This window comes from Eurytemora carolleeae, unplaced genomic scaffold, assembly GCF_000591075.1.
Source record: "Eurytemora carolleeae unplaced genomic scaffold, Eaff_2.0 scaffold103, whole genome shotgun sequence".
Taxonomy (NCBI): domain Eukaryota; kingdom Metazoa; phylum Arthropoda; class Copepoda; order Calanoida; family Temoridae; genus Eurytemora; species Eurytemora carolleeae.
In genome coordinates, this window is record NW_019396276.1 from 1 (window position 1) to 51,609 (window position 51,609).

The following is a 51,609-nucleotide window of genomic DNA, read 5'->3' on the forward strand; positions in this document are numbered from 1 at the left end:
TAAAGTATCCTGTATCATGTATTCTGTAATCTATCCCTGTATCCTGTAATCTGTAAAATATCCTATATCATGTATGCTGTAATGTATCCTTGTACTTTGTAAAGTATCCTGTATCATGTATGCTGTAATGTATCCCTGTTTCCTGTAATCTGTAAAGTATCCTATATCATGTATGCTGTAATGTATCCCTGTATCCTGTAATCTGTAAAGTATCCTATATCATGTATGCTGTTATCTATCCCTGTATATTGTAATCTGTAAAGTATCCTATATCATGTATGCTGTAATGTATCCCTTTTTCTTGTAATCTGTAAAGTATCCTGTATCATGTATTCTGTAATGTATCCCTTTATCTTGTAATCTGTAATGTATCCTATATCATTTATGCTGTAATCTATCCCTACATCTTGTAATCTGTATAGTATCGTATATCATGTATGCTGTAATGTATCCCTTTATCTTGTAATCTGTAAAGTATCCTATATCATGTATGTTGTAATGTATCCCTTTATCTAGTAATCTGTAAAGTACCCTGTATCATGTATGCTGTAATGAATCCCTGTATCCTGTAATCTGTAAAGTATCCTATATCATGTATAATGTATCCCTGTATCCTGTAATCTGTAAATTATCCTGTATCATGTATGCTATTCTATCCCTGCATCTTGTAATCTGTAAAGTATCCTGGATCATGTATGCTGTAATGTATCTCTGCATCTTGTAATCTGTGAAGTATCCTTTATCATGTATCCTGTAATATATCCCTGGATCCTGTATCCTGTAAAGTATCCTATATCATGTATGCTGTAATCTATCCCTGCATCTTGTAATCTGTAAAGTATCCTTTATCATGTTTGCCGTAATCTATCCCTGCATCTTGTAATATGTAAAGTATCCTATATCATGTATGTTGTAATGTATCCCTGTATCTTGTAATCTGTAAAGTATCCTGTATCATTTATCCTGTAATGTATCCCTGTATCTTGTAATCTGTAAAGTATCCTATATCATGTATGCTGTAATGTATCCCTGCATCTTTCAATCTATAAAGTATCCTATATCATGTATGCTGTAATGTATCCCTTTATCTTGTAATCTGTAAAGTATCCAATATTATGTATGCTGTAATGTATCCCTGTATCCTGTAATCTGTAAAGTATCCTATATCATGTATGCTGTAATGTATCCCTGTACTCTGTAAAGTATCCTGTATCATGTATGCTGTATTGTATCCCTGTATCCTATAATCTGTAAAGTATCCTATATCATGTATGCTGTGATCTATCCCTGTATCTTGTAATCTTTAAAGTATCCTGTATCATGTATGCTGTAATCTATCCCTGTATCCTGTAATCTGTAAAGTATCCTATATCATGTATGCTGTAATGTATCCCTGTACTCAGTAAAGTATCTTGCATCATGTTTGTAGTTATGTATCCCTGTTTCCTGTAATCTGTAAAGTATCCTATATTATGTATGCTGTAATCTATCCCTGTATCTTGTAATCTTTAAAGTATCCTGTATCATGTATGCTGTAATCTATCCCTGTATCTTGTAATCTGTAAAGTATCCTATATCATGTATGCTGTAATGTATCCCTGTATCCTGTAGTCTGTAAAGTATCCTATATCATATATACTGTAATGTATCTGTGTACCCGGAATTAACCTATTGAGAGCCAGGAATCTGCTTTAAATAAATGCCAAAGAGATAAATGTCGAACATCTATCAAAATTTATATATCCCCAAAACCTCTCCCCTACCCTCCCTATCCTTCTTATACTGCATCAGAAGCATTAATTCTAGCAACATAGATTACTTTAGCTTTCGTAAAAAAATCACATCATTTTTTTTCTCTTCCGAATCCATTTCAATTTTTTTTAATTCTGCAAAATATTGTATAACGCAGATTTCTTGAAAATAGAATAAACCTCTTGATGCAATTGAGCATTTAAAGTTATCGGTCTAATTTTTTTTCTATGAGCTGACCTTGAAAAATTGGGCTATGAACATTGAACATGCCTTTTCATTGCTGCGGTAGGTCAAGTTAAGATGTGTATTATATAGTTTATTTGTTATATCTCTTCTCTCGACACAATTTCATTAATATGATTTATTAACTTTCTAATAACAATTTATTATTACAATTCAAACATTTATTAGCTTCTCCCCTTTTTACCAGCCCCCCTTCCTCCTTAGGAGTGCTGGGTGAATATTGATTATTGGATCTTTTCTTTGTCTCGATTTAACAATACATATTTATACAAGAAAGGGTTTTCTTAGTTTCAACTTAATTTGTAATTAAAAGTTTTTATCGACTCAGAGATTGGACATTGTTGGAATGAAAGAAAAGTTTCTATTTTTCGATTCAAATCCTCAAACTCTATAATTTTATAATCTCTATATCGTTGAAATTTTTTCAAACTATTTGATCAAGAACATAATTCATAGTCTATGTTATTAAAGATCTACGACGTAGTGTTACAAAAATATTGGGATTAAAAATCAGAGTTTGAGGATAGACCTCAACTTGTTTAGAGTATGAGGATAGTAATGAGCCATAATAATAATTAAAAAGAGAGAAGGGTTTTAATACTTAATTTTGGTAAACATTTATCGAATTACAACCCTTGTAAGCCTAGAGAGGGGGGGGGGGGCGAGTGGCTTTTATACTTGTTTTTGGTAAACATTTATCGAATTACAACCCTTGTAAGTCTAGAGAGAGAGGGGGGGGCGAGTGGCGTTTATACTTGTTTTTGGTAAACATTTATCGAATTACAACCCTTGTAAGTCTAGAGAGAGAGGGGGGGGCGAGTGGCGTTTATACTTGTTTTTGGTAAACATTTATCAAATTACAACCCTAGAGAGGGGAGGGGGGGTGAGGGGCTTTTATACTTGGTTTTGGTAAACACTTATCAAATCACAACCCTTGTAAACCTAGAGAGGGGAGGGGGGGTGAGGGGCTTTTATACTTGTTTTTGGTAAACATTCACCGAATCACAACCCTTGTAAGTCTAGAGAGAGTCGGGGGGGCGAGGTGCTTTTATACTTGGTTTTGGTAAACATTCACCGAATCACAACCCTTGTATGTCTAGAGCACAATTACATAACAAATAAAAAGTTTTGAAAAATGACGATATTTAGAAGAATAAAAATAACAAACTTGCAGATAGAAACATGATGTAAATAAAATTTTTTTGATAATTTGTAAGAAAAGATGAGAATGTTTAGATATTAATATTTTTTGTATCACATATCACACTGTAATATACTTCCTTGTACAGAATACAGTAAATTCAACAAACAGTACAACAAAATAATTTAATATGTACACTTTACACTGTAACTGCACAGAGCCTGAAATTTAAAAGAGTATCGTTGAACGAAACTTCCGAGTTTTCTTTTTGGGGTCTTATTATTTGTGTAGATTTTGATTGAAGAGATTTGATAAAAATGGTAAGATATAAAGGATTAAATAAAATAATATTTCAAAACTTAATATCGATATCTACAAAACTGGGTAAACCCATTTGTGAAACCCGGGTTCCAAAACTGGTTTTCATAACGATACCCTGTCTTAAGTACATTTTACAGTGTAAAATTGCACTGTACACTGTACCGTTATAACGTAAAAACAAATAGCAAGCAAATAGAATTTTTTTTTTACAGATTTTATCGAAAATTTCAATATTTTTTATCGGATTCACAATTTTACAAGTTTACAACCCATTATTCTGATAAATAAATTGAGAATACTATTGATGCGTAAGTAAACCTAAATTCTTTGTGCAAAACCTTGCAAACCTTTCAAACCTGTAAATATTTAAGTAATGATAATTAAAATGGGAAAAGGAAAAAAATCCATATCTGGTTACGCGGGTCCTACCGAACCGTCTTTGCATATTTGGAATGTTTATGTGAATTTTATTGACTTGTATTTCCGTCGAATTTTTCCAAAAACTTGCCTTTTTTTAAAGTAAACTTACACACTTTTGCATCTCTAGATATCTCTGGTATAATTGCATCACATTCTGCACACAAGTTTAGATTCAGAATATTTCTGTACTGGTTCACACATTATGCACTGTACTGTACTGTACAATCAGTAGTGTAGAGCATATTCTGTGCTGTACTGTACAATCAATAGTACTGCAATCACGACTGCACTGTACATTCTGTACTGCCCTACACAATTAGTATTGTACTGCATGTTATGTACTCTTTGTACTGTACTGTACATTCTGAACTTCACAAACAGGCTTACGTCACAAAACAGCACTTTAACTAGTACATTCCTTTCCTGCAACCTGAAACAAAATAATTATAATAATAATAATGATAATGATGAGAATGATGATCTGAGAAAATTAATAATAATAATAATAATAATAAAAGTAAAAATGATAATAAAATAATAATAATAATAATAATAATTATGATAATAATAATAATAATTATAATAATATTACATGCTGATAATAATTGTTATAGTTGAAGTAATAATAATTTGATGTAAATTACTTTATATATTTATTTACGCCTTTTGTAAATATATTAACACATTCGATATTTTTTAACACATTACGTTTATGAAATAAAAAGTAATAGATCCTTTCTTTTTGCAATACAATATTTTTTTAGAGAGGTCCTCTTCAGGACTTCAAAACGTCTGCTTAACGCGTAAATTCATTGTTAACATTTGTCTGAAATTTTTTTTAATAACCTTAAAGACTATTTCTTTTAGAATTGTGGAGAGTACATGTATACAGAAGTTTCTGTTTCTGATTTTTCATCTATTTAGAAATGTTTAAAATTAGTCTCAATAAAAAGTTTTAAAAAAACGTTTTTTGTTTGTGAAAGAGATGACATGAAATCAATAAAAAACGGTTCTTTTTAAATCAGAACGACTTTTATTTTGTACTAAATTAGAAAAACAGTTTTTTTTTAACTTTTACATAAAAGGAAAGAAAAGGATTCTTACAAATAAAATTGATATGTTTTATCAATATGATTGAAAGACTGCCTTAATAATATCTAAGCTTTAGATATAAATTGATTCAATTATTTTTAATTATGTAATTTTCCACAATATGCTTGACACTCGACATCTTGCTCAGTACTCATTTATATAATCTGCCATACATTGCTCATTACAATACAGGGAATACAAGAATACAAGAATACAAGAATACAAGAATACAAGAATACAAGAATACAAGAACACAAGAATACTTTTTTGAACTACAACAAGTTTGTTTTAGCTTCAGTTTAAAAGAAGTAATTGGCAAAATCTTTTTGCGCCAGAGCGTTCAAACGTTGGATCACTGAGGAGACGTATAGTTTTATTAGGTTTAAGAACAGAATGTTGATTTTTAATTAACATGAAGGAGAACGGTTTATAGATTACACACTTACATATAGTACATAAATTATTTTGTTTATGTTTAATTTGAAGATTAGGAACAAATTTAGAAAAATGTGTTTCACCACAATTTTTGCAAGAACTTTTCAGTATATGAATAAGTTAAAAGAGACTGTACACTTAATTGAAATATCCTCCATTTAAAGGGACTGCACACTTAATTCAAATATCCTCCATTTAAAGAGACTGTACACTTAATTGAAATATCCTCCATTTAAAGAGACTGCACACTTAATTCAAATATCTTCCATTTAAAGGGACTGTACACTTAATACAAATATTCCTCCAATTAAATGGACACTTAATATTTTTTTTGGTCACTCTATACTATATGCAGCTGACAATGAAAAAAAACAATATCCTCAATGCTACTCAGGTAAAGGTATAAAGGATACTGTTGGGAATCAAACATGGTACTTAGAAATGGAGAGGGACTTTAAATTGCGCAGTCTTCTTTAAAAATAATGAAGAGAAAACATTATTGAATAATTTGCTTTTGGTTATTCAAAAAGGAATTATTTCTTTGCCACAAAATCCATTTTTTATAATTCCTATATCTTTGCAACCGGATGGTGTAAACCTTTGATATTTTAAACATATGCGACATTGGGTTGAAATTGCAAAGATATAGGTATCGGAAAATCAGTATTTAAACTTTATTTTTTGTCTTATTTTTTTCCATGCTTTAAATTTCTAAAAAATTTACCTTTTTGTTTGAATCACCCAATGAGTAGATATTTACTGAGTGTGCACTTTGCACATGGAACATGAGATCCCAGGCTCCAGAGAACACTTCTTTACAGTGAGTACATTTCAAGTACACTCTTTTCCCTTGACTCTTTCCATCCTCACATCCTAGTACACAATATATATATATAGATATATATAAATATATAAGATAGAGTACATTTCTTCACAGTTAGTCCATTTCAAGTACACTCTTTTCCCTTGACTCTTCTCGTCTTCACATCCTAGTACACAATATATATAGTTAGAATACACTTCTTTACAGTGAGTACATTTCATGTACACTTTTTTCCCTTGACATTTCCATCCTCACATCCTAGTACACAATATATATAGTTAGGGTACACTTCTTGGAAGTGAGTACATTTCAAGTACACTTTTTTCCCTTGACTCTTCTCGTCCTCACATCCTAGTTCACAATATATATAGTTAGAATACACTTCTTTACAGTGAGTATATTTCAAGTACACTATTTTCCAAGGCTGAGTTGACTGACCTGAATTATTTGAGATACTACTATGGTTGTGTTGTTCAGCACTGTTCTGTGATCCTAGTTCACATTTACACGTAAACCTCATTTTACAATAGTTTTTCTTATGCTCCAGCATGTCCACTAGATCACTGAATAGCTCACGACAATTCCCACATATCAGGATATCAGGATTACCTTAATCATGGATAATCTTATTCAAATCAGGAAAAAAAATTCTTATTTATTTGTCACGTCAGTTTCCATTCGAGTCCAAAGGAATTGAGTCTTTAGTCACAAATTCAAACTGTCTGATCCCTTTCTCTTAGCAAACTTAACTTGTAAACCTTTCATATTTCAAACTTAAAGTATTTGATCAATCAGAATTTATAGTTTGAAATATCTAAGGTCTGTGACGTTGGTTTGCAAAGATAAAAAAATTAGAAAATCAAAGTTTGTTGCAAAAACTCAATACCTTTTGTGTGGGACCTGAGCTGAAAACTTTAGAATTGGATATCATTAATCCCGAAGGGGTTAACTAATCTGGAGATTAATAACAAGAGGAGAACAAGCATTATTTAATCTGGAGATCAAGAAAAAGAGGAGATCAAGCATTGATCTCGATATTTACCATTCTAAAGTTTTCAGCTGTAGCCTCATGTCACCCCACCTTCATGGTTATAATCTGTCAGAGGCGAAATTTTAAAGATGACAATGCCCGATTCACGATTCGGTACCCTTGAAACCTTTTTCTGATCAATAATGTAGAAGGTTTTTTAAGAATTTTCCTGCAGTAGAAATGCGCCAGTCAATTTTGTAGAGAAACCACATTGAAAACAACCATTTTTAAATTATAAACATTGATCTGTCCTAATTCATACTACTTCATCAGACAACGCGTTTAAGGGTTTACCGTAGTAAATTGGGCAATGTCGTCTTTGCATTACGATAACATCCCCTCTAATAATGTAGAAATAATCTTTAACAGTTTGTTTTAAATCTTTATGACAAAAAAGGTCTCATGAAATAATTTTTGCCTTAAACATTCTTATTAGAACATTAGAATTTTACATTTATCATATATTGTTTTAGGTTAGTTTCTTCTTTTGTGTTTATTTTCTGATTTTTTTTTACTTTTGTAGTTACAATATTCTTAGAACTGAAAAGGGTTAATCTAACCAAATACATTTTTTTAAATAGAAAAAAAAATAGAAAAAAAATATTGAAAATTTTATTTTTTTGTAAAAAAAATTGATTTTGTTTAGCCTATAACACATGGGGGGTATCCGCAAAAAAGTCCAACCGTTTGGCCGGCTATACGCAACATATATATGAATGTCTTGTTTTATTATATAGTTTGGCCGGCTATACGCAACATATATATGAATGTCTCGTTTTATTATATAGTTTGGCCGGCTATACGCAACATATATATTGAATTTCTTGTTTTATTATATAGTTTGGCCGGCTATACGCAACATATATATGAATGTCTCGTTTTATTATAAAGTTTGGCCGGCTATACGCAACATATATTTGAATGTCTTGTTTTATTATATAGTTTGCCCGGCTATACGCAACATATATATGAATGTCTCGTTTTTTTATATAGATTGTCAATAAAAGAGTTGACTTTAGAAATATTAAACCAAACAATTCGAATAAAGCAGTTTTCAATTTAGAATTTTCGACGAGAAAAATATTTATTATACAACAGTAAGGCTATTCAAGAGATATAAATATAATATTTTAAAAAACATGAATAATAAAAATAAACTTACTGTAGGTTTTCAGGTTTCCAAGTTCTTGAGGGATAGGTTTAGGAATATATTTATTAGTTTTACTTCCACTTTTTAACGGTGGCCGGAACTTCTTGGTTTGAGCTGCAGCAGCCGCAGCAGCTGCTGCAGCAGCTTTATCTACAACAGCAGGTGTCGGGTAGGACAGCTGGGACAGCTGACTTTGAGTGGAAACTGCAGCTAAAGAGTTGGTGTTAAGAAGCTGTGATATGTGGCTGCTCCCTGGGTATCCTTGTAGAAGAAGCTGTCCAGGATACGGGCTGCTCCCGTTGTAACTGAAAACAACGTAATATTATTCAAATAGACTTTAATAACTGTTAAAGGGACTGTCATTGTAATTAATGGCATATTTGCATTCATTCTGATTAATTCTGATAATTTCCTCCATTGTTTCAGTAGCAACTAACAGAAATCTGCTAGTCACTATTTAACAGATCCAACCCCAGTGGAAAATAATTAGTTGTTTAAAGTAAAAAACATGGATAACTCATTTACTTTTGATCAAACAAACTTTTAGAGTAACTTGAATTCTCTATCAATGGAGGATCCCTTGAAATCCCTTTAAGATGTTAGGATTAAAAACTAGAGATATTCTGCATCTAAATGTTATAATTATTCTTTATAATAATGTTTGTGTTACGTACTATAATTTCTTAATAAGTAGTTAAAGTGCACGAAAATATTTACTTTCAGTGGCGTTCACAGAAGGGGGGGGCACGATGGCCACTGCCCCCCCCCTTGCGACAATGACCTCAATATAATTAAAGTCTCTGGTTTTTTTGTATGTCCGATCATGACTCATGAACGCCTGGACTGAATTGCCTCAAAATTTAATTGGGGAACTCGACAGAACCACGGGAATGTACTTAGCTTTGTTGAATATTTAAGTAGGGGAAGTAGCTGGGTTTTCAATCAAGTTTCTTAATATTAGTGAAAAAGTAATATTATGAAGAACAAAGTATAGTCTGCACTGTGTTGATTAATAAGTTTATTGACATTGTTACTAAAAGTATTTCTGTATCAGTATAACATAATCATTGTGCAGAAAAATAAAGTAGGAAATCATTATTATCTATTATTATCTATTATTATCTATTATTATCTATTATTATCTATTATTATCTATTATGATTTTGTTCATCCCATTTCTATTCAAAATATATCAGCAAAGAGTATTAAAAAATCTGTATCTTATCTATTTATTTATAATTTAATCCTGTTTTACTGTGAATAAATCTGTTTCTTATCTATTAATTTATAATTTAATGCTGATTTTATGTGAATAAATCTGTATCTTATCCATCAATTTATAATTTAATCCTATTTTACTGTGAATAAATCTGTATCTTATCCATTAATTTATAATTTAATGCTGATTTAATGTGAATAAATCTGTATCTTATCCATCAATTTATGATTTAATCCTATTTTACTGTGAATAAATCTGTATCTTATCCATAAATTTATAATTTAATCCTGATTTTATGTGAATAAATTTGTTTCTTTTCATTTTTAAACTTCGAGTTTCAGGATTAGTAAAGGCTCTCTATAGTCTACACTTTTAGAGAAAACTCTAACTTTTCGTTTTAAAATCGAAATCACAAATATATATTCGTATATTATAATAAAAAGAATTTTAAGGATTTCTTACAATTTTTTATCAAGGTCTCAATTTATTCTTTAAATACGACAAACATTTTGTAGTTTCAAAATTATTTCGATAATGAAGAAAAAATGTTAGAATTTTTACCGACAGCGCACAAAAATGTTCTTATATTTCAAAATTTCTTTTTTTGGTCTTCCCTTATATATTTTCTCTCAATACTCGTTTTATTGGGTAAATTAACCACCAATACAGCATAGGAGAAGCACCAGAGATAAATCATTTAGTTTGGTGTATTTACTTTATTATTACTCTCCTGGGACCTGTATACCAGTATACCCGAATACCGGGATACCAGGATAATAGTGTTTACACGGTGTACACTTATTCATGATCGATATTCATAGAATCTCTGGGTCATTGTTTTACTACAAATTCTGATAATTTGATAATTGTTACTAATTGTATAGCAATTGATTTTTATGCAAAATAACATACTTTTTTGGAACACCCAATACCTTCCAAATGAGCCTAGATCTATGGTTCAAAGGATGCGAGCATTATATTATGTTTCGTTTAATATATAACTAATAATACTGTGTGACCCACATGACAATTTAAAAGTAGTATTTTTAATATGCCTGAATTGCTTTAGTTGAACATTCAGTAATCAAAACTGTTCTTAAAAGGAGTGTTCGCGAAAAATGAAAGGGGGTATAGGCTTACGGCGAAAAATAAGCGCTTTTGATCGCCACTAATCATATTTTTATCTGTTGCGTATACTTAATTCCAAACAAATCATTCAGATATTACAACCAATAATCATCGATAATTTTTAGACGCTTTCGTATATAGTTGATATTTCATAATAATTTTTTATTTTTTATGATCTGATAGTTACTTTTAAAAACATTTTTTTCTTTTTCGAAGATCTTTGATGATGAAGACGACATTTTCATATTTTCCAGGAATGTTTTAAAATCCAGCGCCAGCGAAATATTTTTTTTTTAATGGTCCAAAATATTTTGAAATATTCACTATATACGAATGCGTCGAAAAATAGTTGATTTCTGTTGGTAGTAATATCTGAATGTTTTTTTAAGAATTAAATTGATATTTTACGATCCGAGTTGAATGTTGAATCTTTCTGAATTTGTATGGACACTGCGTTCTTCACAATTTTCTCCTTATAGACGCAACAGAAAAAAGTAAGATTAATAGCGATCAAAAGCGCTTATTTTTCTCAGTAAGCCTATAACCCCTTTCACTTTTCGCGAACACTCCCTTTAGAGAATATTTTATCTAAAATGAGGTCCGTTTACTGCAGTTTAAAGTGTTTTTATATACTATCATACTTGAGTAAAAAAAATATTTTTTTGAGCTTTTTTCCTCCAAATGTTTTCCAGGTGCAAAGCTGTCTATCATGGCAAACTAAAATAAATTGCACATAACATCTTTTATGTTTCTAATCATAACTCCTCTTATTAAAGAGCTATTGAGAAGAACAAAACGTTATTTTTTTTTATATGCAGTCTGACTATATTTCTGTCTAGGTGTGCTATCGAATAGTTTTGTTGTGGAGTTTGTAAATAAAATGTCAATATCGAAGAATAAAAATTTTAATTTATACAAAACTTTTGATCAACTTTTATCAAAATTGAAACTTTCTAAAAAGGGTCGACATGTATTATTTTTAAATTGCTCCGAAACGTCCACGAAACTTTGAGTTTTCCAACTACAAAGCAACATTGAAAGATTAAAATTATTAGTAGAAAGCCAAACAGCTGAACCGATCAGAAATGTTGCCTGGAAAATGTTTATACGATGAAAATTGCGGTTTAAAATGTTAGAAGAAAACGGTTGAGAAGCGCCCTGTAAGCCTAGTTTTTATAAATAACAGTAACTACTTGTGCATGAGAGATAACTTTGAAACAAAGTTTGGTTGTTAAAAAGTATTTTACATTTTATAAAAAAAACAGGGAGGGTTTCTGGACGGTGAAAATTAAAAAAAAACTTCAAAAAATAATGTTGATTTAATTTTCTTTTAATCCATCAATGTTGTAAGAAAACTCAGGGAATTTAGATTTTTACGATGTTAAAATGAAAACAGTGGCTTGCAAAACCCTAATTCTCTCAAACACTCTAGAAAGAAAAGCAAAAAGATACAAAATTAACAATAAAGATAATTAAAAATAAAACTTATTTGTAGAATTGAAAAATGTTATAGATTGTATTTGCCAAAAACGTTGATTAGAATCAAGTAAATAACACAAACGAACATTTTTTTTTGTGTTTAATGATCATAGATCGATTTTTGGAACCCCCCCCCCCCCCCCCCCCCAACCCCCCACTCCTATCAATTTTGTATATGGATCTTATTTATAAGACATGAATATAATTGACCATGTGGCCGCAGCGCCCGGCCCCCTAGCGTGTCCTAGCCGCGGCGCCGCTTTTTTTTCTTAATAAAGTATAAAAATATATAGTTAGCTTGAACTTAATAAATTGTCTGAAAGATAATGTTTTTGTTCTAAAAGTTTATAATACCTCTTAGTGCATTCTTTAAGCTTTAAACTAGAGTTAAACCTTTTATTTTTTCAGTTTAAAGATTATTTTTAGATAAAGCATAAAGTTGAGTTTTCTAGGATTATATTGAGAGCTAAGTGCCTGCAGGTAATAAAAATGAAAGCAGTATACATTCCCCCGCAGATGAAAAAGAATTGTCAAAATAGGTTAGACCAGGTTAGGTTAGGTTAGAATAGGTCAGAATAGGTTAGAATAGGTTAGAATATGTTAAAATAGGTTAGAATAGCTTAGAATATAATATATTAAGTTAGAAAAGGTTAAGATTGGAATAAACAGACAAGTTTGAACAAATGAAATGGAAAAAAAGAAAATGTAAGGTACGAGTAAAGTATAACAAACGGTTATTGTGCTGAGGAATGTAAATCCAATAATCTATAAGTGAGAATGTTTGAAAGTAGACCAACATACTAACTGTTATTATTCATTTTATACGTTACACACGAAGGTCTCTCGAAGTCTCCTGGAGTATCCTGGAGTATCCTGGAGTATCCTGGAGTATCCTGGAGTATCCTGGAGTATCCTGGAGTATCTTGGAGTATCCTGGAGTACCCTGGAGTATCCTGGAGTATCCTGAAGCATCCTGGAGTATCTTGGAGTATCCTGGAGTATCCTGGAGTATCCTGGAGTATCCTGGAGTATCCTGAAGTATCCTGGAGTATCCTGGAGTACCCTGGAGTATCCTGGAATATCCTGGAGTATCCTGGAATATCCTGGAGTATCCTGGAATATCCTGGAGTATCCTGAAGTATCCTGGAGTATCCTGTAGTATCCTGGAGTATCCTGGAGTATCCTTGAGTATCCTGGAGTATCCTGGAGTATCCTGGAATATCCTGTAGTATCTGGAGTATCCTGGAGTATTCCCTCTATACATATATTCTGCTCATATCATAAACTGATTAGTTTCCTGCTCCCAAGAGGAGAAAGGAGGAAATTATTAGATCCTGGTTTGGGAGTTAGATATAAGGGTTGGATAATATATAAAAACTCTTTTTTTCTATAACATCAAAGTAAACTGAAAAGCAATACCGATGTATGGTTCTATTAACTATTTATAGGCAAGTCTGATGACGTTTGCAAGAGATATCCATTGAATTAATTTTAAAATATCGAATATTTTTAGTTGTGCTTGCTGATTTCTGCCTCATAAACAATTGATAAAATTGTCAGAATTGAACACCTAGAAATGGGTTTCTAAGGTACTGTTATGAATATAATGTTCTCAAAGAACGTTAAATCAAACCTTTGACCCGATATAGTGCTTTATAGCTTGAGCTAGCTTCAGATTTTTAGATTCATCCTTTCATATTTTCCTTGAGATTTTGTTTCTTTTTATATGATTTTCAATATTTTATATATATTGTAAAGAATCTTTTATATACATTTCCATTGAAATGCTAATACTGTATTTAAGTACATTCCAAAGAAAGATTTATATAAAAGAATCGGAAGTTTATTTACAGTTGATGTCACACATTTCTTTGGGAGCATAAATAGTTTTTTAACATTCTGAGGATTGTTGCCTGAAAGCTATTTTTGTCATTAGTTTATTCAAAAACAAGGCCGGGACACAAATTTATGAGGTTTAAGGTATGGGATCAATAAATAGTTAAAATTGTGGAGCAGGGAACATTGGAGGATAGGGGAGTAGGGGGGAAACGATATGGGGGATATGGGAGAGGGCAATAGATGAGATGGGCAATATGGGGGATGGGGTATGGGTGAAAGGAGAAAAACGAAGGGGGGCGGGGATTAATAGCATAGAGGTGTAAAGGTCCAAAAACATTTCTTTTATTTTATTTTGCAATTGTTAGAAAAATTTGAATTTGGCGGCAATACTAAATAAAAATGAGCGAACAAACGTTTTCGATAACGCACAATTTCATGTCGATGCAAATATCTTTAAAATGTTGCGAACAACGTTTTTTTGACATATTTTCGCAGAAAATCAAAATTTGCAAGTTAAATTTGAATGAAGTCAAGCTTTTAACAATTTTTAGGATAGTTAATCTTTGGAATAAACAAAAGAATTGAGACTTTTGCCACAAACTTTGATTTTCTATATCTTTGCAACCCAATGTCATTGACCTTAGATAATCCTGTTAGATGAAATAATCTAAAGTTTGAAATATCAAAGATTTCACCATCAGGTTGTAAAGATATATGAGTTTATAGCAAAAACTTATTGCCTTTGTATCTAACCCTGAAATAATACTGAAGTAAAAAAATAACAAATGTGAAGGAAAATAATTTAAAAAAATTGTTTGCAATTATTCATCTTTTCAACTTATGCCTGACAAGTTGCAAGAAAGATTGACATGAAAGGCTTAAATTCAGAAGCAAACATTTTTCATTTTCAAGGTTAACATGTTAATTAAGGGGTAGACATTTTTTTGGTGGGGGTGGGGGGACTGGGTCAAGGGTTGGTAGGAAATAAGATAATTTGTTTGATAAAAAATTTATATCTATTGCCAGACTTTGCGGGGATGTCACAACAAAAAATGTTTTATTTCTTTTTCAAAATCAGCCAACATATGTTCAATGATGCAAAACAAGAACAATAAAAATGGAGATTTTAAGAAAAATAGAGATATTAAAAAAAGCAGCTGCTATCATAGCACTTTTTATACATTTTTGTAATAAATTTTGTGTATATATTTTCCCATTATAGATCAATATATTTTCCCATTATATAGATATATATATATTTTTCCATTATAGATATATATATATTTGCCCATTAAAGATCTATATATTTTCCCATTATAGATATATATATATATATTCCCATTATAGATATATATCTATATATTTTCCCATTAAAGATATATATATATTTTCCCGTTATAGATATATTTATATATATATATTTTAAAAATACGTTATGGTTATTTTGGTCTAACCATAAACGAACCCTTGCAGTAGTCCCAGGGATTCTCTCCAAGTATTTATAATATATATAGATTTTTAGCTTGTATGTCTGTTTATCTGTCTGTCTGTTTCCAATAAACGTCAGAACAGATGAACCCCATCGGGTCCAACTTTTTTGTGGCAACTCACATAACCCAGAAAGGGTTATATCTGATCAAAATTTGCACAAGAAAAACGTCAACCTTTGATACGACAGAAAAATCTGCGAAATTTTTCGGTTTTGCAGATTGCGATGAAAAATGGTCACTTGAAAAAACAATATTTAAAAGCTAAAATTGTTACTAGAAGTGGGGCACGAAGCGCCCTGAAAGCCTAGTATAAGTTCTAAAAGTTAAGAAGCAAGTTACCCAGTTTCAAATTCTTTTCAACGTTTTTATCCTTCGCTTTATCAATGTCTTTAACAGGAATTGTTTCAGACAATTTAGAGCTAATCTAGTATTTGCATGCTACCACAGTCAACCTAACAATACAAAATTCTAACAATTATATAATATTTATTTCTGCTCATTGCACAATAATATAGTTAATCCTATCAGCCGATTTTGAACTGATTTAGCTTGGATTGACAGCTGATAATAAGGGCTTAGTTTTGGCTTATTTAACGCTGATTTAAAGTTGATTGCCAGGCTACAACTGATCTCTTTCTGATTCCCCGTTTTATAACAAAATAGTGATCTCGCTTCGTTTGTTTACATTTCCGATCATAGCTCATGAACCCCTTGATCAATTGGGGAACTTGGAATAAGCACGAGCCCTTTTTTAGCTGATTCAAAAGTAGTAGGTTGGATTTTAGAGGAAAAAACTTAATTTCCGGGGAAAGCTGGGTTCCCAAGCAAGTGTTTAATGTCTTAAAAGGAAAAGAGTTTGGTGAATGAACTAAATCATAAAGTTACCCACAAAGGATGAATTACTTTGTTTACAACCTAAAACGATGTGAATTTAACGATTTCAGAATTAAAATCATGGACTTTGGGCTAATTTTCATGTTAACTAAAATGATTTGGCAAAGAAAATACCAGTCCGGAGTTGCAGGGTGCTATACAAAGGATGATAACCCTCTATGTAGTTTCTTTACAAAAGCAACACGAAGATACAAAGGTTCACATACACATAAATATAATGAATTATGTCAGGTTTCCAAGACCAGCCATTTATAAACAATCTGCAGTGTCAGTTCTTTTATTGTGTTCTACCTTCACCATACTAAGCATTTATTTCTTTACTCACATCTATACAATATATATATTATAATAAATATAATATATTGTACATTTATGCATCAAAACCAGGAATGTTTCAATAAATATTTTACTAGTTATGTCTGGTTGTATTTGTTGCATTTTTTCTTTAAACATGTCTACTGCAGAACTAGAGAGTTTAGACATGTCTACTGTAGAACTAGAGAGTTTAAACATGTCTACTGTAGAATTAGAGAGTTTAGACATGTCTATTGTAGAACTAGAGAGTTTAAAAATGTCTACTGTAGAATTAGAGAGTTTAGACATGTCTACTGTAGAATTAGAGAGTTTAGATATGTCTACTGTAGAACTAGAGAGTTTAAACATGTCTACTGAAGAATTAGAGAGTTTAAACATGTCTACTGTAGAACTAGAGAGTTTAAACATGTGTACTGTAGAACTAGAGAGTTTAGACATGTCTACTTTGAACTAGAGAGTTTAGACATGTCTACTGTAGAACTAGAGAGCTTAGACATGTCTACTGTAGAACTAGAGAGTTTAAACATGTCTACTGTAGAACTAGAGAGTTTAGACATGTCTACTGTAGAACTAGAGAGTTTAGACATGTCTACTAAAGTGCGAGAACTGTACCGTGTTTAAGTCAAGTTAAAGTAGATTAGTTGAATACTTCAAGACAAGTTTAAACTATTCTTAAACATTTTAACTATTCAACAGGGTGACACAAATATACAATTACAAATTATTAAGGATTTCCCAGTGTATAACCCTTAACTAATGCACCCTGTATACTTTTAGAGGGACAGCTTTCCTACGTAACCCTAATGTTTAGAAGAACAATTAAATTTCTAATTAGAGGGTTTACTGGGAGGTCCTAGGTGTACATAGTCAAAGGATCGATGATTGATTTCTTTACAAATGGAATTTTTAATTACCGGAATGTGGGGGGGAGATGCATTGCACAAACAAATTTAACTAGTTACATATTAGGAGTTTAAAAACTTGTTTATTCTTCTCAACAGCTCTTAAATAAGAGAAGTTATGATTTATAACATTCAAAATTTCAAGGTTATGTGCAGTTTACTTTAGTTGAACATGGGGGGAGTCTAGAAGGGAGGGATTAGGGTTTAAAGTATTGCAAAATTCTCGTAATCAAATACGCGATAAATGTTATCGTTTTACAGTTAAATTTCGTTCTTAAAATTCGTCAAATGGAAGAAATCTTTCTAGCAATTTTTTAACAACTTTAATTTTTAAAATGATGAAGTTGTACTCATAGTACATTGAATTAATGTCTTCTTTCGTTTAGTGTTTTATCCAATATTAAAACCCTTGAGCCGGAAGTTTAAAACTATATCGTTTAACGAAACTCCCGGGTCATCTTTTCGGGTCAGATAGTTTTCTGTAGATTCACATCAAGAAATAAAAAATAAATAAAAAAGAGAATATTCAACTAACGATGAAAATAATATTTCTTACGAAAAGTTTTGTTATCTGCAAAATTGTCTATCTTACTATAAAATTTAAAAAAAAACTTGGAAGCAAAAAATTCAAATGTAAGATAAAAGTTTTGTTTTTATGGAGTTGACCTTAAGTATAAATATCCTATTTTACACCTGAGTAAATTAAGCTCAATGCTTCGCCATTTATAAAGCTTTTTCTGAATGAGACTGTCGAAAGAAATTAAAGTTACTCTCAATCAAAAATGTTGCTGTTTTAAGTCGATTTTAATACAATGTCATTAAAGGGACAGACCGGCTATGTAAGGTAGTTGAACTGAGAAGGCAGTGTTGTGGAAACCTTCTTTAGGATTCATTTGAGACATATAAAACTTTTTAAAGATCTGTAAATCCTGAATTTGCGCGCAAATTCGACGTTTACAACTCCTACTTTGGGGGTGGATGATACGTTTTCAGAATCGGTTTTTTTTAAATTACTAAATAACGACGACGAAAAATAAAGTAAAAATCATATAGTAATCTAATTAGGTGGTCGGGGACATATTTCTCAAAAGACATTTGTCAATAAATCAATGCTAGAATCAATTATTTCGTTTTCATCATTATATTGAATTTCTTATTTTCTTTGAATTTATTCGAAGATTTCTTCAAATTCTTCAAATGTCGTCTTTTCAATAATAATTCTAGAAAATCTGCAGAAAATCTTTGTGAATGATGAGAAACTAGAATAATGAGAAAATAGAAACTAATAATTGAACAAGATTACTTTCGATGATAGGATTAATTTTTATTTTCTCAGCCGGTTCCTAAACAACTAATAAGTTTATTTAGAGTTTTGTTTGCATTTTTGGTCGTCGTTATTTAATAATTTAAAAAACCCAATTCTGAAAACGTATCCACCCCCAAAGTAGGAATTTTGAACGTCGAATTTGTGCTCAAACTCAGGATATACAGAGTTTTACATGTCTCAAATGAATCCTAAAGAAGCTTTCCACAACACTGCATACACAGTTCAACTACCTTACTATAGCCGGTCTGCCCCTTTAAGGATGAATATTCAGCAGAGAAGCAGAAGAAAATGCTTTCTCTGTGAACATTGAAATATATTTTATGCCGTCAGAGAAAAATTTATGTGTAAAAAACAAAGATTGCAAAATAGTTTATTTGCAAATATTTGTCAAGTTTAACCGAGTTGGACATTAAGCTTGAGGATTATAGCCAACCCTACTCTAGGAATAGAAAACTGCTGGACAATATTTATCCAGGGTCAACATGTCTTGCAAGGGTTGGATATAAGATTACTCAGATACTCAGAGAACAGTAGAAGTTTATGACGTGACTGTGACTTTTTAATTGAAAATTTCATAGAAATATTTCTTACACGAGACTGTAAGCGTAATTTCAAGTGACCCTCCATGCAAAGGCGGCAATGCAAAATTTTTAACGATACCCTTAAAAGCTTTGTCCGATGTTTTTGTTTATTTAAACGGTTTATTTTCATATTGGGGTTTTCTGCAAAAGTGACTGGCGCATTTCTTGTTATATGAAGCAATGAACACCCAGAAATTGAATCAGATTAGGGTTTCAAGGTTTCCGGTGTACTTCCATTTCTTAAGATCGATGAAAAACTTTTTGATATGTTTTTTTTCCAGACTATTAATTAGAAAATTCGTCGCAAAACTAGCGAAAGAGGTCAAATTTAAACTTCATTCTTATTTATTTGAATTATGATTTAATCTGCTTTAAGCAATTTTCTTAATACCCCCCCCCCCTACACACACACACGCACAATCCACAATGCTCTTAGTTAAAAAAAAATATCAAACATGTTTTTAAATTATAAGGCGTTTCTTTGTTTTTAACATATTAGATTTCATCCTTATTTTAAACTTTACAATCTTCAAGTTAATTAATTATGATTGTGCATAAGCATAACCCTGGTAACAGTATGGAAGTTTGTAAATAAAATAAAAAATAAATTTGTAAAATAATATTTAAGCTTAATTGAAGAATAACAATTCTACCCTGGGGCTTACTTTCTCTTATCCAATTTAAAAGTACATTCATGTGAATGCTTTCAAGTTTGTTATTGTTATTTTTGTTAGTGTGCAATTAAAGTTCTGAATTAACTTATAATTATATTTTTATATTTTTCATATACATGACTTTGTTTATATTTGTCTGTCTGTTTGTGTCAAAAAAACGATAAGAATGCTGTACCCAACTAACAAAATAATTGTGTAAAACCTCAAATATGACCAGAGCCCGTGATTTAAAAATTTAGGCTTGAGCCGTAATTACTAAAACCTGACTTTAAGACCCAATCTTCGACCCAACTATGACGACACGTGATTGACAGCTTCAAGATCTTCAGCTCAACTTAAGGAGTTAGGCCCATTGAAAATAAAACCGACCTTGGTTGGTTTTAGTAGAGAATAAGGCTCAATGTTGAGGTGTCTTGTTCTCATAAAAACCCGGAATGCGCCAATTCCTTCCATGAAAATCCGCCAAAAAGAATATTAAACCGGTTTTTCAGCTCAACTCTGTGGAAAATAAGATGCAGCTTGCATCCGAAGCCGTAAATAAGCCCAACGACAGCTTAGCCCCGAGCCGTATTTTCCCGAGTTTTTTTTAAATCGCGGGCTCAGCTGTGACAGTGAATTTTTTATATTTTTTCTAATTTATAAAATCCGCCAATGAAAGCAGAAAAATCTGCGAAATCCTACGAATCATTATTATTTTTACAATAACATAAATAAAAACGGCTGGCTCGAACAGAAATAAATGATGATGATATTCAAGACAACAAAAATATGCTCTTGCTTTAATACTTTCTCTCGTTCCAAAAGTAATTAGAAATTTTCAAACCTCTAATGCTTAATAGTGTATATGTAGCAAATATAGAGGCCTATAGTAAATTACGTTGTATATTGTCCATCTAGATGTGCCCATTAGTAAATACGTGAATCATGTATTGCGATTAACCCATTCATTGTACAATATATATAACTCCATAATACCCATATTGTGATTGCCTAACTAGAGTGTATATAACAGCGCATAACGTGTAATTACTTTGTTAAGGACCCACTCCCAATCTAAAACTGAAGAAATATAGTTAGTTGATACAGACACTCCGCATTGATTACAGTGTTGAGAGTAATTTGGTTCTTTGTCAAAGAGAATCGAATATATATTAGAGTGGAATTTACTAGAAAAAAGTGTAAAACGGTCATTTTGTTGTACTGTTTCCATACTGCAGGTGTACTTCACATATTTATGCTATATATAACCTTTTGGGCCCTGGAATATCATTTTATAGAAAATCTAAAATTAATATCAAAAGAAAACCAAATTATGAAAAAGGCTGGTTTCATAATTGACCAATGATCATTTCACATAGACTCCATGCCTATCACTTTACAAACGATGATTTTTTGTTAAAACTTTAAATCAAATGATGTTTTTTATTCACCTAATTCACTTTATAAAGATTATTTTAATATTTAATATTTATATTTATAAAGTTTTTATTAAGTTTATCTTTTATTTAAAAAAATTCGAAATTGAAATGGATAGTCTAGGGAACATACTGTATTAATGTACTCTACTGCATATAATTTGTGAACATTTACATGAATTGTACACTTTGAACTCCCTTTCCGTCTGAAAGGTACTGACAAAATTCATACCGAGGGATTTCCTAAATTCCACTCTAATATATATGGGTTTGATAGTTCACGGGATTGTAGCCGTGTGTTGACATTGATAATCAAGAGTAGGCGTTTACTACATATATATTATCAAGAAAAATTTTATAGTGGCTCAAAAGTATCAAAACGATCAAACTGAAATAAAATTTTTTATTTTCAGACGGATAACTTTAGATTTCCATCACTCTTAGTAATTTTACTCTTCTAAGCTGTAAGTCTGTTACATAAACACACATCAATCAGGACACATTTACTTTAAGTTGATGCACCCCATAGATTAATAACAACACAGATAGAACACTAGATGTCGTCTTTTGAAGATTTTTCGTTCACAATAACCCTGAGGCAGAAGCTCAAAAGATTTACGTGCATGCTCTCTCTCTGTCTTCGCATTCAACGCGGCATGCACGTAACTCCTTTGGGTTATTGTGAACGAAAAACTTCTAAATCTTAAAAAGACGACATCTAGTGTTCTGTTTTGTTATTAATATATGATGCACCCCCTCACATTCTGCCTAAACAGGCTTGTCTTTCTCCATAATATTTTTAGAGTATTCTGAATTTTTTTCTTTAACTAGCTCCAGGGAAAATTCAGACAATTCATTCAACCGAAAGCAAATATACTAGTTTCAGAGAACAAGAGCTTTATCAACAAATAAATTAAGTTTCCATGGAAACACAGTTTTAGGATTAAGATAATTCAAAACCTACAACAGTTGTAAAAATTGAGGGGGGCTGGGGTAAGACAGAAACCGAAATAAAATGCTAGCAAATCATCTTTCCTTTCCCTCTCATTTTATCTTTTTTTTTAATTTTGTTCTTCAATACATATATTTTTTAATGGATCTTTTAATATTTATTTACTTTAATATTTTTTTCATGCTACATTTTCTCCTGTGTTAATATCTATTATTTTAAGAATGTCACAGTTCAATGAGTATAATGGAAAAAAAAACTAAATACCTTTGAAGTAAGAAGTTTCCCGCCTGAAGTGCTTGAATATTGTGTAAAGCTGTCTGATTGTTCAGGGTTAGCTGGAAATCCTCGGGACAAGTCATGTTCATCATTGTGCTCACTGGTAGTGTATGCATGTACAGTTCAGCAGATGTACTCATTGAACCCCGGCGGCGTAAATTCGCGGACGGTTTAATCTCTCCGTTGCCTACTATAAAGCTTTGACTATATACACTGAGCTCAATCTTGAGATAGATCTTAACATGAACTCCTGCATAAAACCATAAAGGATCTCTGGTTTTTGTTGAATCCGTCCTGAAAGTTTGTCTGCAGAACTAAACCATCTTCTTTAAACTATCTCTCAATTTAAGAATGGAAAATCTTCGACAAATTTTAACAAATCATGCCAGGTTTATCTCGCCTTTTTTATTTGATATTGTACTTGAGAAATGTTAGGTTTGTTTACAATGTTGAACCTTACTCCGGGTGCTGCTATAATACTAGAGCGGAGCTGTAGAACCTCCGGTGCCGGAGGATATACCGATACTGAGATAGAAGGGGAAACTGGGGAAGAGAGGGGGGGGGGAGGCTGAGAAAACGTCTCCGGACCATGATCAAACAATCACCATAAACCGAAGACGACTAAATACAGTAGAGTTACATTATCGTTTTACAAGGTTCTTCAAGGGAATTGGATTTGTGTCCACGGGGGTTTTCATGCTCTTACATGATCCCCAGGAATATTAAAGATCATGGTTTCCCTCCAAGCAGTATGGAATAGAAGAGAGATACTACTGACGAGGTCCGCCCTACCATATGATTATACATGCTTTGCAGACGGTACTTCATTTGAATAAGAAATATATATATGTCTGATGTACAATTACCGCGTATTGCAAATAACCTAGTACTCTGAATATTTCTTATACAAATGAAGTGCCGTCTGCAAATCATACATAATCATATGGTAGGGCGGGCCACGTCAGTTGTATCTCCCTTCTATTCCATACTCCTTGTTTCCCTTGGTTGTCATGCTCTTACCTGTGATCCCCAGGAATTCTAGAAGATCCTGGTTTCGCTAAAGCGATGAAATATAAACATTCTTTAGCTTCTGAAACTACACAAGGAATATGATTCTTAAAGGGACTGTAAGCGTAATTAGAAGTGACCCTCCATACAAAGATGGCATTGCCCTGTACAATGGTACCCTTGAAACCTTTATCTGATCAAAAATGTGGAAGATACTGTCGTTTTTCTGACTCGAAAAGTTTATATTTCTGTAAGTTTTTTCGCAGAGAAACTGCAGATGAAAATTAAAAGTTTAAATGAACAAAAAAATTGATACTTAATTCATACTTGATCAGACAACGCTTTCAAGGGTACCATTGTAAATCGGGCATTGCCATCTTTGCATGGAGCGTCACTTGAAATTACGCTTATAGACTACAGTTCCTTTCTAGTGAACCGGCAAAACAGTTGAAAGCTAATGATAATAGGACAAACCTCATTTAACGCATTAAAATGAAAACTATGTGAAGCAAAAATAAGTAAATATGTTGATGCATAAAGTCTTGCAAAAAGAAGACAATATGATGCAGCTAGTTAGAAAATGAAAAGAAGGTAAGGATGTGTAAACAAGAAGCAAGAAATATACAAGAGCAGGAATTTTGTCTATAGAAGTGTACTGCAGAGTCAGTTACGCAATTTTTTATTTCCATTTTATGTTAGTATAGGAATTTAATGCATGCAGTCCATAGAAATCGTTGGTGCTTCCCACCTTCTCGAAGTAGAATTTGATCTTGTAAGCTGTGTTGACATGTTTTCAATCATAATTCCTCTTTTTAAAGAACTATTGAGAAGAACGAAAAAGTTTGGAATTTTTGATGTTTTTGATACATATATAGAGGAGCTTCACGTTTTTCATAATGTTGACTTTTTCTTTATGGTTTAGACACAGGTATATATTTTAGTTACATGGATAAAAAGATATGTGTAATAAAGATCTGTAAACCTGAATTACGCTGTACATTATTAATTATAAACGTTGTAAATAGCTACGCAAACCCCATATGAGAACATGTCCATTGGTTTGACATTGATAGTTTACGAGCTTGTGCCCATTTTGACATTGAAAGCTGACGAAATCGTGCCCATTGGTTTGGCATTCGTAGTTTCCGAGCTTGTGTCCATGTTGACATTGAAAGCTGACAAGATCGTGCCCAGTGGTTTGCCATTGATAGTTTAAAAGACATTGATAGCTCAAGATCGTGCCCAGTGGTTTGTCATTGATAGTTTACAAGATAATGTGTGGTTTGACATTGATAGCTCAAGATCGTGCCCAGTGGTTTGACATTGATAGTTTACAAGATAATGTGTGGTTCGACATTGATAGCTCAAGTTGGTGCACAGTGGTTTGGCATTGATAGTTTACAAGATTATGTGTGGTTTGACATTGATAGCTCAAGTTGGTGCACAGTGGTTTGGCATTGATAGTTTACAAGATTATGTGTGGTTTGACATTGATAGCTCAAGATCTTTCCCATTGGTTTGGCATTGATAGTTTACAAGATTACAAATATCAATGACATCTTAATTTTAAATAAATATCATCTTGTTGAATAGATTTTAAAATATTAGGTCTATATGATTATTGATTATTTTTTCCAACTAAATGAATATTTGATCAAAATCAATTTAATTGATTTAAATGACGTCAGAGTGTATTGTGCATGATACGCTGTCAGGCAACTTTATCATGCAAATTCAAAAATTGCAACAAAAATATGTGAAATTAGTAGAAAAAATACTTGGAGTAAAGACATTATCATTTCTGTTTCCTTGATACTCCGAATACTGCATGTCCGTAGTTAATCTTGTAACATTTAAAGGAAATTTAAATTTAAGAAATATACAGATATTTTTTAAATAGTTTTCATTAATTATCAGAACTGTCACACGGATATATTTTGTCATTTTAAACTGTGATTTACAAATACAATTTAAGCGAAATTAAAATTTCATTGTACGAATACGTTCAAAATTGTATGCTTAAAACAGGAGTTTTTGAATATAAGCAAATTTGATCTTCTTTTGTGTTTAATTTTTCCAATTCGAAGTTGCTGCTGTACTTTTTAAATCTTTAAAACTGAAATTGTTAGCAATGGATATTTTTATTGTTTAGATTCTGTTGTAAGATAAAATAATAATAAAAAATGTGTTTTTTTCAAGTATCATCAATAGTTCTCATTTCAAGTATTTTCCGACCAAATATATTATTATATTCCCCTCAAATAAGTCTAGTGATATTTTTAAACAATATTTACAATATTTTAAAATGTTTGATCATTCATGAACCTTCCCTGGGACCACACAAAAATTGGTTCAGTCGTTTTGATGTTTATTGGATACAAACAAACAAACAGACAGACAAGCTAAATTTATATATAGATGTTTGGCATACTAAGCAAAGAAAATCTTTGACGATATTTTAAAATAAGAAATAAAAAACAAATATGATGAGTACATAAATATCAAACAGAGAGTGTATTTATTGAGTGATTTTATTGAACCGAGTTCTTGTCTCAAACTCAAATTCTCTAATCACAATATCTTTGCAATCGGACTTTTTTATTTCAAATTTAGACTTTTCGATCTTACAGAATTCATAGTTAGAAATATTAAAGGTCTACGACATCGGGTTGGAAAGATCTAGGGACTCAAAAACCTGAGATTGTTGTATATACTCAAATTTTTGCATTCATCAAAGCGATTTGATTCCGACAAATTGGAGTTACATGTTTTATGAGAATAGTTTTTTAATTTTTATATTTCCAACTTAACCTTAGACTGCCCCCCCCCCCTAAACTCCTAAACTCTATTTACAAACATGGCTGTGTTACATACCAAAACAAATTAAAAGACCGCTAAATATTCCCCGACTAAAAGCCAGGTCTGAAAGATAAATTCTTATCTAAAAACTCAAATTTAAAGTGTTTAAAGATTAAATGTATATCTGGCATGTTAAAATACAGGGTTACCCACAAAGGATAAGACTGTAAAGACGACAGGAAACTCTTAAAATGTGACGATCCCAAGATTAAATTATGGATTCTGTCTTAGATGTAGTAATGCAAAGGCTATTTAATGATTTGGCAAACATTTCAGCATTGTGTACTTTTCAAATATTGATAAATACAGGATAAATAAAAATATAAAGGATCACTCCTGTATGCCGGTCCATAAGTACCTGATCCAATCAGGTTTCAGTCATGTGTTTGGTGTCTATTCTGAACCAATAGAAATTGCATAGCGGTAACGTCTATCTTTCTATCTATCTCATTATCCAATTAGAGATAAAACCTTATAAATGGAAATATTTACTTCTACTGAATCTATATATTTTAATTATTTCGCAAACAAACAAACAAGTTTACAGTTGAAGGGAATCTTGAATATAAGGAAACAGAGAGTATAAATTCAACCGACTCTCAAGTCTCATATATATATCTTTATATTTCAAATTAAAATGTTAAACAGTTTTTAGAGTCATTAAAATCTCCTATATAGTATATAATATATTTGCTTCGTTCATTGTGAATTTTTCAAAAATAATATAAAATAATCCATTTGTTTGAAAGATGGCGGGGGGGTCGGTTACTCCCCCCAGACTCAGGCCCTTTGAAAAAGTTTACAGGGGAAATGCATGTTCACATGCATAACATTTTTTAAATTCATTTTCGAAATTTTGTAACTCTGACTTACACTCAAAACAATGGCTAGGTGTACGGAAGATAAAAAACCTGAAACTTCTAAAAAAACTGAAACTTCAAAGTAGGTCCGGTACTTATATTGTCTGTTTATGTACTGTACAGTTTGCTCTAGCAGGTTTAAAGTAGGTCCGGTACTTATTTTGTCTGTGTATGTACTGTACAGTTTGCTCTACCAGGTTCAAAGTAGGTCCGGTACTTATATTGTCTGTATATATGTACTGTACAGTTTGCTCTACCAGGTTCAAAGTAGGTCCGGTACTTATATTGTCTGTATATGTACTGTACAGTTTACTCTACCAGGTTCAAAGTAGGTCCGGTATTTATATTGTCTGTATATATGTACTGTACAGTTTGCTCTACCAGGTTTAAAGTAGGTCCGGTACTTATATTATCTGTATATGTACTGTACAGTTTGCTCTAGCAGGTTCAACGTAGGTCCGGTACTTGAAATGAAATGGAGTTTCCAGTGAGATCAATGTTATCATGAGACTTATTTTTACTCATCCTTCATTTTACAATTTTAAATAAAGCTCAAGTTTTAGGTCATTTTTATTAATTCAATTTATTAATTACCGGAAAGGGGGGGGGGCACAAACAACCATAATCCCCGCAGACTCTTTAGAGTTCAATTGCTTTCTGTACAATAAGCGTGTATTCTGAGTGTTAAGGGATAGATTAAATAACATAACAAGCATTTACAGATATGCACTGTTTATTAGGACAAATGTTTATTTCTTTTACCACATGTTTATTGTTTAACGCGTCAGGGTAATTTAAACAGTTCTTTTCTCTAGTTAAAGTTGTCATCAGTAACTACAGGTCACCTAGCAAACTATTTAAATAATGCTTGTTTACGGTGTTGAATGAAATATGGAATTGTTAATGTTTTTTTGAAAGAAAGTTAGAGACATTGAAATTACATTTATTAAATAATATTGCATACATTTTTAAGGACTTTTAAAATTATCTATTTTACATATTTAAACCTGTTTCATTTTAACTTTAGAAAAACTCATAAACTTAATTTTCTCCTTGGATTCCTCTCTCTCTGCTCTGAAAGTTTATAGCTGTATATATTCTAAAAGTCTAGATATGTGGACAAAATTCAATAAATTTACTCTCCCCTTGACACAAATGTTCATCACATACATTTAACCTTTTGATCAGGCACATTTTATAAAATATTTATCTCCAGTAAAACTTCGAATTTGGACCGGATTTGTACGATTTTGTGATCTCGTGTAGCTCCCCTGGTTTTTGTTTTCAATCGTAAATATCAGAAGCAAATTTGTTTTTCAATTTGTATAGATCACAAACGAAAAATAATTTTTAAATTCAAAAAGATTTTTTTGTTTCAGATAAATTAACAAATAAGCGATATTGAGATATTGTCAAAAAATCTAAATTTTGGGAATAAAAATCAAAATCAACCATGAATTTAAAATTTCTTGGAGTCCCATCAAAAAGTGCATATTGGCATTAACTCAAACAACATTTGAATAAAATGAAAAAAATGTCTCTCGGTATTCAGCGGTTCGAGATGCAGCTTTTGAAACTCATATATCATCAACATGTTTTGATAAAATTTAAAATCGTGCTCGATCCCTGATGATCTATTATTTTTTAAAGGGACAGACTGGCTATGTAAGGTAGTTAAACTGAGTATGCAGTGTTGTGGACAAATTCTTTAGGATTCATTTGAGACATGTTAAACGTTTCCACGATGCATAATTACTGAGTTTGAGCGCAAAATCGACGTTCAAAATCATGAATTTGGGTTTGTACGTTTTCAGAATCGGTTTTTCTTAAATAACAACGACGAAAAATGTAGTAAAAATTCTATCGTAAACTAATTAGATGTTTAAGAACATATTTCCTAAAAGAAATTTGTCAATAAATCTAAGTTGGAATTAATTATTTTCTTTTTCCTTATTATATTGAATTTCTTATTTTCTGTGAATTTGTTCGCAGATTTCTTCAAACTCTTCAAATGTCGTCATTTTAAAAAAATTCCAGAAAAGAGAGATTATTTAGAAACTAATAATTGAATAAGATTACTTATTTTCTATGATAAGAGTAAATTTTTTTTCTCAACCTGTTCCTTAGTTTATAGTAAAATTTTGTTTACATTTTTTGTCGTCGTTATTTAATAATTAAAAAAAAAAAAATTCTGAAAACGTGTCCATCCAAGTACGATTTTGAACTTCGACTTTGCGCTCAAACTCAGGATTTACAGATTTTTGAAACGTTTTATATGTCTTAATTGAATTTGTCCACAACATTGCATACTCAGTTTAACTACCTTACGTTGCCGGTCTGTCCCTTTAATTTGTTAATTACTGAATGAGATTTGGGCCAACTTTTGTAACTTTTAGAAAAAGACAACAGAATGCATATTGCACACATTTGGCGAAGTTATATCATCAGGCATTAAACTATACAAGGATTTTGCACATTTTCAGTTTTTCTTAATTTTGTACAAAAGTTCATGTTCATTGTACTTATTCTTAATATTGTTTTATTTGCAGTCTACGTACTTTATATTCAAAGCTAGTTAAAACAGCATTTATATAATACTATAGTACACGGAGATAGTAGGACAGTTATACACTGCGAACTAACCAGGAGGAGAGGGTCAAATTCAATTGCTCCTTTAGTTCTGATTCAAGAGTGAAAGAAAAGGTAATTTACTCGGCTACATATAATAAATTCAAAACACGTTTGTTCTTCTCAACAGCTGTTTAACCCTATCCCCGCTGGGGTACTTGAAAACCAGGATACGCTGGGGGGGGGGTCAATTTGACCCCCCCCCCCCTCTAAATCCCATGTTTTATGTCCAAATATGACAAATGATACATCATTAGAAAGCTCTTGTGCTCTACTTTTAGAATCTACAAAAAAATTTGCAAATTTGCGAAAATTGAATTTTTTATCGCAAAATCCAGTTTTATAGTAAAAATGTTTGCAAAAAAAAATTTGTCCAAAAAATGACAAATTATACATTTTTGAAAAGCCCTTGACCATGCCATTTCAAATATGCAAAAATTTTGCAAAATTTTAAATAACCTGATTTTTAATCAAGAAAAACTAAAAATGTGCAAATTTCCTTTGACAGGTTGTTTGCAAAAAATTTGCAATTTTTTTTTCGCAAAACTTGTGCAATCCGTTTCCTTATGTCATAGGCTTTCCAAAAATTTTATCAAAATCTGACAAGTGGAAGTGGGTCAAAACAAAGATTTAGTTTGCTACAGGCAAAAGCAGTCATTCAGGCAGTGTGCCTGAGGACTCAGGCAGTTAGTATTAAAGCCCGGTTTTAGGCCTAAAGGGAGGGCTTTGGGTATATAAGAAAAGTCAGAAAATTTCAACAGCCTCAGACCAATACTTTTTGAGTTATGTAAAAAAAACTACAGGGGGGGGTCAAATTGACCCCCCCCCCCCAGCGGGAATAGGGTTAATAAAATGATAAAATAAAACAAACAAGATTTCAAATTTACGTTTATTTTACTTTAGTTTGAAGTGATAGTGATATAAATAAACATTAGGTTGCGTATACTCTGCGTACATATTGAAACCAGTTCTCTCTGGGCGGAATTTGTAAAAGAAAATAGATACATCAGTGTTCGTTTACTTTAGATCGTTTTTAAACAAATCCCAACCCTACTCTCTATAGCACTAGAATTATATCATTTTCTTCTCAATATATTTCGCTAAAAACTTTGGCATCATCAGCATTAAATTTTGATAATTTTGATAATTCACGTAATAGTTGCCTATGACCAGAACATTTCATCGATTTCTTTTATGTGAAAGATGGATCCCATGTATATAGGCTTCAACATCTTGTGTTTACATTACCGTGCAGAGACAGTACACTGCAGTACAAAAGATGCGTACACCTCTGAAATAATATCATTGCATTATAACCTTGAACATTTTGATCTTTTAACGATAGAAATAAAAATTCATTTTTGATTATTAGAAAATATCTTACTGATTGTTCATTAATAATATAATATGGTCTTTGATTCTATAGTCTATGGCTTTAATGACCCTTCGTTGATATAAAAGGGTACATGGCCCATTTACAACAGTAACCTTTAAAACTTGTTCTTGCTACAGAAGCATTGAGAGGAAATTTTGAGATAAAAACGATAAAAACCTCAATATATTTCATTGTTGAAAAGATAACGGTTTAAAGAGCATCATTCTGAATCATATGAATCAAAAAACTCCATCCATCTACTGTTATAGTACTGATATAAGGATTTATCTTTAATTGGATAATGAGCTAGATAGAAAGATAGATGTAACCGCCATACTATTTCTATTGGTTCAGAATAGACAACAAACACAAGACTGAACCCTGATTGGATCAGGCGCTATTTTGTATGGACGATCCGTTCTTCAGCAATAGTCGTTTTTAACAATTTAAAGACGCAACAGATAGAAGTAAAATTAAAAGCGATAAAAAGTGATTATTTTTCGCCGTAAACCTATACCTCCTTTAATTTTTCGCGAACACTTCCTTTAAAAGCATACTTTCACCAGGCCTTAGCGTAATTTCTTCTTTTCTCCTTATCGACCAATAGGACGGACAGAGGGACGGTGTATCTGCCAATAGGAGAATTAAGTAAACCTCGATTTATTTTATTAATCCCAATTCGATATAGATTGATCTGTTGTCAGTCAATTTTGATAAATCGAATGTTGTGTTTGATTTCTGATTTATCTTTTCAGTGTTTTCATAACATCACATTGTATTGATATGCAAATCAATTGATTTACATTAAACTAAAGTAGATTGTATTTAAGAATGAAATATAATATGTTCAAAATCATAACTCTTCTAATTGATGACCTATTGAAAAGAACAAAAATGTCCAATATCACAATAGTTCCAATAGAAGTAAATATTTCCATTTACTGTTTAGCGCCGATATAAGGATTTATTTCTAATAATAAGAAACACAAGACTGAATCTTGATTGGATCAGGCGCTAATGGACCTGGCATACAGGAGTGAGTATGTAAATGGATAAATTTGCCTTTCTCGATACTTGTAAAGAAAATCAAAACTAGAGGATCTACTAGGCCAGTGATGTCCTCTTTATGTCTAGTTTGTGTAGTGGAATATTATGTCTAGTTTATGTAGTGGAATATTTTGTCTAGTTTATGTAGTGGAATATTATGTCTAGTTTATGTAGTGGAATAAGTTTTGAAAACATGTTTACAATATGATATAATTCATGTACACGTAGAGGAACCACAGATTTAATTACGAAAATAAGATGAAAATATTATTCAGAAATATATATTTCCAGAAATATTTCTGCAAATATATAAAAATATTTTTATATTACAGGGTTACCCATGTAACAAATGCCTTACTCCAATAGTTCTTTCAGAGTGTATTAATCCAGATACAGATCTCTCTGTATTCTTAAGTATGTATCAATCCAGATACTCTCTCAAACTTTGTCCTCTCTACCGAACAATGGTAGGTCTAAGTATGTATTTATCGACACACAAAGCTATATACCTCTATACTCTCTACCGAGCAATGGTGTCTCTAACCGTCCGTAATCAGAGTATGTACATTGTACATATATAAGGTACAGATAAAGATTTAACTGACCGATAATATGGCCAAGTGATTATAATGTAATATATATATATATATAGGTAGGTTCAGGTTTTCAAGATTTGGGGGTTATTACAATATGTATTACACCCATAAAGGATGAGGCTTAAGAGACAATTGTACAGAATTTGTTTAGTCCGTTTACTTGCATTCAGGTTCTTTGTAGGCCAAAACTGGCTTATTTATGCTCTTAAAAGCTTTGTCTAATTTAAAAGTTTTGAGAGTTTATACAGTCTCATCCTTTGTGGATAACCCTGTATGTCTGCTAAGGAACTGAGTTCTTGTTTTGATCTTTTAGGGTTAAAAGGACTATAAGCGTAGCTTCAAGTGACCCTATACGTGCAAAGATGGCAATGCCCGATTCACAACAATATCCTTAATAGCTTTGTCTGATCAGGTATGGATTAGGTATTAATATTTAAGATTTATTGATTATTGATTATTTTCATTTGTTATTTATATAAAAAAAACTGACTTGCACATTTCTTCAGCAGGAAAACGCAAAAGATTTATCAGAATTGAACACGTTTAAACCTTGAAAAACGCCCAAATCTTCCATATTATTAATTAAATTAAGGTTTAAGGGTACAGTCGTGAATCTTACATTGCCATCTTTTGGCTACAAAGACCAAGAGTCGTAATAAACAAATATTTCTATTTTTCCGCGTACTTCATCTACCTATCTTTCTATCTATCTATCTATCTAATTAACAAGTATTCCTCAATCTTGTTGGAATTAGATTTTGATTAGATTTGTGTATACTTCTAGATAGATAGATAGATAGATTGATAGATAGATAGATAGATAGATAGATAGATAGATAGATAGATAGATAGATAGATAGATAGATTGATAGATAGATAGATAGATAGATAGATAGATAGATAGATAGATAGATAGATAGATAGATAGATAGATAGATAGATAGATAGATAGATAGATAGAAGATAGATAGATAGATAGATAGATAGATAGATAGATAGATAGATTCATTCATTCATATATTTATTCAACTGCAAAGCATGAGATATTACAAATAAGTAATCACAATTTACTATGCAGTTTGGACCCGCCTAACCAGGGTTGGTTGATTTGTGGCAGGGTGAGATCAGAGGGATTTTTATGTAGAGATAACTTAAAAAACAAGGTGTTAATGATGGTAGTTACAGAAACAGAAATAAGCTAATAAAGATTCAGTTATTTTAGTTTGTTATATAAAATTTATTCACACGATACACAGTTAGGTTTTTCGCATTTAAATACTCTCATAATTCTCAAGATAAATATTGATTACTCTTTGTTTAGATATTTTTGCAGATTTAGTTTCTTTAAGGTCAATTCTAATTTCATTCCACAATTTAGGAAACATTGCGGACGGAAAGCTTTCTAAATTTTTGTTTAAAACCCGTTCAAATTTATATGATTTTGTTCTATTCTAAGACTTAAACAAAACTTAAGAAGAGGGAAGGTTATCATTAAAGTATCCATGCCATAAATGTCAGAACAGAAAGTTTGTATGTATCATCAAGATTAAGAACTTTCAGTTTTGACAATAATGGATTTGAATGTGCCTTGAAAGTACTATTATTAACCACTCTGATTGCCTTTTTTTGCAAAGATCTGATTTTTTGCAGTTTAGAGTTTTTAGATAGATAGATAGATAGATAGATAGATCGATCGATCGATAGATAGATAGAAGGATAGACTGTAGGCGTAAATTCAAGTGACCCTCCATTTGTAGAGTGACGTGCCCAATTCACAGCAGTTCCTTTTAAATCTTAAACTAGTCAGGTATGTAGGACAACGCTTGTAATCATTTAACGCTTGATTTTTAAACTGTTGTAAATCTTATGAAATATTTCAATAAGTCGCAGAAAATAAATATTTACATTCGAATTTTTGAAGACCGCGTTGAACTTCTGAGGAATACATTTGTGTTGAGTTAGTCACCCTAGCGTACGCTTCCGTTTTTACGGCTATTCGATTACTGTTTGATAAGTAAACATACATAGTTCTCTGACCTCAATAATCAGTTCAAGGTGTAAAGGGTACCGTAGTTACACTACCATTTTTGCATTACAATTGCGCTGAAAGCCCCTTTACGGAGAAGAGAATTTTTTTTAGGAAAACAAAATTTGAATTCATTCTTTTTCAACAATATTTCCATGAATCCGTCTTTCTTCTTATTTCTGTTTAAGAATTTGTAAATATAATTCAGGGAAGATGAATATTTAATAAAATATTCCTCAATCTGATGACAAGACAAGACAAGTCAGAGCTCAACTAAATTCTATTTTAAACTGAATCAAGAAAATATAAAAAGAAACTGGCTTTTTAAACTTATACAGTGACTGATTTGTTTCCGTAAGATACCAAAATATCATCATTGTGTTCCAATCATAAACAAATGTTTCTGTATACGTAAAATTGATTGATAATAATTCACCATAACAGATCATCACTAAAACAGCTGTATAGTATTGAGTATTGCTTTTATTATGACCGGGTCCACTTTTATAGTGTTGCAACGTCTTGGGCTTTGATGTTACCGCAACTCACGCATGCTTTTTGGTAGCCCTATACATGAGCAATTTAGATCTACAGTGATAACCAGAAAACAATTGGAATAGGAAGACGACAGTATACTGCAATACTTAAGTGTAATTGATGGTGTTAAAGCAAATGGTTTTGGGTTTGTTTACACTGCAAAATTGCTGTTTTTTATGGTTATTGAACTTTTTAAAGTTAAAACTTGATTCTCAAAGTCGTCATAGTATTCCAGAGTTTTTTGGTTATCACTGTAGAACAAACAGAAAAAGGGCTATGTCTTAAAAGTACAAAATGAACCCCGAATGAGAGTTTTTAGGGCTGAGAGAAAGTTCTGCTGAGTTGTGGAGGGGAAAAAAGTTTGTTCGCTAAAACGGGTATAAATGACGTTTCACAGGAAATACAGGGTGACCCAAATAAAACAGGAATTAACGTTTTTAATCCCCAGTATTTAATTTTACATGACTCTGAAAAGGGAACTAAATTATAGTTTTTAATTTTAGAAAGGGTTGTTTAATTAAAATTTTGTCGTTCAATATTTATTTTAACAAATGAAAAGGGTGTGAAATGGGTGGAATAGCGTTGGGGATCCACTTCCTTGATTTATTTTCTTTGATTGACACAATTCAATTAACACGCGAAGGCTGTGTCATCAAAGGATGAAAAGCGAAAGATTCCTTCTAATATTATAGTCTGTCAGAGAAGGGAGATTTTCAACACTTGGCAACTTTATGCAAAAGAGGGAAATTCCGCTATTTTTCAAAAACTTTGCCAATTTAAATTTTACGAGCTTTTACAAGTTTGTTTATTCATCGCAGCGCACGCGGATTTAATAGTTTGGTCCTTATCTCAAATAACTGTGACTTTCGATCACAATTTTTTTTCTTTTGAAACATATATCTGATCAAAAATGTGGAATTCTGATCATTCCTGTCGTAGAAATGCGCAAGTCAATTGTGAAGAAATTAAAATTAAAAATAATCAGTTTTCAAATTTTTAAACATTGATATCTAATTCATACTTGATCAGACAAAGCTTTCAAGGGTACTGTTGTGAATCGGAAATTGCCATATTTGAATGGAGGGTCACTTGAAATTACGATTACAGTCTCTTTAAAGATTACGCAGAAACCTCTGGAAGAGAAAGTTTGAATGAGAGTCGAGGTGCAGGGTTTCCAAATAAACATGGGAATTGAAAGATGACTTAACCCTATCCCCGCTGGGGTACTTGAAAACCAGGATACGCTGGGGGGGGTCAATTTGACCCCCCCCCTCTAAATCCCATGTTTTATGTCCAAATATGACAAATGATACATCATTAGAAAGCTCTTGTGCTCTACTTTTAGAATCTGCAAAAAAATTTGCAAATTTGCGGAAATTGAATTTTTTATCGCAAAATCCAGTTTTATAGTAAAAATGTTTGCAAAAAAAAATTTGTCCAAAAAATGACAAATTATACATTTTTAGTCTTTGTAAAAAACTCTTATCCCATATCTTTGCCTGTGATTTCCGACAATTGATAAATGACATAAAGTGCATCTAACAAGGATTTAAATTCTGATGAGCTTCCCAAAATGAAATATATACCTTCTCTGTATCTTTAGAATTGACGGAGATATTAAACATTTGAACAATTTTGTTGAATTCTAAAAAACTGGAATCTGGACAAATTTCCTAATATGGTAAAGGTAAAAAAAATGGTAGACCACATTTTTCAAATCCCAAGGCTAGTAGTTTTTGGTGTTAAATGTTTTAACTGTGATACTACACATTTATGTTTACGAAATAATTCCGCTTGGAACAAAGACGATATCAGTCGTCATTAATTCCCATGTTTGTTAACAACCCTGTAGTATAAGAAGCTGTATTGTATTTATAATCTGTATATTATAGTATATTATCCTCCTTTCTTGTGTTCTGTCTAAACCAGAAAACAAGAAGATTAATCCAGAGTCCAAAACTAAAGAAGCATTAATGTGGTTACGTGGTTTAAAATAAACCGTAAACTTTAGCTTAAATATTGTACTCACTGAAATCGACATTTTTCTCATAATTTTTATCAATAAATTATTTGCGAAATTTAAGAAATCATCTTATTATATCTGAAATTTTTTACTCTTTCAATGTGTAAAGAATTGTGTTATCTCTTCATAGAAAAGAAGGAAAGAAATGCATCATAAAAAGCGGGGAAAGAAATGCAATTTTGCAAACAAAATTTAGACAAAAGAAAATTTCAGACTCTACTATAAAAAGGCTGAAAGAGTTGCAAATATTTTAATTTTGAGAAAACAAAATAATTTGGATGACAATGAAAGAAAAGTAAAAGAATTAAAAAAAGTTTTTAAAGTTGTTTTTGCGAAGGGGAGTAGAGAAGAGTCGAGTAGAGTAGAATAGAGTCGAGTAGAGTAGAGTAGAGTAGAGTAGAGTAGAGTAGAGTAGAGTAGAGTAGAGTAGAGTAGAGTAGAGTAGAGTAGAGTAGAGTAGAATATATCTTGTATTCTGAAGGGAACTAGTAATGATGTTATATCCTATTTGTTGGTTGGAACTCAGAATACAGAAAATCTACCAACCAACTATTTAATAAACACTGATACTTTTTCTGATAAAAAGACTGATATTATGTCTAAGAAAATCTGCGAACATTAAATTCCTTGCAAGTTGTTAACAAAAAAATGTGATCATTCGAGTAATTTCTTCTTGATGCTTCATGATGTTTGACAATTTTCTTTATACCATTACATAAAGGTTTTAAGTGTAAGTTTGTATATGTATATGTATATGTTTATGAATATGTATATGTATATTTATGTATATGAATTTGTATATGTTTATGTTTATGTTCATGTACATTGTACAACTTGATAGCTGTAAAAAATATGGCCAGTACTGAAATGAATTTTGTGTGAAACATGTGAAGTTATTCTTAGTTTAGCGTGCTATTAATCTTTAAAGTAATTTTTACTTTGGTCTAAGCTGACAGAAAACTGGAGAGGTTCCAACCTTGATTCTATTCTTCTAGTTCTTGATATATCTCTCAAGCATTATCTCAAGAAGCCTCTAGTTCTCAATATATCTCTCCAGCATGATCTCAAGCAGCTTCTATTTCTCAATATATCTCTGAATCTCTCCATCATTATCTCAAGCAGCTTCTATTTCTCAATATATCTCTGAATCTCTCCATCATTATCTCAAGCAGCTTCTATTTCTCAATATATCTCTGAATCTCTCCATCATTATCTCATGCAGATACTGCAGAGTGCAGCCCATCCTGCTTTTCCTACATCTTTTCAACTTGATGGTGTAGACCTTTGCTATTTCAAACTTGGATTATATGAACTAACAGAACTCTCAGTTAGGAGTTTTATTTAATTCTTTTACGAAAGGAATTGAGTCTTTGTAAAAAACTCTTATCCCATATCTTTGCAACCCAATGTCGTAGATCTAAGATACTTCAAACTACGAATTCTGTTACATCAAATAATATAAGTTTCAAATATCAAAGGTTTAAAACATTATGTTGCAAAGATATAGGAATAGAAAACTTGAGTTCCTACCAAAGATTCAACTCAGTTCTGTTATGTTGCTTACTCCTAAAATATTTGAATAAGTAATCTAGTTCTGTTTATAGTATATTATTCTGAACAGTTGATTAGATTTTAATTTTATTTTTATTATGTAGTTAAGTAGTTACAGGATAGTATCAGGCAATTTCAGGAAGTTGAGGAAATAATTCAACAATATAGATCTTTCTCAGTCAACCTGCAGGGGACTATAGTGGTTTCTATATCTAAAATTGTAAAAATTGTAGATATCAAACTAATGGTTTTATAGAGTTTCAATTGAAAAAAATGGTTCAAACACACTAAACAAGAAATCATGTCAATTTAGATTTTTTTGAAAAGCTATTAAATAGAGTTTTTTTCTTCAAATCATTTGATGCAATGTAAATAGTTTTCTCATCTTGGGATTGAAAAAAATTAAACTAGTATTTAAGAGGTGGCAACGTCGTACCAGATATTTAGCATACATTTAGCGTTTTCATGTTGTGGTCAGAGGGAACACATTTAACGTTTTCATGCTGTCATTTGAGGGAAAACATTTAACGTTTTCATGCTGTCATTAGAGGGAAAACATTTAACGTTTTCATGCTGTCATTAGAGGGAAAACATTTAACGTTTACATGTTGTGATTAGAGGGAAAACATTTAATGTTTTCATGTTGTGATTAGAGGGAAAACATTTAACGTTTTCATGTTGTGATTAGAGGGAAAACATTTAACGTTTTCATGTTGTGATTAGAGGGAAAACATTTAACGTTTTCATGTTGTGATTAGAGGGAAAACATTTAACGTTTTCATGTTGTAATTAGAGGGAAAACATTTAACGCTTTCATGTTGTCATTAGAGGGAAAACATTTAACGTTGTCATGTTGTGATTAGAGGGAAAACATTTAACGCTTTTATGTTGTGATTAGTGGGAAAACATTTAATGTTTACATGTTGTGATTAGAGGGAAAACATTTAATTGTGATTAGAGGGAAAGCATTTAATTGTGATTAGAGGGAAAACATTTAACGTTTTCATGTTTTGATTAGAGGGAAAGGCCTTTTAAGCTTCAGAAGCGGTCAGAAAATTGCAAACTATGCAGAAGTAAAAGGTCAAACAACCCCGTGTCGTAGACTTTAAATATATAAAACTTTGAATTCTGGCAGATCAAAAAGTCTAAGCAAAAAAAGTTTTATAATGCCATAAACATCAACATAAAGTTCTTGCTTGTAATAAACTCATAAAGTTTAAATAATAAAATAACATTGTTTTCTTAATATTTTCTTTAACAATGTAAAATGAGAAGATTGACAAACATACTGAAAAATCTGAAGGAATAAGGAATAAGGAATAAGGAATTTGTTAAAACTGTCAGCATGTTTAAACTGTCAACATGTTTAAACTGTCAACATGTTTAAACTTCAACAGTCAACATGTTTAAACTGTCAACATGTTTAAACTGTCAACATGTTTAAACTGTCAACATGTTTAAACTGTCAACATGTTTAAACTGTCAACATGTTTAAACTGTCAACATGTTTAAACTGTCAACATGTTTAAACTATCCATATGTTTAAACTGCCAACATGTTTAAACTGTCAACATGTTTAAACTGTCAACAAGTTTAAACTGTCAACATGTTCAAACTGTCAACATGTTTAAACTGTCAACATGTTCAAACTGCCAACATGTTTAAACTGCCAACATGTTTAAACTGTCAACATGTTTAGACTGTAAAAATGTTTAAACTGTCAACATGTTTAAACTGTCAATAATATGTTTAAACTGCCAACATGTTTAAACTGTCAACATGTTCAAACTGTCAACATGTTTAAACTGTCAACATGTTTAAACTGTCAACATGTTTAAACTTTCAACTTGTTTAAACTGCCAACATGTTTAAACTGCCAACATGTTTAAACTGTCAACATGTTTAAACTGCCAACATGTTTAAACTGTCAACATGTAACTGTCAACATGTTTAAACTGTCAACATGTTTAAACTGCCAACATGTTAAAACTGTCAACATGTTTAAACTGCCAACATGTTTAAACTGTCAACATGTTTAAACTGTCAACATGTTTAAACTGCCAACATGTTAAAACTGTCAACATGTTCAAACTGTCAACATGTTTAAACTGTCAAAAACATGTTCAAACTGTCAACATGTTTAAACTGTCAACATGTTTAAACTGTCAAAAACATGTTTAAAATGTCAACATGTTTAAACTGTCAACATGTTTAAACTGTCAACATGTTTAAACTGTCAACATGTTTAAACTGTTATGATTAAACTGTCAACATGTTTAAACTGTCAACATGTTTAAACTGTCAACATGTTTAAACTGTCAACATGTTTAAACTGTCAACATGTTCAAACTGTCAACATGTTTTAACAGTTCAAACTATTGAAATGTTCAAACTGTCGAATTGTTCAAATGTAGAAATGTTTAAACTGTAGAAATGTCAATTGTCGAAATATTCAATCTGTTGAAATATTTAATCTTTCTAAATGTTTAAAATGTAGATATGTTTAAACTGTAGAAATGTTCAAAATGTCGAAATATTCAATCTGTTGAAATATTTAACCTTTCGAATTTGCTCAAAATTTAGAAATGTTTAAACTGTCGAAATGTTCAACCTTTCGAAATGTTTAAGCTGTTGAAATGTTCAAGCTGTTGAAATGTTAAAGCTGTTGAAATGTTCAACCTGTTGAAATTTTCAACTTGTAGAAATGTTCAACCTGTTAAAATATTCAACCTGTTGAAGTATTCAACCTTTCGAAATGTTCAAATTAAACCTGTTAAAGTATATAACCTTTTGAAATGTTCAAAATGTAGAAATGCTTAATCTGTCTAAATGTTCAACCTGTTGAAATATTCATCATTTGAAATGTTCAAAATGTAGAAATGTTTATACTGTCGAAATGTTTAAAATGTAGAAATGTTAAAACTGTCGAAATGTTCAACCTTTCGAAATATTCAACCTGTAGAAATGTTCAAGCTGTTAGAATTTTCAAATTCTCGAAATTTTCAAATTTAATAAATGACGAATGTTAAAACTGTCAAAATGTTCATAGTTTCAAAATGTTCATAGTTTCAAAATGTTTACAGTTTTAAATGTACTTAGTTATTATAAAGTTTAGAGAAATTATTAATGTTCAAACTTTTAAGAATATTACGCTGTCAAAATATTCACATTGCCAAAGTATTCGCAATGTTTAAATTTTAAAATTTTGAAATGTTTTGTTTAATTTTTCACTCTTTTTCTATAAACTGTCAATATGTTGTACAAGTTATTAAATAGCTTTAATTAATTTATTAGTCATTGCTTTAAAGATTTAAATGTTTATTCTTTTATTGACTACATTAATAAGTTTAAAGATTAAAATGTTTATTCTTTTATTGACTACATTTATTAGTTTAAAGTCAGCAATCATAAGAAGCTATACATAGTTTAGTGTTCAAAATGTATTCATAAAGAGAAAAACGCAAATAGAATATATGAAAAATCTAAATTTTTTGAGTAAATATAGGTTCAAAAGTAGAGGCTTGCTGACTGACTAGACTCAATTGATCCTCCAATGGAAAACGAGTATTGAAGTTCTCTTATAGAGCCTTTCATAATAATACTGCAATTGTTCAGCTGAGTTCATGTGCGAATTATAGACTCCCTCTTCCTTCCTTCCATGTTAGGTTAGGTTACAATAGATAGATAGTCAATGAAGTTGTTGTTTTGTAAACAATGGGCTCCAGGTGGTGTTTCCTAGGATTTTCCAAAATACTATACCCCCTCTTCCTTCCTTCATGTTAGGTTAGGTTACAATAGATAGATAGTCAATGAAATTGTTGTTTTGTAAACGATGGGCTCCAGGTGGTGTTTCCTAGGATTTTGCCGAAATACTAGACCCCCTCTTCCTTCCTTCATGTTAGGTTAGGTTACAATAGATAGATAGTCAATGAAGTTGTTGTTTTGTAAACGATGGGCTCCAGGTGGTGTTTCCTAGGATTTTGCCGAAATACTAGACCACCTCTTCCTTCCTTCATGTTAGGTTAGGTTACAATAGATAGATAGTCAATGAAGTTGTTGTTTTGTAAACGATGGGCTCCAGGCGGTGTTTTCTAGGATTTTGCCGAAATACTAGACCCCCTCTTCCTTCCTTCATGTTAATTTAGGTTACAATAGATAGATAGTCAATGAAGTTGCTGTTTTGTAAACGATGGCCTCCAGGATTCCTAGGATTTGGCCGAAATACTGAAACATACACGATTGAACAGGGCTGAAGGAAAGTCAGGCTAAGTGGTAACGAAAGGATCCGGGATCTGATTGAACAGGGCTGAAGGAAAGTCAGGCTAAGTGGTAACGAAAGGATCCGGGATCTGATCTAATTCGGTTTTCAGGATTCTAGGATTTTGATTATTGCTTGTTTATTTGATTCATTTAATATTTGTTCTTTTAATGGTTCTTGTTGCTTTTTCCACCATTTTTGCTGCTTTCTCCAGTTTCTCCAGGTTTCTTTTTTGAATCTTCATTTGGCGATAGCGTCCAAGTTTTTTTGAATTCTTCGTTTTTCTCTGGTGTCCATTTATCCATTTTGTGTATTAGATTTGTTCTTTGAAAGCTTGAACAAGTTCTTTGTTTTATATGCTGCCTGTATTGAACTAAGTGAATAGTAGTACAACGGCTCTAGGTTTATATGCTGTCTGAATTGTCGACATTGTTCACATTGTTAAAATATTAAATATTGCATTATTTAAATGTCAACATTATAAATACACATCTATGAATATTAAAACCTTGTTCGAAAAAAATGATTATTTCCTAATGTAAATTTTTTTAATTTAAAATAATACTAAAAAGTGATTAAAAAGTTTCTTTTATGTTCCTTCTTTACTTTTTCTTCCCTTATCCCAAGTTTTTTGTATGCATTGGTGTTTGATCACAGGATTAATATTTATTATGACAATTAAAGTAAAAAAAAAATAGTTTTTCAAAAGACATTTTTTATCATCTAATTATTATATTAAACGTTTTTAAATGAGAATTCTAATCAAGGTAATCTACACAGGACTAAACGTGCCCGACCTCTAGCTCACGGTAAAATAATCAGACCTGAGCATGTCCTTCTAGACCACTGGTCAATGATCATAGCTAAACAAGTCACATTACTCTAAAGGTTGCATCGAGCTGGTACAAAATTCGTTCAGTCGTACTGTCCAGTCTGGACTACCCAGAGTTGAGTCGACCCAGCACGTTTTATGCAACAAATGTAGCCTGGCAAGATCAAAGTGAAGTAAGCGTGTTCACTCAAATCTAATCTAATCAGGATTAAATATGTCAGCTCTCTAAATCACATGAAACTGGAATGGTTAAACAAGTCCTCTGTACAAAATCACGGTAAACTCATACGCGTGGAAATACTTACTTAATAAAATTTAATAGTGTGGCACTTATTTTTGCTAATCAAACTAAGCTTTAAAACTAACAAACAGTATATATACATTATACATATATATATAAATATATTATCCATAGACACACTGTTTCGTCCTATAAGGACTCATCAGTATGGCTAAATTTTTATCAATGCTTGATTTTTGCAGTTGACGAGGCTTGAACCATGAATCCTTAGATTATGGATCAAACACGCTTACCACTGCTCCATCAAATCCTGACCCTATATATATATCGATATGTAACACATTACAAACATTATCACACAGATTAATGTCGATTATTTTTCGCATAAAGACAATTTCTTTTTATTGGATTCCTATTCTCCCAACCCTACTGTTTCATTGGATTTCTATTATCCCAACCCTACTGTTTTATTGGATTCCTATTCTCCCAACCCTACTGTTTTATTGGATTTCTATTATCCCAACCCTACTGTTTTATCGGATTCCTATTCTCCCAACCCTTCTGTTTTATTGGATTCCTATTCTCCCAACCCTTCTGTTTTATTGGATTTCTATTATTCCAACCCTACTGTTTTATTGGATTCCTATTCTCCCAACCCTCCTGTTTTATTGGATTCCTATTCTCCCAACCCTACTGTTTTATTGGATTTCTATTATCCCAACCCTACTGTTTTATTGGATTCCTATTCTCCCAACCCTACTGTTTTATTGGATTCCTATTCTCCCAACCCTACTGTTTTATTAGATTCATATTCTCCCAACCCTACTGTTTTATTGGATTCAAATTCTCCCAACCCTACTGTTCTATTGGAGTCCTATTCTCCCAACCCTACTGTTTTATTGGATTCATATTCTCCCAACCCAACTGTTTTATTAGATTCCTATTCTCCCAAACTTACTGTTTTATTGGATTCCTATTCTCCCAACCCTTCTGTTTTATTGGAGTCCTATTCTCCCAACCCTACTGTTTTATTGGATTCCTATTCTCCCAACCCTACTGTTTTATTGGATTCCTATTATCCCAACCCTACTGTCTGTATGCTTGCTAAACAAATATGTAATGTTTAATCAGCGAGGATAATTTTTATTATTTGTATTAGGATAATACCTAGATTCTTTATATTACATTTTTTATCTCTCTTACTTCTTCGGAAATTATTATTCTTCTTCTTTCTAAAGAGTTCATTTTTTTTACAAAATAATGACATAAAGATTCCATTTAAAAAGAAAAAAAATATGACTGCTAAGATGGTTCAAGATTATGTTGAAATGTAAAACACTAGCTGTTAAAAAAAAAACAAGATTAATAGATCTTAACGAGAGTTAACCGCCATTTTAAAAATCTTAAAGAAAGTTTTCTCGCGTTTTCGTTACCTACTCAGCTGGTTATGTAATCTTTAATGCATTTTCTACTTTAACTAGTACTACATTCAACAAAACCAACAAAAAAAAACAGTTTAGCACCAATGAGATATTTCTAAAATTAAGACATCTCCCTTTTGGAAAATTAAACTTTCCCTTTTAATATCTTTCTTTATGTCCATGCTTATCTTTCTTGAAATATGGGTTAACTTTTTATACAAAAAGCCATGTTACAAACTATTCATCACTTTTATCTTCATTCTTGCATCACTATTTATTCATTAATATCTTCATCCGTACATCAAAGGATAGAGTAGGATAGAGTAGGATAGAGTAGGATAGAGTAGGATAGAGTAGGATAGAGCAGGATAGAGTAGGATAGAGTAGGATAGAGTAGGATTTAGTAGGATAGAGTAGGATAGAGTAAGATAGAGTAGGATAGAGTTGGATAGAGTAGGATAGAGTAGAATATAGTAGAATAGAGTAGGATAGGTTAGGATAGAGTAGGAAAGAGTAGGATGTGTGTCTGTAAGATTATGTGTTTGTTTGTATCTTAAAGATCACCATTAGCCCAGCCTATTTGTAAACCTTGGTCCAAGCGTGAAAATGATAAAAGTAATTTATCAATCTTTTCTCTACTTTACCTTTATACTAACTACACTTCCTTACCAAACCATGAGAGGCATTCGGTTTATTCTATTTGAAATCATACACGTGTTGGTCTTTAAGCCTACGGATTTCTTTGTTTTCAACTTTTCATTCAAAGCGTTTATGCCGACAAAAAAGTACATAAGAAAAAAGGCTAACAAATGATGCTTTATAGGTCAAATTGTGATCGAATGTCTGGAATATTGACAGAACCGTTAAATCCACGTGATACCAACCTACTTAGGTAGGTTGGTTTGGCAATGGCATGGCATAAACATATAGCACACACTTCCGTTTTTTTCAGTTTCTGAATTTTATAATTCCCATACAAATGCGGCGAAAGATAATCGATGACCATAGGTTGTAATATCTGAATGATTTGTTTGAAATTAAGTAGATTTTTTTACGGTCTAAGTCGTATGTTGCATCTTCCTGAATTTGTATGGACACTACTTTCTTCGGTATTAGTCGTTTTTAACAATTTTCTCCTTATAGACGCAACAGATAGAAGTAAGATTAGTAGCAATCAAAGGCGCTTTTTTATCGCATTAAGCCAATACCCCCTTTCATTTTTCGCAAACACTCCCTTTAAATGTTATGGAATTCTTATTTTAAATAGTTGTTTTTATAATTGTTTGCAATGTTTCAGAATGTGCTTGTAAACAGAAGAGATTTAGAAACTTGATAATTCTTGTGTTTACTTCTTCTCAAAAGTATGTTGGAGGGTAAGATAAAAGATTTAAGGGTTTTGGACTCACCCTGCATTTTACATGTTAGACATAGCTGGCCAACACTGGACCAAATTTTTTTTAGAAAACCCATGGTTACCCTGAAATAGCTTTAAAATAGTTTAAAAATAATTGGATTTTTTTATTTTAACTTTTTCCAAAGTGTTTTTAAAATTCCACGGGCAACGCCGGGCACTGCAGCTTGAAATCATTAAACCTGGCCCTCGTATTACATAGATGGAAATTTTCCGTCATTACGATGATAATAATAGAATATACAGAAAATGATGTATATTTCTATACTATACTAACTTCAGTATATATAGTCTCATAATAAATTGATATATTTATACATAATATAATATATGTATATTATATACCCGTATCATCTCAAGATATATTGACAAAAGAGACATGAATAATACATACGATTGGAATAGAGATTATCATAGAAACATGCACCCTCAGATTAGAAACTGGAGAAAACTTGGTTGTACAATCCTTGCAAATTGATATAGGACGGAACAATAATGAAATAAGAACGGAGCAAGGATAGATTAAGAACGGAGCAAGGATAGAATAAGAACGGAGCAAGGATAGAATAAGAACGGAGCAAGGATAGAATAAGAACGGGGCAAGGATAGAATAAGAACGGAGCAAGGATAGATTAAGAACGGGGCAAGGATAGATTAAGAACGGGGCAAGGATAGAATATGAACGAAGCAAGGATAGAATAAGAACGGAGCAAGGATTAAGTAACATCGGAGCAAGGATTAATTAAGATCGGAGCAAGGATAGAATAAGAACGGAGCAAGGATAGAATAAGAACGAAACAAGGATAGAATAAGAAAGGAGCAAGGATAAAATAAGAACGAAACAAGTATGAAATAAGAACGAAGCAAGGATAGAAAAAGAACGGAGCAAGGATTAAATAAGAACGAAGCAAGGATAGAATAAGAAAGGAGCCATAATGAAATAAGAACGGAGCAAGGATAAATAAAAACGGAGTAAGGATGTAAAAACGGAACAATAATGAAAATAAGAGAAAGGATTAAATTAGAACGAAGCAAATATAGAAAAAGAACGGAGCTAAAAATGTTTGCAGAAAATGCTAGATTATTCGAGTATTATGTGCGTATTCGAGTATTATGTGCGTATTTTTGCGTTAAAGATTGGAGATAGCCAAATATGATATGGGATGCTCTGTATAATACAGGAGACATGGTTATTTCAATGGTTTTCCAATAACAGATATATATGTTTGAATTCCCGGGAAGCCTATAGACTTGCTAAAACACAGTTTCTTTAAATGTATTCTACATATCTATAAAACCCACGAAACCCCTCAAAGGACACAAAATATTCTACTAAATTATGATGATAATATGATGATAGGAAAACGGCTTTTATACTTAAAGAATGACTTTAAACAGTCCAATAAACATAAGGCATAGCATTTGTGCAGTGTAAACAGGTCCTTTTCCCTAAATGAGTGATTTAATTAGTCACAATAAAAACTATTTGCTTTGTAACACATTAAAAGCACTAAATTATTGTTTTAATGTCGTCTTTCTTTTGCACACTTTTCTGGTTCTCACTGCACGAAGAAACTTAAAAATTTAAAAATAGACTACTAAATTCTCTTTTTGAAAATTATAGGACAATGTGTTATAAACCGAATTGCTATTCATGTAAAACTAAGTAGATATGTTTTAATATGCTTTGATATTTGTTGTGTACATGTCAGAAAATTACTTTAAACTCTAGTTATTCGAATTAGTGTATAAACTATTTTGCATATGATAAATTTGCACCCTGATCTCTAATCGTTCTCCTTAAATCTATTTAATAGAAATATTTTGTTATTATTACTAAAATTAGGTGGAAAAAATAATCAAAACAGCCAAGAGCTATTTTCCACCTAATTGCTTTATACTTGCACTGTTAATATAATCATCAATTTTGTGATTGTAAACTCTATCTGTATACAGATACATTTATTTTAGCAATAAACTTTATCTTATCTTATCTAATTGAAATAAAGTATTCTTTTTTATGTTTCTTCCTCAACCCCCTATTGTTTTTTCACGAACACTCCATTTAATACACCAGGCCGGGGTACGCCCACCAAACATGATCATTAACTTAATCAGGGAATCCATGTTTCTATCCTGATCTTTGACATAAACCGATATATCTGCCAATCATTGAGTGCTCTACAATATATTTACACCTCTGCCAAGAATATTAATATATTGGATCTACTGAATTCTATTTATTTATTGCTCTTTTCTATCAAACTTGTTTTGTTAGCAAACGCAAAAAAGGACAGTGATATATAATAGAAACAAATAAAAAAGACAGTGATATACAATAGAAACAAATAAAAAGGACAGTGATATAAAATAGAAACAAATAAAAAGGACAGTGATATACAATAGAAACAAATAAAAAGGACAGTGATATACAATAGAAACAAATANTAAAATTATTTATCCGGTAACATACTAAAATCATTTATCTGGTAACATACTAAAATTATTTATCCGGTAACATACTAAAATTATTTATCCGGTTACATAGTAAAATTATTTCGGCGGTAACATACTAAAATTATTTATCCGTTAACGTACTAAAATTATTTCGCCGGTAACATACTAAAATTGTTTACCTGGTAACATACTAACATTATTTATCCAGAAACATACTAGGATTATTTATCCGGTAACGTACTAAAATTATTTATCTGGTAACATACTAAAATTATTTATCTGGTTACATACTAAAATTATTTTTTCGGTAACATACTAAAATTATTTATCCGGTAACATACTAAAATTCGAAACATTTTATTCTTTTCAATAGGTCTTCACAAGAGAGAGATATAACTGAAAACATAAAATATATGATGTGGAAATTTATTTCAGATTGACGTGAAAAGGCTTTAAATTATAGATATAGAAAGAATGTACAATAATAAATAAAGAATGTACACTATTACAATCCAAATATATATATTTATATATATATTTTGTTTTCTTAGAAAACAAAAATATCGATATAATTGATTTTTATTTTAAATGTTAAAGGGATTGTAAGAGTAATTTTAATTGACCCTTCTTGATAAAATGGCAGAGCCAGATTCACAACAGTACCCTTGAAACCGTTATTTGATCAATAATGTGGAAGATATTGTCTTTTTGTCAATCTTTGCATGGAGGGTAACTTGAAATTACGCGTATAGTCCAGCATTAGCAATAGATATAGATACGTATTACTGAACCTTTTTAAAACGCACGGTAAAATTGCATATACATACAGAGAACGCACAGTGAGAACGCATATACATACAGAGATCGCACAGTGAGAACACATATAAATACAGAGGACGCTCAGTGAGAACGCATAAACATGTAGAAGACACCCAGTGAGAACGCATAAACATGTAGAAGACACCCAGTGAGAACGCATAAACATGTAGAAGACACTCAGTGAGAACGCATAAACATGTAGAAGACACTCAGTGAGAACGCATAAACATGTAGAAGACACCCAGTGAGAACGCATAAATATGTAGAAGACACTCAGTGAGAACGCATAAACATGTAGAAGACACTCAGTGAGAACGCATAAACATGTAGAAGACACTCAGGGTGCATAGAGAGGACGCATGGAGCGGACGCATAGAGATAAAGCACATTAAGGACGAACAAAGAAGACGCACACCGATTTTAGATTTTAAGTAATTGCTAGAAACATCCAAGTGAAACCCTTAATAAACCCTGAATTTTCATGTTTATATTTTCTCATTTAAAATACTTTAAAGAACCCGGGCCAAAAACAAGAATTTGAGATAAATCATAATTTCCTAAAGTCCCACTCTGATAAGAAGCTAAAAACAACTTTATAATGATCATCAACGTTCATGATTATTCCATTGATATACTACAATTGATCACTGTGCCGGATAGAGTAGGATAGAGTAGGATAGAGTACAATAGAGTAGGATAGAGTAGGATAGAGTAGGATAGAGTAGGATAGAGTAGGATAGAGTAGGATAGAGTAGGATAGAG

The 51,609-nt window shown here is 31.5% G+C and overlaps 1 protein-coding gene and 1 long non-coding RNA gene across 3 annotated transcripts; one reads left to right on the plus strand and one right to left on the minus strand.

The window, feature by feature from the left end:
- Nucleotides 1-3,544: 3,544 nt before the first annotated feature.
- Nucleotides 3,545-22,996, minus strand: LOC111699963 (uncharacterized). Of its 2 annotated transcripts, XM_023470765.1 has the most exons (5): nucleotides 22,887-22,996; nucleotides 8,420-8,712; nucleotides 6,666-6,836; nucleotides 6,129-6,277; nucleotides 3,545-4,307 (listed from the first exon to the last, which is right to left on the minus strand). In XM_023470765.1, the coding sequence occupies exons 1-5, from the start codon at nucleotides 22,988-22,990 to the stop codon at nucleotides 4,281-4,283; spliced, it is 744 nt and encodes a 247-aa protein (XP_023326533.1). In that variant the 5' UTR covers nucleotides 22,991-22,996; the 3' UTR covers nucleotides 3,545-4,280. The 2 variants fall into 2 exon arrangements, with proteins under 2 accessions (XP_023326533.1, XP_023326534.1); XM_023470766.1 differs by lacking the exons at nucleotides 3,545-4,307; nucleotides 6,129-6,277 and adding an exon at nucleotides 6,354-6,485.
- On the plus strand, nucleotides 21,906-23,107 carry LOC111699964 (uncharacterized). Its single transcript, XR_002764867.1, has 2 exons — nucleotides 21,906-22,134; nucleotides 22,843-23,107. It is a non-coding gene; the product is annotated as an uncharacterized LOC111699964 (long non-coding RNA).
- The last annotated feature ends 28,502 nt before the right edge of the window (nucleotides 23,108-51,609 follow it).

Excerpts from the sequence above, each read along its gene's own strand:
- LOC111699963 (XM_023470765.1), bottom strand. The coding sequence starts at position 22,990 with ATGATGAACATGACTTGTCCCGAGGATTTCCAGCTAACCCTGAACAAT. Across the intron at positions 8,713-22,886 it reads GGAAACTTCTTACTTCAAAG|TTACAACGGGAGCAGCCCGT; the intron begins GTATTTAGTTTT and ends CGTTGTTTTCAG. Across the intron at positions 4,308-6,128 it reads TGGGTGATTCAAACAAAAAG|GTTGCAGGAAAGGAATGTAC; the intron begins GTAAATTTTTTA and ends ATTTTGTTTCAG.